Source organism: Aquarana catesbeiana, linkage group LG03 (assembly GCF_042186555.1).
Source record: "Aquarana catesbeiana isolate 2022-GZ linkage group LG03, ASM4218655v1, whole genome shotgun sequence".
Taxonomy (NCBI): domain Eukaryota; kingdom Metazoa; phylum Chordata; class Amphibia; order Anura; family Ranidae; genus Aquarana; species Aquarana catesbeiana.
In genome coordinates, this window is record NC_133326.1 from 578,330,241 (window position 1) to 578,402,329 (window position 72,089).

The window sequence follows — 72,089 nt, forward strand, 5'->3', positions numbered from 1 at the left end:
ATTCAACTCATAATGCCGAATCAGTGGGATCCCTGGGCGTGTCACTAGCCACATCGCCTGCCACCAGCAGAGTCTGTCCTTGCATCAGGTGCCCCCGGCAGAGTCTGTCCTTGCATCAAGTGCCCCCGGCAGAGTCTGTCCTTGCATCAGGTGCCCCCGGCAGAGTCTGTCCTTGTATCAGGTGCCCCCGCCAGAGTCTGTCCTTGCATCAGGTGCCCCCGGCAGAGTCTGTCCTTGCATCAGGTGCCACCGGCAGAGTCTGTCCTTGCATCAGGTGCCCCCGGCAGAGTCTGTCCTTGCATCAGGTGCCACCAGCAGAGTCTGTCCTTGCATCAGGTGCCACCAGCAGAGTCTGCCCTTACATCAGGTGCCCCCGCCAGAGTCTGTCCTTGCATCAGGTGCCCCCGCAACAGTCTGTCCTTGCATCAGGTGCCCCAGCCAGAGTCTGTATAGACCCCCTCAGTGCAGACCCCCTCCATCAGTGCAGATCCCCTCCATCAGTGCAGATCCCCTCCATCAGTGCAGACCCCCCCTCTATTAGTGCAGCCCCCCCTCTATTAGTGCAGACCCCCCCTCTATTAGTGCAGCCCCCCTCAGTGCAGCCCCCCTCTATTAGTGCAGCCCCCCCTCAGTGCAGCCCCCTCTATTAGTGCAGACCTCCCCCTCAGTGCAGTCCCCCCTCTATTAGTGCAGACCCCCCCCCTCAGTGCAGCCCCCCCTCAGTGCAGCCCCCCCCTATTAGTGCAGACCCCCCCTCAGTGCAGCCCTCCTCAGTTAGTGCAGCCCCCCCCTCAGTGCAGCCCTCCCTCAGTTAGTGCAGACCTCCCCCTCAGTGCAGTCCCCCCTCTATTAGTGCAGACCCCCCCCCTCAGTGCACCCCCCCACAGTTAGTGCAGCCCCCCTCAGTGCAGCCCCCCCTCTATTAGTGCAGACCCCCCCTCAGTGCAGCCCCCCTCAGTTAGTGCAGCCCCCCCCTCATTGCAGCCCCCCCTCAGTGCAGCCCCCCTCTATTAGTGCAGACCCCCCCTCAGTGCAGTGCCCCCTCAGTTAGTGCAGCCCCCCCCCTCAGTGCAGCCCCCCTCAGTTAGTGCAGCCCCCCCTCAGTGCAGCCCCCCCCTCAATGCAGCCCGTCCCCCGCTCAGTGCAGGAGCGGCCGGTGTTCTGCCGAGAAAGTTCCCCTCGGCAATGGAGGACCCCCTGTACTGCGCAGGCGCAGCGCTTGCGCAGTACGGGGCTGGGGAACTTTCAGCAAGACACGGCGACGGCGACGTGTCTTCTGCTCGCTTCAGTGGAGAGGGGAGGGGCCGTGCAGCTAAAGAAGCCGCTTCATTGGCTGCACGGATCGAGCCCCCTTCCTCTCTCCACTCAACACTAGGGGAAGATAGAGCGGCGGCGCCGGTCGCCATTTTGCTGGAGCCCGCTGCTCCAAAAAAACCAACATTCCCGATTTTCCTTATGGAAAATCCCGATTCGGGAGAGCCTCCAATCGGGACGAGGGTCCCAAAATCGGGATTGTCCCGGGGAAATCGGGACTGTTGGCAACTATGCGGTCGGCATCAGCCGGTTCAATAGAAACCAGCCAGCATTCGGCCCGTGTGTAAAGCAGTCGGCTTCTGTCGAAGGCTCATGACCAAAAAAGGTCTGCCCGATATTCTCCCAATCAGCACTCTCAGCCAATGTCTGAAAGCGCTGTTCGGAGTGTTCTGGCGGAGGGGGGCATCCCCCTGTCAGGACACAATAGCACAGCAGGGGAGATTGCTGTACTAACATCAGATTGTTAGTACAGCAGCTCTGACCTAAACTGACAGTTTAAAAAAAACTAGTAGTGTGTACGGTGCTTTAGGGTCAGTTCACACCAGAACGCCAGTGGGGAAAGCTGAGTTCCGTGCAGGTTTCCTGCACCACGTTCACATGAACTGGCCTTGCAACCTGCATGCGGGTGCCAAAGTATTGGTAATGGCACTGAAATGCAGATCGCAAAAGCGCAGCACCATGCATTTTAGTGTAGTGCATTTTTAAAAGTAGTACAAGCGCTACTATTTGCAAGGTGTAGTGCTTTTTGCAGCCCATGCAAATAAATGAGCTGTCATACTGCATGAATTGTGATCCCAATGTGAATCAGCCCTTTATTGGGAGTAAAAACAAATTCATTAAACCAATAAAATCTTATTTAAAGATTAAAGAGGAGCTCCAGTCATATCTTTGTTTATTAAAAGTCTGCAGCTACAAAAACTGTAGCTCCTGGCTTTTAATAAACAGACACTCACCTGTCCCAGGATCCAGCGATGTGCTCACCCGAGCTGTTTATTCCACTAGTCTTCTGTCCCGGTATCTCAACTGTGGGCACCCGGCTATGACAGCTTGGTACTTCACAACTGGGGGCCCACTGCGCATGCGCAAAACGCGCCTCGCATTGTGAATGGTTTGGCAGTCTTCTATGACCTGTGATGTGTCCCAGAAGACTTCAGAGAGAGGGGGGAAGGACGAGTGGAAATGCGAGTGGGTACCTGTCAAAATTAGGTCCCCCCCCCAAAAAAAAGTGCAATTTCAGAAGGGAGGGAGGAGGCCTTAAATCGGATGAAGCCCCACTTAACCATAAATCAAATCAAAAGCTTTTATGTTCACCAAAAGCCCAATCACCAAGCCTTATGCCCCTCCGCTCTCTTCATGTAGCTCTATTGCGAGCGGAGGTCCGGACTTCTTGGCTTCTTGGCTTCTTGGCTTCTCTTCTCTTCTCTTCCCCCAGATGTTGACACGACGCTCTCTCCGGCTGGACTGGTCTCTGAGGGCTGCGTTGTGACTTATATAGGCGGAGACCCCGCCCCCATATGATGTCACAGTCCCTGGGCATGCTGGGACTGTGACGTTTTAGGGGGCGTGGTCGACCACGCCCCCTAAAACGTCACAGTCCCAGCATGCCCAAGGACTGTGACATCATATGGGGGCGGGGTCTCCGCCTATATAAGTCACAACGCAGCCCTCAGAGACCAGTCCAGCCGGAGAGAGCGTCGTGTCAACATCTGGGGGAAGAGAAGAGAAGAGAAGCCAAGAAGCCAAGAAGCCAAGAAGTCCGGACCTCCGCTCGCAATAGAGCTACATGAAGAGAGCGGAGGGGCCGGCCGAAGACCTGCGACACCGGGAGAAGAGGCCGGAGAGCGGAGAAGAACCAACCGGACGCCGGGAGAAGATGAAGCGGAGGGACCCCCGAAGCCGGAAGAAGACCCCCGAAGCCGGAGGAAGATCCCCCCCGGAGCTGTTTAATAAAATATTTTAAAAACCTGTGTAGTGTGTTTTATTACTTACACTTTTTTCCTAGGTAAATGGGTAGGGGTACCATGTACCCCATACTCATTTACATAGGGTGGGGGGCCGGGATCTGGGGGCCCCCTTATTAAAGGGGGCTCCCAGATTCCGATAAGCCCCCGCCCGCAGACCCCGACAACCAACGGCCAGGGTTGTCGGGAAGAGGCCCTTGTCCTCATCAACATGGGGACAAGGTGCTTTGGGGGGGGGGGCGCAGGGCGCCCCCTCCCCCAAAGCACCCACCCCCCATGTTGAGGGCATGCGGCCTGGTACGGTTCAGGAGGGGGGGGGCCGCTCGCTCGTCCCCACCCCCTTTCCTGACCGGCCAGGCTGCGTGCTCGGATCGGGGTCTGGTATGGATTTTAGGGGGACCCCACGCCGTTTTTTCGGCGTAGCGGGGTTCCCCTTTATAATCCATACCAGACCTAAGGGCCTGGTATGCCCCGCGCTCGCCGCAATAGGAAGATTTGTTTTTCCTATTGCAGCGAGCGCGAGATGCAATACCATCCCCTCGTGTCGTATTTGGTCCGTCGGACCAGCCTACACACGAGCGGGCTTTCCGTCGGACCAGCACACACACGAGCGGACTTTCCGCCCGAAACTGAGTCCGACGGAAAGATTTCAAACATGTTTAAAATCTAGGTCCGGCGGGCTTTTGGGAAGAAGTCCGCCGGAAAAGTCCGCCGCCGCCCACACACGGGCGGATTGTCCGGCACACTCTGGTCCGCCGGACCAAGTATGCCGGAAAGTCCGACCGTGTGTACGCGGCATAAGTTACAAACATCCGACTTACAAACAACTCCTACTTACAAACGGAGGGAGACAACAGGAAGTGAGAGGAAATCTACCCCTAGGAAGGGAAATTCTCTCCTGTAAGAGCTATTATGGGAAAAAGGTGTCTCCACTGAAGCTTTATCACCAAGGCTTGTTTCCACAACAACCCAAAATTTTTAAAATCCAATTCTCATAGGGACAGAAAGTGAGGTGAAATCTTCTGAACAGGGGCACAGACAGCAAAACAAATGTTACAGGGGTGTTAACCCTTTCCTATGCCATCCAAAAAGCTTAAAAATAGTTTCTTACAAACAGATTCAACTTAAGAACAAACCTACAGACCCTATCTTGTTTGTAACCCGGGGACCGCCTGTATGTATTCTTCTACATATTTTTGGTAAAAACCCAATACACGTATATTGATTGGTTTGCGTAAAATTTATAGCATCTACAAAATAGGGGATATATCTACGGCATTTTTATTATACTTTTTTTTTTTTACTAGATTTTTTGATCAGCAATTTTAAGCGGGAATGCGACATTGCAGAGGAGAGATCGGACACTTTTGATACTTTTTTGAGACCATTGACATCTATACAGCGATCAGAGCTAAAAATAGCTACTGATTACTGTATAAATGTCACTGGCAGGGAAGGGGTTAACACTAGGGGGGCAATCAAGGGGTTAAGTGTTCCCTAGGGTGGTGTTTCTAACTGTGGGGGCAGTGGACTGACTGGGAGTACAGGGAGATTGCTGTTCTTGATTACTAGGAACAGCAGATCTCTCTCTACTTCCCTGACAAAATGTGGATCTGTCTGTTTACATTGAGAGATCCACATTCTGGCTCTCTGAGATCGCGGGTCGCCGGTGGACATCGCGCATCATCTTTGGAGTCGCGCCATGGCCACGCGCCCCCTATAGTTTCTAAAGCAGCCGCTGTACACCTATGGCGATTCGCGCAGCCGTGCCAACCTACCGTAGTATAATGACAGCGTCTGGTCGGCAAGCAGTTAACTAATCATTTTTTTGTATAGTTCTCTTTTAAGGGGGTGTGTCCTATGCCTATATACTTTTGTTAATAGGTGTCCCTCACCTATCATTCATGGCATAGGTGAGGGTTATCATTCATGGCATGCATGCCTCAAATGTAACTGTTTTGGGAAACTGTTAAACCAATGGGATTAGATCAATGGGATTAAAATATCATTAAAAGCGTTTCTGTAACTTTATGCGTGCATCCCATACATAACTGTCAACATCTTGAGAATACTTTTTACTTTGAACACAATTTTCGTTGGAGGCACATATTAGAGATGTCACTGTGTGATTTCTGTATGAAGTGCAATACAGTTGCAAGTTATGAAAACTGTTGTGAGTACAAAGAATGAAGCAATAACAACTGACAGGAGAAGTAAGCAGATAGTTACAGTTGAGTAATTGTAATTACTGAAAATCATCTACTCTTTAACCACTTGAGCCCCCAGGCCCTTTCTCCCTCCATTCCCTTAAATCACAAACTGTTTTTTTAAATTTAGGAAATGTCTCAGTTCCATGCCTTATCCCTTTAAGGCCAAATTAAACCCAAGCATAATTATATTTAAAGCTGAACTATACTGACCTTGAATCCAGCGATGCGCTGTCCCCGGAGCTCACCGATGGTCGCTGACATGGCCAGGTTCGGCAGGCCAAGGTGACATCAGATTCGACAATGCTGAATTTGTGCAGTGACCTGTGCTTGAGCGGACAGGCAGGTAAGTCTCTTCTGCATTAAAAAAAACCTGCCTGTCTGCCTGTTTTAATTTTGGAACCTAAAGTTCCAATTTAATACAATATAGCATAACAATTTTTACAAGTGATGACTGCATTGGTTTTCTTTTTTTTTAGGCTTTATTCATTTTATTTTCACCTTGTGATCCATCCAGTAACACAATTCCTGTTTTAGCATGTCTGCATTCTGGATGGAGGAGTAAAAGAGACGCTTGTAGACAGCTTACCTTTTGTCAGTCTGGGGGGAGAGGAATGTTATGGCCTGTAAACGCGATTCAAAAATCGTACAAAAAATACCGCTTTTGACACAACCGTACAATAATCGGATTGTTAGTACAGAGCTTTCGAAAGCCGATCACGACAGTTCCTCAGATATTATTTGATCGGACATGCATGAAAATTTTCCTCATACGATACCAGATTGTACGATTTTCGTTTAGTCAGTACAGTTGTCGTCCAAAAATAGAATACAAATACACTACAACATATGACATCACTTTTGATTTTTTTTTTTTCTGTCGTACGAGAATTTTCGTGACTTTAGTAACCTATTCAATTTCTATTTGCGACTAGTAAGTGAAAAAAGTTGGACGATCTGTCGTCCGATTTTCGGATCGTGTGTACGGGGCATTAGATTCACTAGCAGATTTAGATGGACTTGACTAACGCATTAAAGCTGAACTCCAGCTAACACTTTATAAGCAGATATAGCAACAGTTTTTTTCCTTTGGGATAAAGGTTTTACATTGATGAATAAAAGCTCACCATTGTAAGCACCCCTGTCACTGTTAAATGGTTTGTCTCAAACCCCTAACAGACACTTTTGCTGGACAGCTTGATCTGTTAAAGAATAACAGACTTAGGTCTTATTCAAATGGGGAAATTGAATCTGTGCCCCGTGCTCTGTGCAGGGCTGTCTTTTATCAGCATGGGGATGTACAGGTGTGTACATTCTTGTGTGGTCAGTCCCATAGCTGTCAACTGATGTACCAGCTTCATGGACATGACTGCTGCTCCCAATGTGACATCTGTGTGGGAGCACGACCCCGAATGCACCTTGGGTGAGTTTGGGACATGCAACCGCATCCACATGGCGGTCATACTGGGAGCAGTGGCTGTGTCGATAAAGCTGGTGCGTCTCAATTGACAGCTGTGGGACTGCCTGCAGGAGAATGCATGGAACACCTGTGCATCCTAATGATGGCACAACTCGGCTCTGCATGGGGCACAGATTGAAACGTTTAAAAATAAAATTAAAAATAGATTAAAATGTGTAAATGAGACCTTATTGGCCAGATCCTCAGGTGAAACTAATGGGTAAAAGAACAAAGAAACTTGAGAATTGGTAAGCTCAGCTGCAATATATATATATATATATATATATATATATATATATGTGTGTGCGTGTGTGATTGTTACTATGAAATACCATGAGCACATAAGCCATATTTTAAAGTCTTTGCAGTTTATTTTATTGAACTCTGCACAGAGTAGTGCCAATATCACTTTACATTTAAAATGTTGTTTTAAACAGTTTGGAAAATCCTTTGAAAACCCACATGTGTGCCAGTTTCAGAACTACATGCATTCATCACTCTTATGTATCTAGGAACCTTTGTGCTAGTGGTGATGTTTCCGATAGGGAAGGCTTTCCAGACGTACTGCAGACCCGGAAGTGCTTTGCAGGGCATAGAGAGGTGCACGTGAATCAGTAAAAGTTGTGTGACAGTGACACATGGTTGATGTCACAGGCAGGGATGGGGGGCTCAGCTCTTCTCAGGGCACTGAGGCATCGGGGGGTGCTTTATAATGGGCAGAGGTGGCTGTCAGGAAAGGACAGAGGGGAGATAAACACTCTACAGGAGGAAGCTTATACACAGAAAGATGAAGAAGAGGATGAGGAGAACCCTAAACCAGACAGGAGGTCCCCCACTGACACCACAGTCCTCCTCTTCCCAGGACAGGGAAGCCAAGCAGTGGGCATGGCCGGTGGGCTTCTCAAGTACCCCAATGTCAGGGCGATGTTCTTGACCGCCCACAAGGTGCTGGGCTACGACCTCCTGGATCTGTGCCTCCGGGGCCCCGCCGAAGTGCTGAACAAGACTATCCATTGCCAGCCTGCTGTGTTTGTCACTTGTGTGGCTGCCACTGAGAAGCTGAACCAGGAAAACCCATCTGTAAGTTAATTTCTGCCATTCGGGGATATAAAGGGGTTCCCTGCCTTCAAGCGGCATCGATTTGGCTTATAGCTGCCACTTCCTCTGCCTTTAACCACTCAAGGACCCCTCCCCCCACATACATATACTGCGGCAGGGTGGCCCTTAGGCGCAAAATCACGTACCTTTACGTGATTCCTGATGTCGGCTCTGGGGTGCACGCCGTCAGAGCTGTGCTCCTGCTGTGATTGGACACAGCGGGAGCCAGTCGGCGGGTCCGGGGGCCGCGATAGCCCCAAGGACCCGCCAAGCGTTCATAGGAGAGGCAGAACGATCGTCTGTCAGAGAGGAAGAGAGAAATCTTGTGTTCCTGCTAATAGGAACACAGGTATCCCTCTTCCTCCAGTTAGGCCACCCCCCACACAGTTGGAAATCACTCCCTAGGAACACCCTTAACCCTTTGATTGTCTCTGATGTTAACCCCTTTGCCAGTGTCATTAGTACAGTGACAGTGCATTTTTTAGCACTGATCACTGTATTGGTGTCACTGGTCCCCAAAAAGTGTCCCATTTGTCCACTACAATGTCGCAGTCCTGCTAATAATCGCGAATAAAAAGTCCATAAATCTATCCTATAGATTGTAGACACTATAACTTTTGCGCAAACTAATCAATATACACTTATTTGGATTTTTTTTTTTACCAAAAATATGTAGAAGAATATATATTGCTCTAAATTAATAAAGAAATTAGATTTTTTTTTACTTTTACTTTTTTTTTTTTTTTTTTTTTTTTTTTTTAATTGGATGTGTTTTATAGGAGAAAGAGAAAAATACTGTTTTTTTTTTTTTTTCAAAATTGTAGGTCTTTGTTTATAGCGCAAAAAATAAAAACCGCAGAGTTAGGCTGGCCATACATTATACAATTTTCTTATTCAATTTTCCTTTAGATTTACCAAAACCATATAATATGAGGTGAAACCTAAAGACTTTCAATGTGTATGCACTTAGACATGCCCTTGCACTACAGAGTTGAAGGTAAATTTAACAAAATTTGAACAAGAAAATTGTATAGTGTATGGCCAGCCTAAGGATGAGCTCCAGTGTGTTCGCACAGCCCACATGCAGAGCCCACCAGGAAATTGGCGCTGCGCTAATCACAAGCAGTGAGACATTGTCCCGATACACGGCTGCAGAGATCGGGAAATGTCTCGCTGCCTGTGATTAGCGCAGCACAGTGCCAACTTCCTGGCGGGCTCTGCATGTGGGCTGTGCGAACACGCCGCAGCTCATCCTTACCGCAGAGGTGATCAAATACAAATACCACCAAAACAAAAGCTCTATTTGTGGGAAAAAAAAAGGACATCAATTTTATTTGGGTACAGCATTACACGACCGCGCAATTGTCAGTTAAAATAACCTAGTGCCGTATCACTAAAAATGGCCTGGTCGAAAAGGGGGTAAATCCTAACGGGGCTAAAGTGGTTAAAGGGACACTGCCACCAAATAAAAGTTGGAAGTAAAATCACAGAAAAAGCAAGTATTTTAAATGCTTATGTGCAGTGTTTTCCTTTCCAGAAATCATTTTATTCACTTGCAATGGAAACTCTGAACTTGATAGAAAATTGAACTGCTTCAGCAAGCATAAATTCCCTAGCACAACCCCCTCCCTCCTTGCACACTTTAGCCCTTTCCTCCTCTGGGAGTGTCTGATTACTGTCTATGCTGACGCAGCTCCTCCACCCCTCACCTCCCTACATGACCTTTTATGTAACAACCAGAAGAGAAGTTATGTTGAATACATATTGAGCAGGGATATGCAATTAGCGGACCTCCAGCTGTTGCAAAACTACAAGTCCCATCATTCCTCTGCCTATGGGTGTCATGCTTGTGGCTGTCAGAGTCTTGCTATGCCACATGGGACTTGTAGTTCTGCAACAGCTGGAGGTCCGCTAATTGCATATCCCTGATATAGAGTGTCACTTGAGTGACAGCTCTGGGGCTGCTGACAAGTGACAACACATTCAAGATGGCATCACCCAGCAGCAGTATCAGGACTTCTAGATTTTTACAAAAAGGAGGCTTTTATGGATAAATAACATGCATAAAATACAATAAATGCATGTGTATTATGTGAAGATTGTTGTTGAAATATAAAGTCTGGTGCCAGGATCTCTTTGAAATCCCAGTTCACACCTGTGCAGTGTGTTTTACATTCTTTACCATTGAATTCTATTTAAAACATTATGATTAAAGTGCATCAAAGCTGCAGCAAACAGGATTTGTTTATTGCACCACACCAAAAATGCATCTTAAATAAACAAGATTTGAACAGCCTAAAATAAAAATGCATTGAGAGAAAGGCAGACCTTGGGAAAATACTAGATGCTTGTCACTGATTTCTCCACTTGGGCTCAATGACTTGAAGTGAAATCAGAAATACTGATCTGCATACTTTTTAATTCTACTTTCAAAACTATTTTTACTTTTTAATTTAGCTTATATTAAATTACTTCCTGGTGATGCTGCCATGAAAGGCCTTGTTCAGACTCTGCCTGTTATAGGGTGACAGATCTGTCCTTGTCTTCCAACTGTTTTCCTGCATTGTCACTCTTTCACATGTGCTTCTGATGAAGACTATAAGCGACCGTACCAACAGTAATTTGCTTAGGCATGTTTTACCTTTGTCCCCATCAGGAAGCCGACTTTGAACAATTACATGCAACTGTTGTTGAAACGCAGGTCATGTCCACAAAAAAGATGCAGGAGGTCAGAACTGAGAGCCAAAAAAGGTCAAAACAGTATTTAAAAAAAAAACAAAACGTGGCATTTGTTTGATGCACAAGTCTTTAGCATCCAGGTAGGATGAATAACTACTTTAAAGAGGTTATTCAGTCTGTAGAAAAAAACATTAAAAATCAGCAGCTACAAATACTGTAACTGCTGAAATTTTAATATATGGACACTTACTTGTCCAGGGATCCAGCGCCATCCTCACCCAAGCTGATTTTTCGTTGGTCTTCGGGTTTCCAGCTCCGGCATGTCTCGTGTGGAAAGCCGGCTGTGAGTCCTTGCGGCTTCCCAATGCACATGCGTGAGTCACACTGTACTTTGTTAAATGGACCCGCAGCCTCTTGGGGACCTGTGATGTGTCCCAAGAGGTTGTGGGCAGGGAGTGGGGACCTCTGTTAGCTGAGGGGGGAGGATTCTTTAAAGTGGAACTTGGAGCCAAACCAGCATAAGAGGGCTCCTTGTTTCTGTCTCTTCACCCTGCTGTTGGCTCTCTGCCAATTTGCACAGTTGAGTCAGCCCATAGAAGTAGCTCTTTACCTTAGGATAAGCCATTCTATAATTTCAATGTTTATCAATATATACTCAGGAAAAGGGTTTACTAAATCCATTCGAGAGATTTCCCTTCACTTCCTGTCCTAGAAACACAAAAGGAAGCGAGAGGAAATCTCATAAAAGCAAGGGCAAAACTTTTCTTCTTCCATTGTCACCAGAACAGGTGTCCCCGCTGGAATATTTCCTCTCAACTCCTGGTCCTGTGACAGCTCTAGCATTTTTGGATTTCCTGTTAATAATGGAGACAATGGACACCAGCACAAATACAGAGAGTGAATCCCCCCCCCCCCCCCAGCTGGCATACAGATGGGAATAAAAACCGAAAAGAGGTTCCAACCTTTTCCCTCCATTCAAAACTATTAAAACAAATTGGCTTGCATACAGTTTGAAGAGCCGCTTTCCCCATCCCTTTAAACTGCATTTTATCAATCTTAGCAGATGTTATGAGACCAGGCTAAAACCTGACATTCTGTGTTTTTTTTTTTTAGGCTCTAGAGAAGTGTATTGCGATGGCGGGATTCAGTGTTGGGGAGTATGCTGCACTTGTGTGTGCTGGTGTTTTAGATTTTACAGAAGGTAAGGATGCAGAAATGGTTAGTTGGTAACCAGTTTTAAAGACATTTAGAGAAAAATCTTTTAGGGCCCACTCACACTGTATGGGTGCGTTACTGCACTCAAGTTAATTCGTCGTATTTTGTCAATTAACGTGTGGCACTTAGGCAGCCAATTCACATAGAACACATAAGGGTCAAGCAGCATTTTAACTTGTAGCTCAGTGTGCCACAATCTATAGATGTGAATCAGGATCTGTAAGCACAAATGCATTGTACTGTGCTGCATTAGGATGCCACTCACATTAGAAGCAAGACAACACACTGTGTTAAATGCGGTACTGTACATTATTGCAACACACTAATGTAAATGGGCCCTTAAAGCTGACCTCCAAGCAGATTAAAAAGACACAAATGATTGCAGCTCTATATTTAGTAATGCATGAATAGTATTTTTTTAAATGTGTAAGCGCCTGAATAGGACCTTGTTTAAGCATCCTGCAGTCCCTGTACAGCAGAGCACGGACTGGGGGAGAAAGAAGCAGCACAAGGAGCCAATTAGTAGTGTTATTTTGCCAGGAGCATGCTGATAGGAGGAGAGAGAACAGAGTCCAGAGAGATGAGCCCATCAGCCTGCTGCATCTCCTTTCATTGTCTAATCACAGGCTGGCGGGGGGCAAGACCTGTACGTGTTATTGAACTGAAGGAGATAAAAAACAGGTCTTCTGCCCTAGTAGATAGTGCCGTGCTGTGTGGCAGAGCTGTGTAAATCTCAGAATTGGATGGAAAAGAAAACAAACCCTTTGGCAGGTAAAACCGCTCCTATATACAGTATATATTTAATTGGTGTGTCTACAGTATATCAGCAGTTCTCAACCTAGGGGTCGAATGACGATTTGCCAGGGGTCGTCGAATCCCTGTGATTAGAGTTGCCATTAAAAGTCCCCACTACAATTCTCAGATCAGCAGATGACCTTGATCAAGAGCACCTATGTTGGCTGATCAGAACTCCCCCTCAGCACTGTCACTGATCCCATTCCTCCCCCCCCACCAGCACTGCCACTCATCCCAGCTCCCTGCCAGCACTGCCACTCATCCCAGCTCCCTGCCAGCACTGCCACTCATCCCACCCCCCACCAGCACTGCCACTCATCCCATCCCCGCCCCCCACCAGCACTGCCACTCATCCCATCCCCGCCCCCCACCAGCACTGCCACTCATTGCAGCGCACTGCCACTCGTCCCAACTCCCTGCCAGCACTGCCACTCGTCCCATCTCCCTGCCAGCACTGCCACTCGTCCCAACTCCCTGCCATGACTGCCACTCGTCCCAACTCCCTGCCATGACTGCCACTCGTCCCAACTCCCTGCCATGACTGCCACTCGTCCCAACTCCCTGCCATGACTGCCACTCGTCCCAACTCCCTGCCATGACTGCCACTCGTCCCAACTCCCTGCCATGACTGCCACTCGTCCCAACTCCCTGCCATGACTGCCACTCGTCCCAACTCCCTGCCATGACTGCCACTCGTCCCAACTCCCTGCCATGACTGCCACTCGTCCCAACTCCCTGCCATGACTGCCACTCGTCCCAACTCCCTGCCATGACTGCCACTCGTCCCAACTCCCTGCCATGACTGCCACTCGTCCCAACTCCCTGCCAGCACTGCCACTCGTCCCAACTCCCTGCCAGCACTGCCACTCGTCCCAACTCCCTGCCAGCACTGCCACTCGTCCCAACTCCCTGCCAGCACTGCCACTCGTCCCAACTCCCTGCCAGCACTGCCACTCGTCCCAACTCCCTGCCAGCACTGCCACTCGTCCCAACTCCCTGCCAGCACTGCCACTCGTCCCAACTCCCTGCCAGCACTGCCACTCGTCCCAACTCCCTGCCAGCACTGCCACTCGTCCCAACTCCCTGCCAGCACTGCCACTCGTCCCAACTCCCTGCCAGCACTGCCACTCGTCCCAACTCCCTGCCAGCACTGCCACTCGTCCCATCTCCCTGCCAGCACTGCCACTCGTCCCAACTCCCTGCCAGCACTGCCACTCGTCCCAACTCCCTGCCAGCACTGCCACTCCTCCCATCCCTCCCTCCCCAGCACTGCCACTCGTTCCAACTCCCTGCCAGCACTGCCACTCGTTCCAGCTCCCTGCCAGCACTGCCACTCGTCCCAACTCCCTGCCAGCACTGCCACTCGTCCCAACTCCCTGCCAGCACTGCCACTCGTCCCATCTCCCTGCCAGCACTGCCACTCGTCCCAACTCCCTGCCAGCACTGCCACTCGTCCCAACTCCCTGCCAGCACTGCCACTCGTCCCAACTCCCTGCCAGCACTGCCACTCGTCCCAACTCCCTGCCAGCACTGCCACTCGTCCCAACTCCCTGCCAGCACTGCCACTCGTCCCAACTCCCTGCCAGCACTGCCACTCGTCCCAACTCCCTGCCAGCACTGCCACTCGTCCCAACTCCCTGCCAGCACTGCCACTCGTCCCAACTCCCTGCCAGCACTGCCACTCGTCCCAACTCCCTGCCAGCACTGCCACTCGTCCCAACTCCCTGCCAGCACTGCCACTCGTCCCAACTCCCTGCCAGCACTGCCACTCGTCCCAACTCCCTGCCAGCACTGCCACTCGTCCCAACTCCCTGCCAGCACTGCCACTCGTCCCAACTCCCTGCCAGCACTGCCACTCGTCCCATCCCTCCCTCCCCAGCACTGCCACTCGTTCCAGCTCCCTGCCAGCACTGCCACTCGTTCCAGCTCCCTGCCAGCACTGCCACTCGTCCCAACTCCCTGCCAGCACTGCCACTCGTCCCAACTCCCTGCCAGCACTGCCACTCGTCCCAACTCCCTGCCAGCACTGCCACTCGTCCCAACTCCCTGCCAGCACTGCCACTCGTCCCAACTCCCTGCCAGCACTGCCACTCGTCCCAACTCCCTGCCAGCACTGCCACTCGTCCCATCCCTGCCAGCACTGCCACTCGTCCCAACTCCCTGCCAGCACTGCCACTCGTCCCAACTCCCTGCCAGCACTGCCACTCGTCCCAACTCCCTGCCAGCACTGCCACTCGTCCCAACTCCCTGCCAGCACTGCCACTCGTCCCAACTCCCTGCCAGCACTGCCACTCGTCCCAACTCCCTGCCAGCACTGCCACTCGTCCCAACTCCCTGCCAGCACTGCCACTCGTCCCAACTCCCTGCCAGCACTGCCACTCGTCCCAACTCCCTGCCAGCACTGCCACTCGTCCCAACTCCCTGCCAGCACTGCCACTCGTCCCAACTCCCTGCCAGCACTGCCACTCGTCCCAACTCCCTGCCAGCACTGCCACTCGTCCCAACTCCCTGCCAGCACTGCCACTCGTCCCAACTCCCTGCCAGCACTGCCACTCGTCCCAACTCCCTGCCAGCACTGCCACTCGTCCCAACTCCCTGCCAGCACTGCCACTCGTCCCATCCCTCCCTCCCCAGCACTGCCACTCGTTCCAGCTCCCTGCCAGCACTGCCACTCGTTCCAGCTCCCTGCCAGCACTGCCACTCGTCCCAACTCCCTGCCAGCACTGCCACTCGTCCCAACTCCCTGCCAGCACTGCCACTCGTCCCAACTCCCTGCCAGCACTGCCACTCGTCCCAACTCCCTGCCAGCACTGCCACTCGTCCCAACTCCCTGCCAGCACTGCCACTCGTCCCAACTCCCTGCCAGCACTGCCACTCGTCCCAACTCCCTGCCAGCACTGCCACTCGTCCCATCCCTGCCAGCACTGCCACTCGTCCCAACTCCCTGCCAGCACTGCCACTCGTCCCATCCCTCCCTCCCCAGCACTGCCACTCGTTCCAGCTCCCTGCCAGCACTGCCACTCGTTCCAGCTCCCTGCCAGCACTGCCACTCGTCCCAGCTCCCTGCCAGCACTGCCACTCGTCCCAGCTCCCTGCCAGCACTGCCACTCGTCCCAGCTCCCTGCCAGCACTGCCACTCGTCCCAGCTCCCTGCCAGCACTGCCACTCGTCCCAGCTCCCTGCCAGCACTGCCACTCGTCCCAGCTCCCTGCCAGCACTGCCACTCGTCCCAGCTCCCTGCCAGCACTGCCACTCGTCCCAGCTCCCTGCCAGCACTGCCACTCGTCCCAGCTCCCCCGCCAGCACTACAAACCCATCCTGAATCCTTGCCAGCAGTGCCACTCATCCCAGCTCCCTGCCAGCAGTGCCACTCATCCCAGCTCCCTGCCAGCATTGCCACTCATCCCATCCCCCCCAGCACTGCCACTCATCCCATTCCATTGTTTACCTGAAGCTCAGCTTTATATAGAGTATCAGATTACCCATGAGTGATGATGTAGTCAAAGGCATACTACAGTGAATAAACTGTAGCAAAAGAAAGAGAACAGAAAGTGGCTCTGTGATACTCTACATCGGACAGTGAAAGGAGAAGCAGCGGACTGATGAATTCATCACTCTGTGTCATTTTGCTCTCTCCTGCTATCAGAATGTTCATTGCTAGCACATGAACAGTGCAGATAAATTGATTGACTCCCTATGCTGCTTCTCCCTGCCCCAGTTTAAGCTCTGCAGCAGACAAACTGGAGCAAGACATCTCTGAACATAGAAGTGATGTAATACGTATCACTGGTGGGTTTTTTCATTGCAGAGGAGAACAAATGTCCCTCGATCTTCTCTTGCACAATGTTTTGGGGCATTTTTACTGCGATCCCAGGTTTCCTGGAAGAACAAGAATGCCCAGGAACCACCGTGGCCAGCAGTACAGGGTGGGGTGGGTCAGCACCTTCTTGGTACTGTAAAAGTGAGCCGCCTGGTTCACTTTTACATGAAAGCTGATCATCAGCTTAGAAAAACACACTCATGGCTGCAACAGCAACTTGTTTAAACCCCTTGAACACTAGAACTTGTAAACATACCTGGAAGACAAGGAATTATTAGTCAAGATTCACAGTCAGTAAATAGATTTTTTTTTTCTAGTGGAAAATCAATAAAATGACTCTTATCCCCTTTGGTAACTTCAGGCTTTGATGCAGTGGTGACACCTTGTGGTGTCACAAGAAATTGCAGACTGGTTGCATTTTAGCATTATCATGAAAAATGTGAGCATTTAAAGTGCATCTCAAGGCAAAATCTTTTACCTCAAAAAAAGGTGTTTTAGAGCAAGGAATGGTTAGACTGGATTTTAAGTTTTTAATACTTTGTGTCCCCATTTGGGTGATTTGCCCTCTCTGTTTTTACTAACCATTGTCACCAAAAAAGAAAGTGATTAGAAATCTGAAATGTTAATTATCCCCAGAACATAAGAGATAAAAGGAAATCTTCCAGTGGCACCTGATCTGTCTAGGAAGGTAATTCACCACTTTGAGAGATTTTCTTTAATTCTCCGCTGTGTCTCTGAGACAGGAAGTTCCTTCCCCACTTCTACATAGACAGCAACAAAAAAAAAACTGGCAGGGGTTTCAGCCCTTTTTTTCTTTATCCAAAACTTAAAAAATAGTACTATATACTTTAAATTATGATATATCACAGATCCATTGTATGTTGGACAAACATAGACACACACATTCACACACAAATATATATTATAACACACTGAAAAATTTTGCCACACTTTTTATAAGATATAGACCATTTGCATCAGCTCCTGACCCAAAGGATGAACTCATTAGGACTGCTTCAGGAGAAAAGAATTAGCCTGTCAGGCACTCCTGTCAGGTATTGAAACCAAGGCACAAGCATCCCCACACAACTCTATTCTTCTGTCAACCCTTCTGATTAAACCTGACACATAAACCAACCCTACACTACACAATATTTCATCTAAAGTTAATATCTGAATAGGAAGTGGGGGGGGGGGGGGGTTAGCGTATGGAGATCCCTGCACTTGAGCTCACTCCCAGTTGCACATATTAAGAGCTGTTGCTTGAGGGGGGGGGGGGGTGATTGACAGGTCTTGCCTGCTTTGCTTCCCCTTACAGCTGCAGTGAAAATACTGTAATTTGTCATAGTTAATTTAGTTTATGAAGCAGCTGTACCCTGAAGCTATGCAAATTAGCCCTGGCTGAGAACCTAGAACCTAATTAGTATGGGGGGGGTCAAAAGGGAGCTAGCGTTGGATGTATTCGTGGAAAGTAAAATGTGAAGACTCTATGATGTACATGTCTTTCATTGATGAGTAGAATTCATCTTGGAATATCTCTATTGTAGCTCTGTATGCAGTAAAAGTGAGGGCAGAAGCTATGCAGAAGGCCTCTGAAGCCATACAGAGTGGCATGCTCTCTGTGATTGGGAACTCCAAGACACAATACAGCACGGCTTGCGCTGAGGCCCAGGACCACTGTCTTACTTTGGGCATTACGGACCCGGTGTGCGAGGTGGCCAATTATCTGTTTCCAGATGGCAGAGTGATTGCAGGACATATGGAGGTAAGAGGGTTTGTTTTAGACACAGATAATTTAAAATGTATATAAACCCTAACCCTGAACTTCTCTTATTTACTCCCATTTGGTCTGTTTAATATACCTTTGAAAGCATTTATTTTTATCTGCTTGGTAATTGCAATAACATAATCTGTTGATTTTTCCAGAATTCTTCTCTGGGTGACAATGCTGCTCCCCCATAGATAAATTAACCAGCATTTTCAGCAATTATCAGAATAATCATCCCTCAGGATCATTACAATTTTATCTGTCCAGTACACAATTTGTGCAACTGTACCAAGCGCTGATAAAAGGGGACATAAGAGTATGAATACAATTGAATCTGGACATTACTTTATTACTCCATACTCATACTCTTAGACCTCTCTGCTGCTTTCAACACAGTTGACCACCTGCTCCTCCTCAGCAAACTACACTCCCTTGGCCTCTGTGATTCTGCTTCATCCTGGTTCTCCTCCTACCTATCTCAGGGCACTTTCCGTGTCACTTACAACTCCATCTCCTCTACTCCTCTTCCTCTCTCTGTTGGGGTACCCCAAGGCTCTGTCCTTGGGCCCCTCCTATTCTCACTCTGTACCTCTTCCCTGGGCCAGTTGATAACCTCCCATGGCTTCCAATACCACCTCTATGCCGATGACACCCAGATCTATCTCTCCACTACTCAACTCACCCCTTCGATCTCCTCACAGATCTCAAACTTACTGAATGACATCTCGGTATAGATGTCACACCACTTTCTCAAACTCAATCTTTCTAAAACTGAGCTCGTAATATTTCCTCCTTCCCGGCCCCCCCCATGACTTTACCATTAAGATCAACAGCACAACCATTGGTCCCTCCACACATGCCGGGGTGCTGGGTGTAATCCTTGACTCTGATCTCTCCTTCAGCCCCCACATCCAATCACTGGCTAAATCCTGCCCCTTAACCTCCACAACATCTCCAGAATTCGTTCCTGACTAGTGACACCACAAAGCAACTTATCCACTCCTTGATTATTTCCCACCTTGACTACTGCAACTCTCTCCTTAATGGCCTACCCTTAGGCAGGCAATCCCCCCTTCAGTCCATTATGAATGCTGCTGCTAGACTAATACACCTCACTAATCGATCTGTGACTGCTGCCCCTCCCTGCCAATCCCTTTACTGGCTTCCCCTATCCACCGTATAAAATTCAAAATGCTAACCACAACATACAAGGCCATCTGCAAGGCCTCATCTGCAGATATCGCCCAAATCGTCCCCTCCCCTCCTCCCAGGACCTCCTGCTCTCTAGTTCCCTTGTTACCTCCTCTCATGCTCGTTTTCAGGACTTCTCCAGGGCCTCTCCCATCCTGTGGAATTCCCTGCCCCGGTATATCCGATCACCCCCTAACCTGTCCACCTTTAGGAGATCCCTGAAAACTCACTTATTCAGGGAAGCCTATCCCACACCCACCTAACAACCCCATCAAAGCATTCCCCGCATCTGTTACCTTTTGTACCACCACCCCCTCCCTTTAGAATGTAAGCCCTATGAGCAGGGCCCTCCTGTCCCTTCTGTATTGTACTGTAATTGTGCTGGCCCCCTACATTGTAAAGCACTGTGTAAACTGTTGGCTAATAATAATAATAATACTTGTTCTGCCTTTGTTGACCCAGTCCCTCCTCCATAGATCTAGTGCAGTGAGCATTCCTTCTAGTACAGGAATTCTGTTACAGGCAGGAGAATGTGGTGATAAAAGGGAACAAACTAGGGTTGCACCGATACTAGTTTTTTTACCGGTGAGTATGAGTACCGATACTTTTGATTATGTTATGTACTCGCCGATACAGAGTATCAATACCTTTTGCGGTGCAATTTGAGCCCATACAAAATGAATGGGCTCAAATTGCACTGCAAAGAATTGCATGCGGTTTCCCGCACCACTCCTGTGTGAACCCAGGCTGAAGTACCTATGACACAACCTGGGTTCACACAGGAGCAGTGGGGAAAACTGCATGTGATTCGGACAGGAATCGCAGCATATTCCTGTTCAAATCATAAGTGATTCTTTGCAGTGAGATTTGAGCCCATTAATTTTGGGTTTTCGTTTTCAGACATCGGAGTATTTGCACGCGTACTCGTGCAAATGCTTAGTATCGGCACTGATATCGGTGCAACCATAGAAAACAGCTCAAAAATAAATACAGTCACCACCTTTAAGCACTGGTAAGTTGAAATATATAATGTTTTTGTTCTCAAGTTTAGTCTTTCAGAAGGTTATCAGTGATATAAACTGTAACATTTCTTATGTGTTCCAGGCCATTCAGTTCCTTCAGAACAATTCCCGCAAATATAACTTTTTTCGGACTAAGCTGCTACCAGTAAGCGGCGCCTTTCACACCCGTTTAATGAAACCTGCTGTGGAACCTCTGGCAGAAGCACTGAAGGGTTTGACATTCAAGAGACCTTTAGTTAACGTTTACTGTAATGTTGATGGAAGGAGGTACAGGCAAGGCCCAACCATTGAGCATCTCCTTGCCAAACAGCTGGTATCCCCTGTGAAATGGGAGCAGATCATGCACACCATCTATGAAAGAAAGAAAGGAAAGGACTTTCCACAGACTTTTGAACTGGGACCAGGGCAGCAAATGGGAACAATATTAAAAACTTGTAATCTAAAAGCATGGAGGTCATATACGCAAGTGGATGTATTTGAAAAAGATTTAGAGGTGGACTAAATTTGGGACTTCTTATTGACTTGTGTGGCTGTATATTTCTGTTTTCATATAAAATAGTAGATTTTCCAGAGAAAAATGCAAAGTGATCTTTATAGAGGACATAACGTGTGGTTCATGCTTTCTTGTTCCATGTTTCTCTGTCAGCACTTACCACTTTTTTTTTTTTTTTTTGGATGTTTGATTGACAATAGGTTACACTAACAGGTCAGCCAGGCACAGCTCAATGTGGTGGGTGGGTCCTGTAATTTAGTCAACCAAATTGAAGAAGAGGAATATGTGAAGCGTGGTTCTCAACAACTTTTGAAGGCTTAATGAGAGGGGGAGCTCTTTCTTTGGTTGTGACGTGCTAAGTGGGAGCAGCACATAAACACACAGAAATTGATTTAAGATAAGCCTGCCCTGAATCTCAAAAGTATACAACAAAAGAGCAAACATATCCAACTCCCAAGTTATTGCATTTAACGGTCATATAATTTTACATTCAAAAATAAAACCGAATAAGGTGAAAAATATATCCAAAGTGTTCAAAACATGGTATAAATATAATGCAAAGTTGGTAAAAATTCCTAAATTGCAATTATCAAAGTTTCAGTTGCGTTGATGAAAAATGCCCTTGTGCTGCTTCTTGTGCACCTTCATTCAGTAGAAACGCACTTGTCGACAGTTGTGAACTCCAAACTATAGGTAGGTTAGAAAAAGCATCGCCCCCAAATTGTAAAGCTCAACAGAAAAAAACCTCACATGGGTTAATAATGCTTTTATAATTAAAAGGATAAACCAACTACAAATGGACACTTACATTCCGCAAGTACAAACGCTGCACTAAACTACCATAATGCCCCTGACATACCATGTTTTGCACACTTTGAACTTTATTTGGATATATTATTCACTTTATTTGAATCTATAATTACATCACTGTTGCATGTGATGTGTGTGAATTTGGTTGCCCATTGTGATTAGGAGCTGCTGTTTTGAAGGATATTGTGGTTTGAGTGGCAGTTTTGGGGGTTGTGCATTGTGTGTGTAAAGTGTTTATTCTGTATTACAACCTAAAAGGTGTCTAAACTAGCAATACTGCTAGTAATATTTGAATCAATACTTTCTTTCTGACATATGGATTCCAGGCACATATTGTACTTAGGATCTTGACTTCTTTTTTTTTTTTTACAAATAACTTGTTTTTTATTGGAGAAGAGTACATATTTACAGGGTATTGACAATGGTATTACAATTAGCGAACAGGCTAACATAAAGGTAAGGACATGTCATGCATTGGAGAACTCGATAAGGTCTATTGTTATGCACATAGTTAATATTGGGTATTCCAACACACTAGGTACATTATAAGGAGAGATTGTTCAACATACGGATTGTTCACAATAAGGAGGATTATTCGGCTATCTCATTGCATGTGGATGCAGTGTCTAACCAAGGGTCCCAAATTTTCCCATTCTTGGATGGGCATCCCCTGTGGGCGTAGAGTTCCCCTTTATAAGGCAGAACACTATTCACTGCAGATATCCATTCTTGGAGTGTTGGTGGCAGCGCCCTGAGCCATTTACGCCATATGAGCAGGCTGTAAATAGCGTTTCTTGTAAAAATATATAGTGAAATTTATCTGAGTCTGGGACTATTCCCAGTAGGCATTGTTTAGGGCATAATGTAAGGGGAGACCCCATCTTGTCATGTATAAATTTCACTATGTGGGACCAGTAATCTTGTATTATTGGGCAGGACTAAATGATATGAAAGAAGGTGTCGGTGGAGCTACCACATCTGGGGCATAGTGGGCTGTGGTCTGTTCTATATTTAGCCAGGCGTAGAGGGGTCAGAAAAGACCTGTGTATGATGTACAATTGTGTGAGACGGTCTGAAAGCTTGGGAGAAACTTTTTTACACGTATCTAATGCATCCTCCCATTCGTCATCCTCCATCTCCCCCTCAGGCGAGTGTTGTAGTGGTTGGGCGAAGGATAGAAAAGGAAAAAATATTGAAATAAGTTTTGGAGATTGCGGCCCAGTTATTACAGAATGTCCAATTGTTCCAGGTTGGGGGGGTTATCTCGAAATTGTGTCTGTAAGGCGTGGCGGAGCTGGAGGTAACGAAAGTGCATAGAATTAGGGAGAGTAAATTCATCTTTGAGTTGTTGGAACGACTTCAGGCTATTACCAGAAAATACATCTGTTAGGCTCATCACACCCTGAGTAATCCAAAGATTATGGTCTGGTACCGTTAGTAATTCTTTTAGGCCTGTGTTGTCCCAGAGGGGTGTCTGTGAGTCTGTAGGAGGGGTCTTAAGCCTGCGTCTTACCACTTCCATATTTTACAGTGATTATAGAGTAGTTCCCTTCAGCTTCCCAATGTTCAAGGATCTGCCAGGTCCCTAAAGAGAAGCTGGAAGGGGGTGGGTATGGATACTTGTGTATGGGGAGCAGACAAGGGCCAAATAACGGTCCTTATCATTTTTATCCAGATAAAAGAAGTGGGACAGTTGTGCTGCCAAATAATACAAATTAAAGTCTGACAGTGCTGTGCCCCCTAATTCAGTGGGGTTCTTCAGCACTTGCCAAGACAATTTGTGTCGGGTTTTGCCCCACACAAAAGAATTTATTTAGAATGGCTTCTATAGATTTGAAAATCCTCAGGGGTAGGTACACTGGGGCATGCCACAGTACATATAGGAACTTGGGGAGTAATACCATTTTGATTAGGTTTATGCGGCCCATTACTCCCAGGCGAAGTTTGGCCCACGTCTGTGTCTTGGTTTTTAGGGTTCTGAACAAGGGCTGTATGTTCAGCTTGACGTAATTGTCCAGGGAGCGGATGATTGTTATGCCCAGGTATTTCATGGAGCTAACTCGAATGAGGGGGGAGGAGGCTTGGGTTTCCGTGGGGGCACTGATATCAAGGGGAAGGACCTGGAATTTGTCACAATTGATTTTCAGGCCTGAGTATTTTCCGAATTTTTACATTACTTCTAGGGCTATCATTAGGGAAGGGCCAGCGTCCTCTAAGTAAAGTAACATTTCGTCTGCATATAGACTCACTGTCTCTGTCAAGTGTCTGCATTGCAGACCCTTAATTCCTGAGTATGTTCTTAAGGAGGATGCAAGGGGGGAACGTATAGCAGGGGGGACAGTGGGCATCCCTGACGCGTGCCCCTGGAAAAGGGGAAGGCGCCAGAGATCCTCCCATTGACCAACACCCTGGCGCAAGGATCTTGGTAGAGGATTTACTTGGTAAAATTGGGCCCGAATCCAAACCGTGCCAGACACTTCCAGAGATAGTCCCACTCTACAGAGTCAAATGCCTTTGCAGCATCTAGAGACACCACAACTCTGGATACTATCTGGTCATTTGTGGCCTGCAGGTTCATATATAGCCTGCGCAGATTAAATGCCATGTTTTTTGCTGGCATAAACCCAGTCTGGTCCGGATGGATTATGGAGAGGATCACTTTATTCAATCGTAGCGCCAAGATCTTAATGTCTAATTGAAGGAGGGATATTGGACGATATGATTCAGGAAATTCCAGATTTTTACTTGGTTTGGGTATGAGTACTATGAAGGCTTCACTCATTGATTTAGGTAGGGAGCTGGATTTGAAAATATGCGAAAATAATTTGTGTAGTTTGGGGACCAGAGTTTCGCTGTAGGTTGTATAAAAGTTGAGGGGAATACCATCTAAGCCAGGAGCCTTCGATGGGTTAAGGCAGGACATAGCCTCAACGATCTTGACTTCTACATAAGTGAGTACTAAGCCCCTCCTCTTGCAGCTGTGCTCCATCCCCCACCATTCACCAGTCTTCTACCAGAACTGATTGGTTAGGTCAGGCCCTAGCTTTGGATTATTGATTTGAAAAGCTACTCGGAGGCACCACAAGTTGTCTGCAGTTTAGAAGTACTGTTCGCTTACAAGCTTTATAGGACTTGCTGGGTACATTTCCAGGGAAGCCTACAGTGATGGGGAATACAGGAGCTACCATTGGTAACCACTTTCTAAAAAATACCAACTGGCTGTTTTTTTGATGGTCTGGCTTTAAATCTTTTTCAGTCCCTGAGGAGGATCAAAAATCCTTTCCTGCATGCTGATTCCAGGTTACTAAATCAAAGTGCCAAGACGGTCGTCAATCGACATGCCAGACAGTCAACTAGTGTGTTCAAAAGCATACCTGCAGCATCCTTCTCCCGTCAGGGCCAAATTCCAGGTAGGGTGTTGTGACAGGCAAAGCTTTGGCACTTCCTGTTTGATTGTCTCCTGCTACCTTCTGCACTTTCCTATTTTCTAGCCCATCAGAGTGGTGGGCCAATAGGACTGTGGGAATGGGGCTTAGTGGCAAGCTCGACTCTGCCGGGAAGCATCAGAACAACCCAGGATTTGTCCCTGAGAAGAAGCAAGGCTGTTGCTGGTATGTACTTTTTACCTGCAGCTTTTTCGGGTTTGCTTCCCAATGAAGAGTTTCTTTAGGGGAAAATTACTTTTACAGACCTGGAACCCCAGTACTCTGTATGTGTTTTGGACCTGAAGGGCTTGTTAATAGTGTAATGGCTCTCACTGGGCTTGTCCAAACGAAAAACTGTTTACTGTAATGAGGACTATTATCATCACTAATCTCCTGATCTTCCTCATCCGGATGCAAGGTTGTGCCACACTTTTGGTGTTTGTATTGTAAACACAATTTGGTTTCACTTCTGGAAACAGGATAATGAGGAAGTTCGTTTTTCTGAATCCAATTAAAGTAAACTGACAATTTATTAATAACAGAATAAACTTCCATTTAGCCTGAACAAAGTAATTGTAGAAATGCCATTTTTCAGCTTTGAAATATTGTATATTTTGTGGTAAGGGTCGTAGTTGGGAAGGTAGAAGTCCCACCTACCGGACCTAAATCTGTCTGGGGATGGGATTGGTGTCAGAATGATGTTCTGCAGTCTCTCCTAAAACTCGCTCAGTCTGTCCTTGTTGTATGGAGGAGCACAGGAATAGAATGGCGGTTCAACCAAAAAGTTTTTTTAGGATGGTGAAAGAATTATTATGTTTTCAACTTTTTTTGCTGTCTTTGTGCCCCCTGGAGAATTGTAACCTCATATCCCGTACCAGTGACTCCACTTTCACTAGAACAGAAAATACAGGGGGCTCTCTCCAGCAGGAACAAAAAATAATTTTCTATCAGAGTGGGAAAGCTAAAAACTCCCTCTGGTAATTATTTCTGTGAGAAAATGTTCCTTGCGTCTTATTTTGGTAATTGGTGCCACTTGGGACAGAAAGTAAGAGATCACTCCAGTGGGAACACAGATGGCAATAAAAAGAAACCCTTCCTCAGTCTATCAAAAACAAAAATGAATGGACTGCCAGCACACTGAAATGCGCAAAAAGTGATGCATGTACAGTTTCTGGCATCATGCTGCAATGCACATCCATTATGAATGAATGGCACTATATCGCACCAAACACAGGTAACATGAATTCGAGTAAGGGGCGCATTAATTCATCAGCGAAGTGTGAATCTGGCTTTTGTCAACTGAAGAACAAAATATAGTTAGTGTTGCTAAACCCACAAGAGTAAAATCAGTCTGTATATGCAGTTCCGGTAAGTGGCGGAGACCACCGGGGAGCGGCGGGAGGGGCACCTCTTCCGCCGCCGATAAAAGTGATCTCACTGCGAATCTGAAAGCGAACAGCCCGCTGTTTAAAAAGATACTGGGGTTATGGCAGCTATCTGCTGCCATAACAAAGGTATTCAAATGTCAAACAGACGACATACAATTACGGTGGGCAGTCCACAAGTAGTTATTGTATGTGGCAGTAATGGTACTTAAAGTGTTACTAAACCCACAACAGTAAAATCAGTCTGTATATGCAGTAAAGCATGATTGATATACTCACTGTGGAACCTAAGGGGTTAATCCTCCACATTGTGTAAAAAGGCTGTTTGATCCTGTCTTCTCTGATCCTCCCCTTCTTCCACTGTCCTGGATCCATCTCCTGATAGTAAAGAGCATTTGAAGTTACTCTGCAAATTTTGTTGTGTATTGCTAGAGGGTTCTTTTTTTCTTGGGAGGGTGCATGAGCTCAGCACAGGGCCAAGTAGTACTATCCAGACGAAGGGTCAGGGGTCCTGCAGCCTCATAGGACAGTCAGAGGAGAATGAAAACTCCTACAAGCTTTACCCAGACACTGATAGAAGTCATAAGATTACTATATACTGCTGATGAGAAAGGGTATTTAGCAGTTTATATTTACTAAAATGATTGAATTTCCATGTTCTGTGTACTGTAGGAGACCAGATATAGTGAATGCAGGGTCCTGTGTTTAGTAACACTTTAATAAAGCGCATATAACAACCTGTGTTTAATCCCTTTGTGCCCACGCTATAGCCGAAAGATGGGCCGATCCTGACCCCCTTACCATGTGATCAGCTGTCAGCCAGAGCTGGTAATCTGCTATTTTTTTTCCTCACGCTGATAACGTGAGGAAAAAAAAAAAAGCTGATCACTGGCTTCTGTCAGAGGGACATCGGTCCCGAACATGGAGAGCCCCTGCCACACCTCATCTGTGCCCACCAGTGCCACCTGCCAATGCCCACCATTGCAAATCAGTGCTGTCTATCAGTGCCACCTATTAATGCCCACCAGTGCAGCCTCATCAGCGCACATAAATGAAGGAGAAAAATTACCTGTGTGCAAAATTTTATAACAAATTATGAAAACTTTTGTTTTTTCAAAATTTTTGGTCTTGTTTTGTTTAGCAAAAAATAAAAATCCCAGTAGTGATTAAATACCACCAAAAGAAAGCTCTATTTGTGTAAAAAAAAATGATAAAAATTTAATTTGGATACAGTGTAGCATAACAGCACTGAAAATTGGCCTGGGCAGGAAGGGGGTTTAAGTGCTCAGTAGGCAAGTGGTTAAGTTTACAGAATTAACTGAAAAATGACCTAATCTTCAACATGAAACTATACAAAGGAAAACAAAACAATAAACTGATTTGTGGGTCAAAGAGAACAAAACACTCTAAAGCCTAGTACATGAATTAAAACAAAAAATAACCGAGGAGCTCGCGAAGAGGTCCTGTACTAACGATGCGATGTTAGTCTAGTGATCCCCACTGAGCTATTGTGTTCTGACAAGGGGAACATCCCCCCACCAGAAAACACCGGTCAGTGCTCGCAGCCATTGGCCGAGAGCTCTGATCGGCTGCTGGCTTTCCAGCATGCTTGTTCGTCAGAAGCCGGTCATGCGATCGGTCTTCTTTTCAATGATTTTTATTGAAAAATTATAAAATAACATTTACAAAATGCACGACTCATACATTATGAAATTATATGGTAATAAAAGAAAAAGGGAAAGGAATAGGGGGGAGAGAGGCATATCTCAGCCTATATGTCCTGCGGGAATCCTATGAACATATCATATCATGCTTTGTTTCTTTTCACAATATAAGGTAAGTGTGTCTGCCCGCCTGTATTAGGTCCGTCAGACGTCACCCACCTGCATATGTATCTAGGTAAAGTACCAAGCACTGTACATTCGGATACATGTTTTGCTTATTATAATTATATATGTAACCAAACGTTTATTTCCCTCCTATTTTGTGTGGAAAGAGGGTGCTCCGCCGGGACCCGACCGCCCACCCCAATTGGGGACTCTACTGTGGACGGGGGGGCCCCCACCCCACACCCCTCCCCTCTTATCACTCACATTTCAAAATTTATCGTATCTGTTACGATGACAACCATTTTGGATAGGAAGTCCCGCAAGGTGTATTAGAGAAGGGGGGAAGAAAAAGAAAAAGAATAGGAATAATAAAGAGGAAAGTGAAAGAGAAAAAGGAGGGTGAGAGAAAAGTTTGGGTTGAGTGCACCCCTAGGGATCCGTTAATTATCAAAGCCTGTCGATAAGTAGGACAACCATGGTTCCCAAATCCTGTCAAAAGCTCCCTGTTTATCTAAGAGAGTTGCCGAGAGGCGCTCATTAATCATGATCCACGTCAATTTTGCTTTCACCCTTTCAAAAGGGATCAGGGGCTTTCTCCAGGATCCTGCTACCGCTATTCTAGATGCTGTAAAAATAAAAGATATGAGCTTCCTGGTATGACCAGGTATTCCGTCTACTTGATCTCCTAGTAATGCTTGTTGTGGAGATTTGGGAAGGTTAACCTGGGTCAGTGAGTATATAAAGTTGTAAATGCGTATCCAAAATCGTTTGACCTTAGGGCAGGTCCACCAAGTATGGTATATTGTACCTTCTTTGCCGCATCCTCTGAAGCACATAGGAGAGGCACCAGCGATATATGTTGCTATTCTCGCCGGGACCATGTACCACCTTAATAAGACCTTATAGTTTGCTTCTATCAGAGAGGTATTAATATAACCTTTTGAGGCTAGCTGCGCCATTTTATACCATTTATCAGTTTCCATCGTCACCTCCATGTCCCCTTCCCACCTCAGCATATATGGTAATTTCTCCGTTTTGGAAATCAAAATACTATAAATTAGTGATATGTGGCCTTTATGTTTATCGTAAGACTTGCATAAATATTCCATTGGGGTGGAAGACAAGATGTCAGTTTTACGTTGTAAAGTATGCAAAAAATGAACTATCTGGAGGTAACGATAGAACTCGTGTGAGGTAGCTGGTACTTTTCTATTAGTGCTTGTTTCGGTATTATACCTTTGTGGTCACACATGTCTGCTATGCGTATCAGTCCCTTATTAGTCCACCAGGATAAGCTTTGGGAATTAAGACCCGGGGTGAAATCTGGGTTTCCCACCAAGGGGGCCATGGGAGAATGTGTGGAGCGGAAAACAAAAGGTTTTTGTAGTCTATCCCACAAACTCATTGAGAAGGATAGTGTGGGGCACATTAAGGTTGGTCTGTCTTTCATGTTAAGCCATATCATGTGGCTAATGGGTTTTGTGGGATAAGGAGCTGATTCCATTTTCATCCAGGACGGAGCTGGAGCTCCAGAATGGGAGCGAATGAATTGGGCCAATTGGGCTGCCTCAAAGTATTTAATCAAATTAGGGATGCCCAGGCCTCCTTTTGTTTTGGGGGTATAAAGAGTTAGCTTATTCACCCTAGGTCTTTTGTTCCCCCAAATGAACTTCATTATTTTTTTCTGAAGCGTTTCAAGATCAGATCTGTTGATAGCAATCGGGAGAGTCCTGAACAAGTACAACAATCTTGGCAAAAAATTCATTTTTATGGAGTACAGTCTGCCGAACCACGACGGAGGGTTAATAGCCCATCTTGATAAATCTGTTGTTAGTTTTCCGTATAGGGGAGGATAATTGGCTTTATAGAGGGTCTGCATTGGGGGGGTTAAAAAGATGCCTAGGTATGGGAGTCTATCCTTCTGCCATTTAAGCTGGAATGACGTTTGGAGTTGTTGGACCGTCTGCTGTTCTAATGTGAGATTCAAGGCCTCAGATTTAGTATGATTAATCGTGAGACCCGAGAATACCGAAAAACGTCGTAGTATCTGGAATAGGTTGGGAAGGGATGTGATTGGAGAGGAAATAAACCTCAAGATATCATCGGCGAACAGAGAGCACTTCTGTTCGCCGTCTCCGCAATGTATACCTCTTACATCCTGGCTTTGTCTTATTTTGATCGCTAGGGGTTCTAATGCTAAAATAAATAGGATAGGTGACAAGGGGCATCCTTGCCTTGTTCCTCTGTATATATTTATTTTATGTGATTTATAACCCTTTATCTGGATTCTAGCTGTAGGTGCATTATATAATGACTGCAGTATTGTTAGAAAATGAGGCCCAAATCCATACCTCCTTAATACATAATAAATGTATTCCCATGTGACCGAATCGAACGCCTTACAAAGATCTAATGAGAGTAGCATACCCTTCCGTTTCCCAAAATTATCCCAATTGGAGTTGAGTGCGGCTATAATATCTATCGCCCGTCGGGTTTGATCTGGGGCCTGACGGCCGGGGACGAATCCCACCTGATCTGGGTGGATATATTTGGCTAAGAAGACGTTCATTCTGGTCGCTAACACTTTTGTCATCAATTTGAGATCCACGTTAATTAGCGATATAGGGCGATAATTGGCGGGGTCTCCATGATCTTTCCCCGGTTTAGGGAGTACTTGTAATAGGGCCTCATTCTCGTTTGCACTTAGTGTGTCACCTTTCCGTATTGCATTAAAAAAGGAACATAGATGGGGGGGTCAATATGGCTGCGTATTTCCTATAATAATGACCCGTAAAACCATCCGGGCCAGGTGCTTTTGAAGGGTTCAGGCATTTGATGGCTTCTAAAATTTCCCCCTCAGTGAAATCTGCTTCCATTAGTTCTATATGTTCTTGTGTAATTTGTGGTAATGAAATATCGTGGAAAAATTTGTCTGCTCTGGTTGTAGGAAATGAGTTAGGTTTATTATATAATTTGGTGAAGAACCTAGAAAATTCTTGTATGATCGTTTGGGGATTTTGGGTGGGTTTCCCATCTTTCGTCCGAATTCTCGGCATGGCAGAATTAAATGGGCGGGGGGTGAGTTTTCTTGCCAATAGGGTTGTAGGTTTATCTCCCCTGGTGTAGTAGCGATGTCTAGACCAGCGGAGGTACTTTTCAGCCTTGGTTGTGAGACTAAAATTTAGTGCCGACCGTGCTACATCTATTTTATGACGTAGATCCAATTGAGGGTTAGCTTTTTGTTCCTGGACTATGTTATGTAATTCTTCTTCCTGTTGCTGTATTTTCTGCCTATTGTCGCGCTTGTTTCTAGAGGCTATTTGGATCAATTTACCACGAATAGTAGCTTTGTGCGCTGCCCAATTAATACCGGGGGAGGTGGCGCTAGGATGGTTATCTATGAAGTATTGTCGGAGGTCTTTCTCTACTTCAGTGTATATTATGGGGTCATTAAGTAGTGAAGCATTAAGCCGCCAGGTTGAAGGTTGTGGTCTCATCCATAGGTCTGATAATGTCAATAATACTGGTGAATGGTCTGACCATGAGCTGGGAACTATTTCAGTCGAAGTAATCGACGGCAATAGTGAGGATTGTATGAGTAGATGATCTATACGGGAATATGTTTTATGGACTTGGGAGTAATGCGATCGGTCTTCTATCAAACAAGGACCTGTACACACGGGCCAAATGTTGGCCAGTTATCTACTGTACTGACTGATTTTGGACAATATTAGACCTGTGTGTACGGGGTCGTACGACAGATTGTACGACCTTTATCGCTTAATAGTCGCAAGTAGAAATTGAATAGGTAAATAAAGTCACAAAAATTCTCATACGACAGAAAAAAAAATCAGAAGTGATGTCATGTGTGGTAATGTATTTGTATTGTATTTTCGGACGACAACTTTACTGACTAAACGAAAATCGTACGATCTGGAATTGTACGGGGAAAATTTTTGTTCATGTCCGATCGAATAATATCAGATGAACTATCGTGATTGGCTGTCGAAAGTAGTGTACACACGATCCGAAAATCGTACGATTCTTCCTCGGACAACAGTTTTCGTACAATATTCGGATCGTGTGTACGGGCCATTAGTCACTGGATCTGGATCCTGGCAACACCCAAAAATTTCCAAACCCTTTGTTGTGCATCCTTATTTGCAGAAAGCGAAGTATGCTGATTTGGCCCATCCCAGTAAGGTGTTTTCACCTCCAAAATGGTTTCCTCAGCAGTACCCTATGGAGTAAAAGTTCTCTATAATGTGGTGTTCTTCAGTTGATGATCCGGCTATTTCCTACCTGAACAGGACCCTGACATCCCGGTGGACAAAGGTTCTGGTCTTTACAGATACTGTGGATGAAAGGCTTTATGCCCTCTTTAGGGTGCCTTTCTCTTTGGTAGGTAGAGTTCTGCAAGAAGTTTGCAACTTGCAAGCACTGAAAGTGTGGGGAAAACATGCCCTGATGCAGGAAATCTGTACCTTGGGGATCCTGTCCTGCAGTAGTTCCTGAGAACCTTGAGCTTCTTGGTGTATGCCTTGGAGGATTCTATTAGGCAACTCTCTAGACCGAGCATTCTGTTCATCCACATTAGGAGAATCATGTGGCTCACATGCTAGTCTAGAGTGGTGGCCCTTTGAGGGCAAGCATTTTGTTTGGGCCAACATTGGATGCTTTCATCCAGAAGGTAACTGTGGGAAAAAACACACTGTTGTCACAGGCCTCGGGCTCCAAGCAGAAGCTTACCATCCACCTCTGCAAGAAGAACTGGAACTTGAAGATCTCAAAGTCCATATCTGGATTCTCTTCCCAGTGGAGGGTGTCCCCACTCTTGTTTGATTGTCAGGCTTTGTGGCTGTCTGGACTTGGGGACATGACAGATGAATGGTATCACAGTGTTATGTCAAGAGTTTACAAGCTGAACTTTCCAAAGCTTTCAAGCTTTTTATGCGCTCAAGTATTTATTTGGAGCCTCAAAGGGAGAAAGTGTTTCTTTGCAGCACTGGAAAGGATGATGTCCCAGGGTGTAATTTCACCTGTACTGGAGGGGGAGGAGTTTGATTTCTATTCAAACCTTTTTGGGGTTCTAAAGCCAAACCGAGATGTCCGGACTATTCTGGATTTCTAGAGCCTCAAATAATTGTAATGTGCTAAAATTCAGGAGGGACCTGTCAGCAATTCCTTCACTGGATAAAAAGGATGCCTACCTGCACATCCCAATCAGGCTCACCAACAGTTCCTAAGGCTTGCTGTGGTGGATTGCCACTACCAGGTTGTGGTGTTGCCATTTGGCCTGTCCACAGCTACCAGAATGTTTATTATGGTGTTGACTCCAGTTCTGGGGTTGTTGAGAAAACAGGGTAACCCCATTGTGGGGCATTTGGGCAACCTGCTTCTTCAAGGACAATCTGCGCAGACCTTCTTTTTTTTTTTTTTTTTTTTTTTTTCTCAAAGAAGTTTATTAAAGAAAAATAAGAAAACAGAAAGACAAATCAGTCATAATTTCTGATTCCAGATAAGACAGTGTTACAGCAATCACCTTATACCATTGGATAACATGACTTAATTAAATCCTATGAGAATGGAAATTTTGTTCCTCTTATGGGACTTTAAAGGGGACACCTGCTCATAAGTAATAGAGTATAATAAGGAGTATAATAAGTATAGGTTTGATTGCAAAAGTTTAGGTATTTATTGGGGTGAGGGTACGGGTAATTTAGGGGTACAACAGATGAGTGGGCATAAGGTACAGGATACAAGTTACAAACATGAAGACATGGCAATACAACATGCAGAGGATCCACAATCATAGGACTCCAGGTGTGTATGGGACACACACACAGAGAGTACCCTACGCGTTTCGAGATAAACTCTTCCTCAGGGGTGTCTGATAGGGATCAGCAAGCACAGAGGTGTGTCATATAATGTTGCTTGGAAGGCATGTATTACTGCACGTGTATCCAAAGAAGCACTCAAAAGGACGGGAGGGGGGTTTTGTAGGGGGGGATAAAAAGACACACCACTGGACTTCAGTAGGCCGCTCGCCCCCAGTCCACGTCCGGCCCGTGACACCCAGACCCGGCGGGGCGGTTTGAGAGAGCTCCCCAGCAAAGGGCGCCACAAAAGCCACCGTGAAGAAGAGTAATCCTAAGTATGCTCCAATCTGGAGCAGGCCGGTAAAAGGCCAATGCAGGCAGAGGACTGCGGGTCTCCGAAAGGAGGGGGTTTTATTCCCGGTAAGCCAGTGCGGTAATCCTGTGTGATGCTCCAGCCTTCCGCCCTACATCGCTGCACGCCGCTGCTTCACCCACCAGGTTGAACTCCCTGGCCCGGACCCCCTGTTGGAACACCACCCTCCACTGCCCCCAGACTGGTATTACTGCCGCTACCCCCCCTGGGACATCTTAACCCTCACAGGGACTGGATGCACACAGTCTGGAGCATCACACAGGATTACCGCACTGGCTTACCGGGCCGGACCATAATGGAATAAAACCCCCTCCTTTCGGAGACCCGCAGTCCTCTGCCTGCATTGGCCTTTTCCCGGCCTGCTCCAGATTGGAGCATACTTAAGATTACTCTTCTTCACGGTGGCTTTTGTGGCGCCCTTTGCTGGGGAGCTCTCTCAAACCGCCCCGCCGGGTCTGGGTGTCACGGGCCGGACTGGGGACTGGGGGCGAGCGGCCTACTGAAGTCCAGTGGTGTGTCTTTTTATCCCCCCCTACAAACCCCCCCTCCCGTCCTTTTGAGTGCTTCTTTGGATACACGTGCAGTAATGCATGCCTTCCAAGCAACATTATATGACACACCTCTGTGCTTGCTGATCCCTATCAGACACCCCTGAGGAAGGGGGTGGCAGCAGCGGGGTGGCAGCAGCGGCCATATATAGATTCATGCAATGCATGAATCTATCTATAGGTGATAGAGGGATGGCAGCGCCCCTGCGCCCTTAATGCATGGGCCGCCATTGTGTTCTGGCCATATTTTGATCTTGATGAAAACAGCTATACAGTCTGTATAGCTGTTTTCATCAAGATCAGAATATGGCCACAACAGATGTATTGCAATACAAAAAGATGTACATTGCATTCTCTAGGCTATATAAATTATATGGGCATGGGCATGGACTGGTCTGGTACGCCTGGCCTAAGTAGTAACTTCTAATACAAAGTGAAGAAGACATGAATTATCTCTGTATTTTAGTCATGATAATAACAACATTATACACTAAAGAGACATATCTTTCCAGCAAATTAGCAATAAATAAATCATAATGCTCCGCCTCCTGGGAGTCCTGGCTGCTACTAACTGCTGTTACCTGTGGTTACTTGCGGTTCTTATGTTGCCTAGGCACAGGTAGCATATCACTGGGCGGCTCGCACTTGAGTGGGCGGTGGCAGTGTCGGCCCGGATCTACAAAGTAGCAGACTGCCAGCATATGACTTGGCTCGGTAGCTCACACTTGAGTGGGCGGATCCATCTACAACAACACACCTATACACTACACAGGCAGCCAATCAGTGACGAGGAGCGCGGAAAGGCCGAGCTACCGAGCGGAGGACACAGGACAGTGTCAGCACAGAGCAGAGAGCAGCGTAGTAGCAGCTGCAGACCTAGAAAAAAAAAGTCTGCGGCAGACTTGTTAACACAACACACAGACACAGTGCAACTGCAAGCCAACACCTGGTGATTCCTGCCCATTCTGAGCAATCCTTGCGGGCGTGAAATGAACCCGCAAAGGACAATGTATACCGGGACAGGCGTTGTGCCACATTGAGGGAGCATATGTGAACAGCCTGTAGGGCCTCCTCCCACTGTTCCTCCTCAAACGTACCTATGTCCCTCTCCCACTTGTTCACCACCCCCGAAGGGAGTCCATCTAGAAAGACAGATAATAGCATTGAATAGCACCTCAAAATAAATTCCTTAAAATAGGTCACATCTGCCATATAATGGAAAATGGGGGTTGGAGATGGAGTCCACGGAGTCCTATTAGATTATGCCCTGACTGCATGTTGCAGCTGCATGTAATAAATTTGTGGGAGTCAAAATCGCTCCTGCAGAGAGGAGAGCAAGAGAAAGAGCACAATTAACCATCGGCAAAAATGTGCCGCAGGTGCAACAATCTGCTCAGACTTTGATGTCAAAATATCTGTCAAATTGGGCAGGTCCTGAAGCAATGCGGTTGGTTACTGCTCCTCCAGAAATCAGCCTTGGTGTTGAAAACTTGGGCCTAGTGATGGATTTGGCTCAGTCCAAAATGTACCTTCCACAGGAAAGGTGCCTTTCCATCCAAGCTCAGTTGAAGTCCTAGAGGTCTCTAGAAAAAAACGCACTTGTCTTATACATTGGGTGCTGGGAAATATGGTCTCTGCCTTCAGTGCAGTGCCGTATGTCCAGTTCCACTCCAGGAAGTTGCAGCTCAATATTCTGTTGGGCTGGGACAAGAGTCCACAGTCTTTTGGATCTCCTTATGCATCTGAATCCAAAGGCCAGGTTTGCTCTGGATGGGTGGACCTCTTCCCAGATGCTGGATGCAGGAAAATATTTTCTTCCAACATCTTGGAAAGTTCTAATGACAGATACCAGCCTAATTGGCTGGGAAGGTGTTCTGAAGAACTGGTTGGTTCAGTGAACATGGTCAGTGGAGCAGTAGATCTTGCCAATCAACATTTTAGAACTTTGAATGATTTGTCTACCTTTTATTTCTGCAGTCTGATTCCGTTTGTGCAGTCTGAAGGGCTTTGTAAGGTACAGGCTCTTTCCCGATCTTTTATCTCAGTGGATTTGACAACTCATTCTTGGGCCCATAGCATTTTACCTTATTTATTTAACCAAGGGTATTTAACTTTTCCAGTTAAGGCCCTCTCTGAACCTGTTAGAGTTTGTAAGGCTGCTACCTGGTGTTCTGTTCACGTTTGCTAAGTTTTACAAGGTAGATGTCCCTGCCTTTGCGGACGTTAATTTTGTGCGGGAGGTCCTACAGGCGGCTCTGTAGTGGGGTTCCCTATTCTGTTTTTGGGTGTGAGGTGTTTGTGTTTTCCCTATTCTGTTTTCAGGTGTGGGTTTAATGCAGTTGTTTCTCACCCCTCTTGTTTACTCTGGGATGTCCTGAGTATCAATGAATAAGAAGAAACCCTGTGTCTTGGGATGTACAATTGAGAAATTAGGAATTTTGTTTACCTGTAAAATCCTTTTCTTGGTGTACATCCCAAATCTGGGGCTTTGCTGTGCTGGGTGATGTTATGCTTGGGTGGGGAAGCCTGTTTTTTGTCAGTGTCCCTTCACCTATTGGTGGTAGTGTAACCCATAGGAGGAAACCATGTGTCCTGTGATGTAATCCAGAGAAAGGGCCAACATTGGATGCTTTCATCCAGAAGGTAACTGTGGGGAAAAACACACTGTTGTCTTTCTCTCTTGTCTTTCTCCTTCTCTAGGTGTACTGATAACCATTATCTCAGAAAGAAAGTTGGGGGAAAATCAAAACTTTAGGGTTGTCCCTAGAGCAAGAGGTAAGAGAAAATCTTCCGCTGGGGACAACCGTCTTAGAGGGGAATTGCCCTCACTTTGGAAGATTTCCTCTTAGTTCCTGTTGCATCTCTGGAACCTACAAGCTTTGGTGTGCTGTATTTTTCACACATCCTGCATGCTGCAGAACAGGTGTTCACCCACATGTGTGGCTTGCGGTGATGAGTGCTACTGCATGTGAAATGTACTGTATGTTGTGTTTTTTATACGTGGTTCACCTCATCATTTACTGTACAACCTATACAAAATCTAAAGTGGAAACACATACCAAAAAAAAAAAAAAACACTCTTATGTGCCTGTATGGCTGCAAGTGCGATAGGCCTAGCATGCTTGAAGTGTTTGTAAAGGTATACAGTGTATATATTAGTTTTTTTAATATAATAAGGAAGGTTTAGACCAGCCATTCTCAACCAGAAATCCTCCAGAGGTTGCTATAAGTTCCTTGAGCAAAGAGCCTCTGAGACAGGGGTGGATCCAGAGACTAGTCTCGGGGGGTGAGGGCACTGCCAGAAAATTAGGTGTTGCTTACAGAACTGTATTTAATGCATCATACAGTCCTAACCTTGTTTAAAACAGTGACACTGTTTTAAAGTGTTACATGCATCCCATTTATTTCTACTGAGACACACAGCCGCTGTATCCCAATATGACATGTTGGTGTGGGTCCCTGAACGCACCTTGAACGCATTCTGCGACATATTGGGATATAGCGGCTGTGTGTCTCAGTAGAAATAAATGGGATGTCAGCTTTGGGATGCCAGTAAAAGACAGCCCTGCATGTTAGACGCTTGTCTGCAGCACACCCTGTGTGAAAGAAGCCTAAAGATGAATTTTTCTGTCATTCTATATCATCATTATTATGATGATTATCACACAATACATGTGCCGTGGCTCAACACACCTGTACTGTGTGATTATCATGATGATGATGATGATTGGTAATTGTAATATGGCCTACGGAGGGGGTTAATGTACTCACTGATGTATTACTGACCAGTGGCAATTAATTAACCAGTTTGTGCTGCACTAGTGGCAGTGTTTATAAACCCCTTCATGCTGTAGAATAAAAGGGGTTAATTAACACTGATGGTGCCACTGTCATTAATGCTGCATCAAAGGGGTTAATTGCCACTGGTCACTAATACATCAGCGAGTACATTAACCCCCTCCATGTGCCATATTACAATTACTATTGTAAATTATTTAAGCCCACCTCTCCTCCCCCAAAGCGTTAACCACTTCACACAGCTAAGACAAGGTGTTAGTTAAGGCATTGTTGTGTTAATGAGTTAAGTGATCACTCACTTGCAGTGCACTGAGCTCTGGCTACAGGTCCTATTGGCAGCATCTTGTCTTTAATTCCGCGCTCCCAGCCTCTGAATCGTGACGTCACACCAGCCGGGACTAGGAAGCTCCTGTTGGGTGGAGATCACCCCGCCTGACAGGGAAGTGAAGTGACACTAGCACCGCTCTGCTGCAACTCTGCCAGTGTGTAGCAGCGGCCCCGGTGTTATCGCAATCCACACCCCCATAGTGACGCTGCTGGGCCCCTCTACATGAATTGATGGGGCCCAGGGAATATATTTTAGGCCTCCTGGGAGCCAGGGGAAGCAGAAATAAAGTCCCTGCAGCTGCATTTAGATGATGCCTTGTAACGCAAATCTGGTGAGGTGGCGGAGGGAGAAAGCCTTGGAGTTAGTATTATTTTCTGAGGGGGGGGGCAATTGCCCCCTGGATCCACCCCTGCTCTGAGATACGTATTCACTGACACCAATGATCTTTTTAGCTATTTGTAAGGGGGCATTCTTCCTAATGATCTGAGATGTACAGAAGTATCTTTCAACTGACCATTACACTATAGCACTATAGTACTGTTAGTTTTAGAAATAGCAATTATTAGCAGGGGTTCCCTGAGAACAGAAAGTTATTTCAAGGGTTTCTCTATGTTACCAAAGTTGGGAAAGACTGGGTTAGACCATTGGATCAGCATGACAACCAGAGAACTAGAATTTTCAAAAGGAGATGCTAGCATTAGCAGCCTGAACATTTCCCATTTCCAAATGGCATAGCCATCGTAGGACATATGGCTTCGAATGTATGTGCGTGTTTGGAGACAGTGATGATTTAAATGTGTGCCAGACCTAACTTTTTTATTTGCTCCCTTTTGGTCTGTTAAATAATTAGGGCTCATTCAGATGGCATTGACACCCATCCTGCGTTCTGAGTCACTGTTTTCTGCGTCTGCATCTGCTGTGGAGCTGCATGCAAGAGGCCTATACAAGTGGATGCAGACGCATAGGCTGCACGGACACAACCATGTGTCAAAATTTGACATGCATGCAGGAGCATGTGCATGGATAGCACAATGGGGAGGATTGCTCCATCAACCTTGCTTGTGTGGCTGATCAAAAGAAACGACCATCTTTAAGGGCACTTTCGCACTGAGCCGCGCTGGGGTAAAGCGCCACTATTTTTAGCTGCGCTTTTAGGCCACTAGTGGGGCGCTTTTGGGCCGCTAGCGGGCCGCTTTTAACCCCCACTAGTGGCTGAAAAAGGGTTTAAAGTGCCTGAAAAGTGCCGCTGCCCATTGATTTCAATTGTATACACTGCTCCTAAAACGCTTCAAAGAAGCTGCTTGCAGGACTTTTTTGAGTGTCCTGCCAGTGCAATGTGAAAGCCCGAGGTGCTTTACAGGTGCTATTTTTAGTGCTATAGCGCCTGTAAAGCGCCCCAGTGTGAAAGTAGCCTAAGTAGACTTTTTTGTTCTTTGGTTTTATGTAGGCGTTAAGTGCACAACCTTTAAATGAGTCAGCTGCTAATTTTCATATAGTCATTTTTTATCCACAGATATATAAAGAGGTGTTGCTATATGTAGTTTATTATTTAGAATAAACCACCTCTAGACCATCAAAGCAATTCAGTTAATCACTTTATTAGACATTTGATTTCATGATTCATAAGACAGTTGGAGGTCACAGTGAGAAGGGGATGTCCTGCATTCCTTCACTCACTGGCACAAAGAACCCTTACCCATCCCAACAGCTATTTTGTGAGGTTTAAGGCATAACTTCTGACTGAGTTAAAAAAATGAATCAATGTGCCCCCTTCCTCTCCTCAGCAGAATCACAATACATTGATAGTTTTTCTGGGGTATGTTAAAGAAAGTATTGCCTTAATTCACAGTCCCGCAGTCTTCCCCCTGCCGGTTGCTGTTGTGAGGGCTGGTCCCCTGAATCCTCTTTTCTTGCTGGTCACCAATGGCCCTACATTGTACGTGAAAATGAAGACATTCCAGCGCAGCAGAGAAGGGGTTAAAGTACGTTATACCCTGTATTATATCATCCCCTAGACAAATTTGCATTACATTCATCATATGCTAGGGGGAGACAAAATGTATTTTTTTCCAGCATGGAGTTCCACTTATCGGTCATTTGGTCCTAAGCACATTGCATGATGACACAAAACCCCAGAGAATGAATAGGATGGATGTGGCCACAAAACACAAAACGCCTGCCTGTACTGTATGTGTGCATCAGGACCCCTGCTTTGTAAATGATGATGTTGACTGGTGTTAATGGACAACTGTTGTATAACATTCAGGTATGACTTTTATGCAACTTTTGAGAGTTATTATTGAAGTATATGGCCCTCAAGTTGCATGAAAGTCGGACCAAAGCAGTCTGGCCTCCCTTCCCTATTCCTCCTCTGAAATTGCTGGTTAACTGGCTGCCCTGCTGATCCAATGGATATAATACAGTTTAGATCATTGTCCCGGAACAAGAATGCAAATAAAAAAAATCAGAGAAAAATAGAGAACTTATTCTTTATTCTGTATTAGGCACGTTTTTTGCTTGACATTTGCTTTAATGAAGAAAGCGTTAACGTGTGCCTAGCGTGATTCCCTTAAAGCAACAGGATCAGCATGATGGCCAGGCAACTAGCATTTTCAGAAGGTTTAACAATGGCAGCCTCTGTGTTTTATCAGTACAGGTTTCCAGAGAGAAATGGCATGTAAGGCACATGGTACGCTTAGCTGAGTTGGGTCAGTTGTTGCCATGGAAAAAGGAAGCAATGAGAAATGGCTTTCTGGCATAAAAAACATATTAGAACTTTTCACAACCTAACCTTTTTCAAAAGTGACCAGTCCTCTTTAAAGGGTCAGTCCACCCATGCCTAAAATTATAGATAGGACATGCATCAATCTGCAGTCTTTAGCCGTTTTGGGTGATTTCAATAAGTGCTATTAAATGCTTTTAAGGGTACTGACCCAATCACAATGTATTTTTTCTGTGTGCTATATGCTTCATGGGGCAGGGATAGGAGTATTGCAGTGTAGTTATGCAAGTGTGCTAAAATCGCTCATTCTGTATCATCCGTATATAGTGACTGACACTTTAAATCAGCCACCCGTTTCTTGTGCTTTTTATGGAACAGTTAGCTTTCTCTGCCACAATTCCCAGCTCTCCCAATGCTTGCCATGGAGTCTCACTTTTCTTTCTGCATTCTTGGTAATATAAAATCAATGACAAGTTCAACAGGAAGTAGGAGTCATTTTCATGAGGACCATAATTGGCAAGCCTTAATGGGAACTATAGTGCAGTGATTTTTCCCTATCAGAACCTGATGGGTTATTAGTCCTGCCGGCATCCACCAAATATGAAGTATTACTAAACTTTTAAACTTAGCCAGGCCGAGCTTTCAAAATACAAGTACACCATCCATATTGAATATGGCTGAACACATACACAGTAATTTAAAGGAAGTTAGCTAGCAACCACCCAGTTTAAACATTTATCATAAAAAAAAACATTCAGTGACCCAGCACTATATGAAAAGTTAAATATAAAAAGGAGATTCAGAGTTTGAATGGCACCGCCGGGGTGGCACGCACTGACCAGAGTCCTGCCTTGGCCTTTATAATCTTCCTATGCTGTCAAGTCCCAGCTTGATAAGGAGCCCACAAACTGCAGCCAGCGCAGCCAGTAACAGAAGACTGTGGCAGATCCTGCCTGGTTCGGATCGGTATACCTGTGTGCAAGAGAAACATTCATTCAATAGTGTACTATAAGGAAGTGTCTGAAATAAAACGGTTTGTATGATTTCATAAATAACAATATACAATGTAATAACTGTCAGTAGGATTACCAGCTCTATTTGCCTCCCCCTTTGGCATTGGTTCAGCAGCTCAGCACCACAGTGGCTGCAGCTACAGCAGTCAGTGAGGGCTTGCTTAATAGCTTATTTGTTGCGAGTTAAGAAAATGCAAAAACGTTGCTGTTCATAGCCTGGCCACAGGTTCACTTGAAGCCTTTTAAAGCAAACCAGTGGTGACCAGAATAAGGAGGTGCCTGTGCTGTCCACCTACTGAAAATATTATCTGACTGTCTGTCTTTGGCTTTAGTATAGGGTTGCCACCTGTCCAGGATTCACCCAGACAGTTCGGGTTTGGAATCATGTGTCCGGGTTTTAGACTGCCTGAAACCCGGACACATTTTTCAGACTGGACTATGGCTTCCCAGCAGGTTTGCTGGCTGCAGTTAGCTAAGCTAAGTGTGTCTGTTACACTCTCTTTCACACTGCCCAAAGTCAGCACTGACAATTCCCCCCACCCCTACAGATGGGAAAGAAGAGGGGGCATCAATTTGCACCTCTTTCTCCCGGCCCTGTGTCTCAGAAAAGGAAAATGGGGGGGTGGAAATTGGAAGTCTAGCAGACTCAAATACATCTGAATGAGAGGTGCTGACTGCCAAGAGGTGAGTGAGCTCACCATCCATCCCTGCCTGTGACTGAAGTCTCCCCCCTTCTCTCTCCTGCCTTAGTGAGTACACTAAGGTAAATCAGGGTTCTCAGAGCACCCCTTACATCAGAGTTCCCCTTTACACCAGAGGCCGCAGTGTTCCCCCTTACATCAGAGTCCTCTTTGTGCATCAGAGTGCTCAGTGTTCCCTCCCCCCTTAAATCAGGGTTCCCAGAGCATCCCTTAGAGTCCCCAGAGTTCTCCTTTACATCAGAGTCTGCAGAGTCCCCCCTTACAGATGTTCAGATGTAAAAGGGGAACTCTATGGACTCTGATGTAAAGAGGGACTCTTGTTATTAACGTCATGTGCTTAGAAATGTTATTTAATAGCAAAATATATGTATAGTTTATACTATAAAAAAAATTGCTATGCGCCGCTAAAGTGTTTGGGTTTGATTTAAAGAAAAGGTGGCAACTCTACTTTAGTACTCTCTGAGACACTTAATGTTAAAATGTGTGAACATTAGAAAAATTAGATTAAAGGGTGAGCTTCTAATCTGTACAGTTCAGGTCAGTGACTTAAAAAGGGCTGAAACTACCAGATCAGCATGACAGCCAGGGACCAAGTATCTTCATAAGGAGAGCAGCCCCTTACTAAGCCCAGGTTTTCTTTCTATGGTCAATCCCTAAACTAATTATTTAGACTGTATCTGTTGAATTAAACAATTTCCCCCTGTAGTCCTTGCTGTCTGGCAGAGCATTGGAAAGCTGGGCAGGTGCGGCATATAGTTACATAGAGGGTTGATGCACCTCAGCAGCCAGTAAAGTGGACCTGTATTGTATCATGGTATAGAGGCATGCCAGAGCTTTGACTTTGGAGCTGAGGTGAAGAAAGGAAGCAGATTATGGCTGGGCTTGGAGCTTTCTTGACGTAGGGCAGAAGTTTTTGTTGAAATGAAAAATAAATGTGCTGACACCTTAATGGGTGATATTAATAATTAATTTAATTAAAACTACACCCTCTGATCCTTTACAGCCAAAGAAGCCCCCAACTTAGCCTTTGTTTTATCTGCACCCACTTTGTGCCTGGAATGGCACGCCTTCACTGATTGAATTTTGCCGTACAGGCAGGGGAGCAGGGCCATTTTTAAGGCAGGGCAAAAGGGGCAGCTGCCCTGGGCCCTGTCATTGTTGTGGGGCCCAAAGTAGCTGCCTCATACTTGACAACTATCCTGGTTTAAATTCCCTCGTCCCTTGAAGTTTTAGTCCCGTGCTGTGTCCTGATATCTCAGTGTGAAGTGCTGCTACTAATGCTGCCCAGCTCTACCCTGTTGTTGTGTACAGATGACTCACCAGCAGACCCTGTGTTTACATGTAAATTACCAGCATTCATATGTAAATAGTGGCGGCATTCATATGTAAATAGCGGCGGCCGGCGGCATTCATATGTATACCATGTTCCCCTTGAGGTCATATCCACATGAATGTCTAGCAACCAATCAACAAGCAGAAATCATGTGCTGTAACCTCTAGCAACCAGTCAGTGAGCGGTAATGATACACTGTAACCTCTGGCAACCAATCACAATAGCTGCCTGATCTGATTCAGTAAACTGATTTTGAGTCTAGCTGCTATTTATTGTATGTCTCAGAGCAGGTGGAGAGCGAAACTGCATGGGAGGGGCCCAAGAAAAGTTTTGCCCAGGGTCCAATCAATATTAAAGACGGCCCTGCAGGGGAGGAGGGTGTTCCATAGGCAGGAGGAAGTTTTATGGGTGTCCCAAACATAGAGCCAAGAAAGTGGAGGCACTTGTGAAATCCTCACTTTTAGCCCAAATTTATGATGGGTGACCAATTGGTGAGCACTGGAGAGAGTGGCCTGAGCGCAGTACAGGAGATGGTCAGTATATGTAAAACAGTGTTTTTAGGGTTTAGCTCTGATAGTATATGGGAACACCTGCAAGCACCTGAGTTCAAAGCTTGTTAAGTAGTTTTATAGTGACTATAAATTGACTTTAAAGAGATGCTGCTACCATAAATCTTCCCATATGTTTATAGGTGCATTCAAAGTGGTTGCAAACCTCAGACATAAGCTATGAACAAAGCATATCCTATAAAAAAAAAAAGTATAAAAAGTGACAGGGGTGGGAGCTTCAGCACATGGCTTGTGATTGACAGCCTCAGCTCTGTTGCTGTGTGAAGGGGGGGCTTGCCCTCCAATTAGCTCTCCTCACAGAGCTCTGCAGTATGTAACCTCGGATCCCCGCCGCTTGATTTCTGGAAGCTCAGGCAGGCTGTATAAATTCAGCACTTTGAAAGGCTATAGAGAAGAAATGACTGCAGATAAACAAATACAACGTATGTAGGAGGATTTGTTTCATCTCTGTGTATCGCCTGAGGTTAGTCATTTCGCTGGGTATATGTAAGGGTTTACATCCACTTTAATGTATTTTAGTCATGTTACTAGCCTGTAAAAGCCTCCCTTGCATAGATATCCAAAAGCCCTGAAACTGCTGCTGGATGCCACCATCTTGGATGTGATGTCAGCAGCCCCATCAGATATAGATCTATAACTCTATAGCATTCCCCTTTGCTCCTCCCCTGGCTGCTGCATGAAAGGTTATGTAAAGAGGTGAAGGGCAGAGGAGCTGGGCCAGCACAGAGTAATTAGACACTCTCAGAAGGTAAAAGGGCTAAAGTGTGCAAGTAGAGAGGGGTATGCCAGGAAATTGACTCTTCCAGGATTAGTTACATTTTCTAGCAAGTTCAAAGGCACATTGCAAGTAAATACAATGTTTTTAAGTTGGTGACAGTCTCTTCAAAGAATCTTCAGCATATGTAATGCCAGGAAGTTGCCACGTTAACCTTAGGGGGATAATTAAATACTTGTAGCCACACACACAGTGACCTTGGCATAAACATACCGTTTGAACCAATAAACTTAGTTCAAGTATCAGCACACAGTATCTGTGTCTATATGGTGATATTTGATCGCTGAGTCATTGTGGGGCTTTCCAGTCCTGCCTGTTGTGCAGGGTGAGAGCAAAAACAAACACCTCTCTGTATCAGCAATGCTTGTGAAACCCGAACATAGGAGGAAGTTATTGAGAACTCGCTGTCGCTCTACCAAATGTAGATCATAAGTATCATACAAACTATACAGTTTTTAATTGTACCATTTTTATTATTTTTGTTCTTATATTGTACATGAGATTCATATGCATTGAGTTGTCCTTGGTCTAAACACCTGCTGTACAGTGGCGGCCCGTCCATAGGGGGCACCCGGGTGCCGCCCCCCCTCCTGTAGTCACACCAAAAAAAAAAAATTTTTAAAACGGCCCTTTAAGAAAAAAAAAAAAAAAAAGTCCTTTAATATAGCGCACTGTGTTTGGGCGCTGGAAGCAGTGCACTATGGGAGCACCATGTCTATGCAATCACGAGACTGCAGACATGGCGCTTCATTTGCGGGCTGTTAACCCACCTTGCAGCGCAATACAAAACTCCGAGTAGCTTCCGCCCGTAAAATCACTGTGATTCTCCGAGCGGGAGCATTGTTGTTCAAATCTCCAGGTCACTTCCGGGTTCCGTGAAACAGCCGAAAGCCAGAAGTGACGTCAGCAGCTCCGTTCTTCGGCACGAGCAGAGCTGCAGGAAGGAGGAAGGTAAGAGACTGATAGCGCGCCAGGTTCTGAAAGAGGGAGTCCACCTGAAAAAAAATGATTAAAAGCCAGCAGCTACAAATACTGCAGCTGCTAACTTTTAATAAACGGAAACTTACCTGTCCAGGAGTCCAGCGATGTCGGCAGCCGAAGCTGAGCAATAGCTCGGCTCTCGGCTGCTGCCGCCGCCATTCTCGGTGAGGGAATAAGGAAGTGAAGCAGGGGGGTGCAGGAGGGGGCGTGACTCCCGTGGGAGTCTATTCCAGGAAAGGGGTGCAGATATCTGTCTAATACAGGTATCTGCACCCCCTCCCCAAAAGGTGCCAATTGTGGCACTGGAGGGGAGGGGGGGAGGAATCAGATGAGCGGAAGTTCCACTTTTGGGTGGAACTCGGCTTGAAGTACTTGAAGATAATAATGTTCTCCTCAGGCTCAAACTTTTCTAAATCATCTCCCTGTGTCCTGTGACAAAGTGTACGCTTAGTGACTGCGTGCAAACATTATTTTACCCGCAAAGGTATTCATTTCTGTGTGTGAAACAAAAGTGGATGCACCAAAGCTTTGGGCCTCTCATTAAAGTTCAGTAACATGGGGTTTTAATACCAGTCCTATCAGGCAAGGCTGCATTTGGTGGGACACAGGCAAGGCTGCATTTGGTGGGACACAGGCAAGGCTGCATTTGGTGGGACACAGGCAAGGCTGCATTTGGTGGGACACAGGCAAGGCTGCATTTGATGTGACACAGGCAAGGCTGCATGTAAGGAGGGACTCCGCTGGGGACACCTGATGGCATCTGGCTAGTGACACGCTCAGGGCTCCCACTGATTCTGCATTATAGTAAGTTGAATGATTTCATTTTATATTGCAATGTAATAATAGAAATAATGCGCTTCAATCATCCTGACACCATAACAATCATGGTGCCAGGATGATTGAAGTGCTAACACCAGATGTTTGGAGTATCTTTATCTGCTGATTGTTAAACTTTCTATAATACACATATTTCTATTGTTGTGTAGGATCTGGGCCTGCTGTCCCTCCATCCCTCTCTCCCTCTATCCCTCGTTCATCTCAGACGCCAACCACACCACCTTAGAGCCACGTCCACTATTTCACTGAAACCACGCCCATTTTCACCATGTGGGAGAGGTCAAAAGGAAGGGCGGGGTCTGGCACCCCCCCATCCTAAAACTTCACCAGCTGCCACTGCTGCTATACCCATTTTTATGGATTTCCACAATCCCAGTGCGGCGTTCATTGGTCTGTACACCTTCTATGCTTATTATGAGGGATTCCCACCATCTCTGTTTTGTATTCTGGGGTCTTCATACATGCTGTGTCTATTATGAAGGGTTCACTGTTCCTGGGTCTGCACACCTGCTGTGCCCATTATGATGGGTTTTCACCACCCTTGCTGTTTTTTTATTTATTTTATATCATGGGGAGTGTAACCAAAAGATCTGGAACACCAAAAACTCCCAGGTGGTCATAAAACAGGAATAAGGAATTATGGCAGGGAGAGATCACTTTTGGAATATCAAAGACAAATAAAGAACTAGGGGCTGACCCATCCCAACAGGCTTCCCTAATAACTAACACTTTTGGGTGGATTCATTGGTCATTTTAAATATATGTGTTTAATAAATGGGAGGGAGACTATTCAAATACAGTACCAGGCTTGTTCTACCAGGAGCTGGGGTCACACCATGATCCACACGGCTTGTAAGATTCTTAACACTTCTTAAAACATTCAGAACAAAAGCTTGGCAAGTGCTGAAGATTCTCCTGTGAAAGATAAAGATAAGTTCACAAAATAAACAATAAATAGCTACTGGAATCTGCCATCTAAAGCTCATAAAGGCTCCTTATTCATAAGAGATGGATCAGGTTTAGGGTATTTGTCAATAGGCTTTGGGCTGTGATGATGATGATTTCAATGTGAGATATATCCAAGATAATTCAGAATTCATCGATATGTAAGTCTACAGAAATACAAATCACTCCCAAAGCAGGTCAGATGTACAGCCGTGGCCAAAAGTTTTGAGAATGACACAAATGTTCATTTTCACAAAGTCTGCTGCTTCAGTGTTTTAGATCTTTTTGTCAGATGTTACTATGGTATACTGAAGTACATTTACACGCATTTCATAAATGTCAAAGGGTTTTATTGACAATGACTTTATGCAAAGAGTCAGTATTTGCAATGTTGACCCTTCTTTTCCCAAGACCTATGCAATTCGCCCTAGCATGCTATCATTCAACTTCTCGGCCACATCCTGACTGATGGCAGTCCGTTCTGGCATAATCAATGCTTGGAGTTTGTAAGAATTTGTGGGGTATTTTTTTGTTCACAAGTTCTCAATGAGATTAAGGTCTGCAGAGTTTCCTGGCCATGGACCCAAATTTTGGATGTTTTGTTCCCCAAGCCACTTAGTTATCACTTTTACCTTATGGCAAGGTGCTCCATCGTGCTGGAAAAGGCATTGTTCCTCAATAAACTGTACTTGGATGGTTGGGAGAAGTTGCTCTTGAAGGTTTTGTACCATCCTTTTATTCATGGCTGTGTTCTTAGGTAAAATTGTGAGTGAGCCCATTCCCTTGGCTGCAGCAACCCCTCACATGAATGGTCTCAGGATGCTTTATTATTGGCACTACACAGGACTGATGGTAGTGCTCACCTTTTCTTCTCCAGACAAGTTTTTTTCCGGATGCCCCAAACAATCCGAAAGAGGGTTCATCAGAGAAAATGAGTTTATCCCAGTCCTCAACAGTCTAATCCCTGTACATTTTGCAGAACATCAGTCTATCCCTGATGGTTTTCCTGGAGAGAAGTGGCTTCTTTGCTGCCCTTCTTGACACCAGACCATCCTCCAAAAGTCTTCACCTCACTGTACGTGCAGATGAACTCACACCTGCCTGCTGTCATTCCTGAGCAAGCTCTGCACTAGTGGTGCCCCGATCCGGCAGCTCAATCAACTGTAGGAGACAGTCCTGGCGCTTGTTGGACTTTTTTGGGCGCCTTGAAGCCTTCTTCACAGATGCAGTAGAAATGTTTTTTATGGGATTAAGTTAATTTACATGGCAAAGAGGGATGTTGCAATTAATTGCAATTCATCTGGTCACTCTTCATAACATTCTGGAGTATATGCAAATTGCCATCATAAAACCTGAGGCAGCAGACCTTGTGAAAATTAATATTTTGTGTCATTCTCAAAACGGCTGTATATATCAATTATTCTGACTGTTCTAAACTAGTGTTTCTTTCACACTGGAATATGTCTGAGCATCAGAAGAAAGTAAAAGTGAATTTTTCTACCTGCACACCAAAATGGTAGACTGAGATAGTAGCACAGTGACCGTCCATTTTTCATGAGCTTTAACCGCTTGCCGACCAGCTGCCGTCATTATACTGCGGCAGGTCGGCGCGATCCCGTAAGCCGACATAGCTATACATCGGCTTACAGTCGCGATAGACAGAACAAGGACGTGTGTGTGTGTGTGTAAACACACAAATCCCTGTTCTGTTCTTTGAGGAGAGACAGATCGCGAGTTCGTAATAGCTAGGAACCACGATCCGTCACTTCCTCTAGGTCAGTCCCCTCCCCCTATAGGTAGCAACACACAAGGAACACAATTAACCCCTTGATCGCCCCCTAATGTTAACCCCTTCCCTGCCAGTGAAATTTTTACAGTAATCAGTGCATTTTTATAGCACTGATCGCTGTATAAATGCCAGTGGTCCCAAAAATGTGTCAAAAGTGTCCGATGTGTCTGCCATAAAAAATAATAATAATAATAATATAAATCTATCCCCTATTTTGTAGATGCTACAAACCAATCAATATACGTTTATTGCAATTTTTATTACCAAAAATATGTAGAAGAATACATATCGGTCTAAACTGAGAAAAAATTTCCTTTTTATAAAAAAAAAATGGGGATATTTATTATATCAAAATTGTCGCTCTTTTTTTGTTAACTGTGCAAAAAATAAAAACCACAGAGATGATCAAATACCACCAAAATGAAAGTTCTATTTGTGGGAAAAAAAAGGACGTCAATTTTGTTTGGGTGCAGCGCCACACGACCACGCAATTGTCAGTTAAAGCGACGCAGTGCCGTATCGCAAAAAATGGCCTGGTCATTCAGCAGCCAAATCTTGCGGGGCTAAAGTGGTTAATGAACTTTTGTTTACTTTTATGGCAGTGAATAGCAGGTTATGTAAAACAGCGTTTCATGAACGTAGCAACAGCAAGAGCAAATATTTTGCAATAGAAATAATATAGACCACAAGTGTACCTACAGGGAATAAAAGCAAAAAGTAAATAGAGTTATCTTCCAACTAATGCGTTTCCATTTGGCTACTTTCGCTGGTTAAAGCGTAGAATCACAACCACGCCTCATATAAAGCTACATTTAATTCAGCTATATACTTAAAGTAATATTAAACCCTCAGCATTTTTTAGTTTAAGACATTGAGCACTATAAATTAACACTGTTAAAATTCTTACTCCAGCAGTTTATAACTTTCAAAGCTGCTGGCTCCTAAACTCTCAGTGCTGCTTCCCTGAAATTCTGGTCTTCACAGGAAAGAGTTAACAGTGGACAGTGCAGTCTCCAGTCAGTGTGTTAGCATGGAGGAGGGAGGAGCGCGGTATCCTAGACTGCAGGGATGTGTGTTTCTATTGATGCTCACATTGTAAAATGACACAACTCTAGTATCTGTATGCAAGGGTGGCACTATAGGATGTCATAGGAGCCACCCTGGTCATGGCACCAGCTTAAACTGAAACATAGGTAAGTTTTAGAAGATAAATAAGCTGCATACTTGGTAAGTGAATAAATCAGCTGTTGGAAAGGCTTTAAATAATGAGAGTTTAATATCACTTTAAATTAGACCTAATTTTAGGGCTTGTTCATGCTGGTCTGTATGGTAAAACACAGCGTTTTGCCATGTGGGCACCTATCATGTGAGGTCCAGCAGGGGATGGTGTGATGCACGTTTTTTTTTTTTGTTTTTTTACTTAAAGTCTCCACACAGAAGCATGGTGACATGCAGTGACAGCCAATGGCTAAAAAATGCAGGGAAATAGAAAAAACGTGATCTCTGTCATTTTGAATGTGCCATTATTGCTGCTTCCAGACTAGCTGGCTTAAAGCTGAAGTCTAGGTATGATTTTATATAATATATATATATATATATATATATATATATATATATATATATATATATATATATATATATATATATATATATATATATATATATATATATATATATATATATATATATATATATATATATATATAGACACACACACACACACACACACACACGTCCAGCTTGGACCAATGTAAGTACCATATGTATAGCTCATTCCTAAGGACCTCCATGGAAGGGGACAATTACAGTAGTAGTTGTTGCTATTACAGTGATCACCATAATCTTCTGGGTCCTGTGCCTTGTATTTTATATTTTGAACACAAAGCATTCTGATTGGTTGAGGTAGAGATTATGATGACACCACCTTTCCTCTCTACATCGTCCAATCAAAGAACATGTATTCACTTATAAAATAAGTTCTGTGAATGGCAGCAATGCCAAACCTGTGACCCTCTGTGTTAACTATGCAGAAAGGCAGCTGCTTGGCATAGAGCCCGTAAAATTTTGGCAACCACTGTAGTATGCTGAATACAACAGCGATTTTCGCCTTCTACAGAAGCCCATCAGGTATGAGATATGCATTTTTATATTGGTCCAAGCTGGCCCAATGTAAAAATGCAATAAATGATCATACCTAGACTATGGTTTTACATTTTTCTGTAACTGCTGATCTTGTTGATAACAGGGAGCAGAGGCGAATGGCCAGACTGGTTGAAGAGGACATAATTGCTACGGGAGCTCAGATCACCATCCTCTACAACTGTGGTGAGCAGTACATCTCAGAATGTGCAACACAAGGAACTTTAAAATGGTTGTGCTACAACAGTAGAAGACCATGGCAGTCCCACTCTCCTGACACCAAGAGCAGAAAGCTGAGGCTGCAATGGACAGAAGCCCACCAAAACTGCCAAAGCCTGGAAAAAATTAGCCTGGTCTGATAAATCTCCATGTTAATGTGTTACTAAACCCAGGACCCTGCATTCACTATATCTGTTCTCCCACAGTACACAGAACATGGAAATGCAAATTATTTTAGCAAATATAAACTGCTAAATACCTTTTCTCATCAGCAGTATATAGAAGTCTTCTTGTGACTTCTATCAGTGTCGGGCCGAGCACTGGTTAACGCTTGTTTTCATTCTCCTCTGACTGTCCTATGAGGCTGCATGACTCCTGACCCTCTGTCTGGAGAGTGCTAATTGGCCCCATGCTGATTACATGCACCCTCCCCAAAAAAACAAAACAAAAAAACAACTGTAGCAATAAACACCAAACTGAGCATGTGCAGAGTGCCTCCTAGGGTTCTGTTTTATCAGCAGATGGATTGGGACAGTAAAAGAAGAGGATCAGAGAAGAGAGGATTAACCCCTTAGGTTCCACAGCGAGTATAACAAGCATGCTTTACTGCATATACAGACTGATTTTACTGTTGTGGGTTTAGTAACACTTTAAGGCACACAGATGGTAGACCAGTCACCAGATCTAAAGACAATACAACACCTTTGGAATCAGAGCAAATGTGAAACTGAAAAATCTGCAGAAACTGTGTGATGGAATCATAACAACGTAGACCAGAATCTTCAAAGACACTTCCTCCTTTCACTTCTATGACAGGCTGTACCCCCTACCTGCAGCTCTCCCAGCCATGGGAAAACATTTTTTTTTTTTTTACTCTAGGCATTATTAATGCAGATATACAGTACATCCGCATACATGGGGACTAAAGCTGAACTCCAGCAGGTATAATCTCAATTGCATAATTGCATTGGTCCAGCAAGCGACTCCCTGTGGTCAGTATGCAGAGGGCAGCAACACAGCACAGGCCCTGGAAAATTGTGTGGTGATCACGGTAGAAACGGCGTCATTGTAGAAGTGGTCCCTCAGGTATGAGATATGCATACTTACATTGGTCTAACATGGACCAGTATAAGTATGCAATTAAGAACCTAGAGTTCAGCTTTAACCTTAAAGTTAGGAAAGTCTGAAAAATGTGGTACTAGTTTCAGAGGGGTGCACAACGAAGGGATTTCTCCCAATAAGAAAATTACAGCCTTTAGGCAGCACTTCTGCTTTAAGAAGTTTAAAAGGGGCCGACAGTTTGGTGTTAAACATACAACGGATAATTAGTATTGTTTAGTTATGAATTTCATGGGCTGACCTTTGTAACGGGACTCAACGCCACCATCGAAGCCATAAAATAAAAATCTCTTTCTAAAACAAATACTGCGCAGCCAAAGTAAACAGCAACATGGACCTATCTACAGACACTGATACCACACGGCGCTTGTAAACAGGGCCTTACGTACATTGATTCACGGATAATGTGCGCCATCTTGTTTGGGATCCTTGCCTCGTATGCTCTGTTGAATTCATCGCCAATCACTGCCAACCTTTGACCGATCTGCACAGCAGAACTGTAAAGGGAAGAAATTGTGAGATCATGTATCCTTGTAACTTCACTCAAAACAGTGTCATTCAACCCAAAGCCTGTGAGCCCAAGGATCGTGACTTGGGGGTGCCTCATCAATTCATAATGGGCCTACAAGGAAAATCTGCTGGAAAGGGTACCATGTCATTTTAACATTCTCTGCAGCATTCAGGCCCCTCCCACTGTCTAAGGAAGAAGAGCGGTAAAAGGACACATCACATGACCATATTTACCACTGGTCACGTGGGCCTTTGCCTAGGACAAAATGGTCATAAAGAGGCACATGAAGCCATGAAGTGTACAATTTGTGGAAATTTTTTCTTTTTTTTTTGTTTTTTTGCTCTCTCTGAACACAAAAAAAGAACTGCAGAGACAGGGATGCAAAGGCTACTCAGAAAAATAACAAGACTTTTTGTAGTTAGTAAAGGCCCATACACACGATATGAAAAGTGGATGGAAAAATTCGTACGATGAGCTGTCTGTCGATTTTTGGATCCTTAGTACAATGCTTTCGACAGCCGATTTCGCTTTTTCATCAGGCAAAAGATGGATGTGCAGACTATAAAATTTTTGTCGGATGTTTTGAACTCAACGTCCGGTTTTCATTTCATTAGTACGGTTTTCGTACGAAAACAATCGTAAGAGCAAGACTACGCATGCTCAGGAACGAAAGAATACATACAAAACTATTCAACACATTGCGTCACTTCTGAAGTTGTATTTTGTCATACGAACATTTTCGTATTGTGAGTAACCTCTTTACTTTCGACATGAGACTAGCATGCCACAAAAAACGGATGTTCAGTTGTCCGAAAATCTAAGGGTGTGTGCAAGGCTTAAGGCTGGCCATACATGTTCAATTTTCCTTTAGATTTATCAAAAACCATATAATGAGGTCAAAACTAAACAACGTTCAATTGTATCCAATTAGGCAGGCCCTTGCACTACATAGTTTAAGGTACCGTAAATCTCAAAGAAAATTGTGCAAGAGAATTGAACATGTATGGCCAGCCTAAGCCAACTCTGTTGTTTAGTGGTCAGTAATGTTGAATAATAGCCCGGAGTATAAAAACATGTTGCCTCCAATAATGCATCCTGGTTATACTTTCTGCATAAGTAGAGGAATCTCTGCAAGACCAAATTCAACAGTTTGATATTTAAATGCAGTCCTATAGTCCCCTTTTTATCCAAACTCCTTGAACGTCTGGTCTACAACCGACTCAGCGTCCACCTCGCTGATAATAGCCTTCTTGATCCTCTGCAGTCTGGATTTCGTCCTCAACACTCCACAGAAACTGCTCTCCTAAAACTAACAGCCAAAACCAATGGACACTATTCTGTACTCCTACTACTAAACCTTTAGACTGCCTTTGATATGGTTAACCACCCCTCCGACTCAAAAAACTCCACGCCTTGTGTCTGTGTGACTGTACTCTGCTGGTTCACTTCCTACTTATCCAACCGCACCTTTAGCGTTACAATTCTACTTCCTCCTCTCCTCTTCCTTTCACTGTTAGGGTCCCCCAAGGTTCTGTTCTTGGACCTCTCCTATTTTCAATCTACACCTCCTCCCTGGGTCAGCTGATTCCATGGCTTCCAATACCATCTCTATGCTGACAACACACAAATTTATTTCTCTACCCCTCAGCTCACTCCCTCCGTCTCCTCACATATCACTAATTTACTAACAGATATATCAGTCTGGATGTCACACCACATCCTCAACCTCAATCTATCCAAAACCGAACGTATAATTTTTCCTCCCCCACGTGCCCCTTCGCCTGATCTCTGTCAAAATCAATGGCACAAATATAAGCCCATCCCCCCCATGCCAAGGTCCTAGGTGTAGTCCTGGACTCTGAACTCTATTTTAAGCCCCACGTTCAATCACTGTCCAAATCTTGCCGCCTCAACCTACGCAATATCTCCAAAATACGCCCTTTTGTAACCAATGACACAACAAAGCTCTTAATTCACTCCCTGATCATATCTCACCTCAACTGCTGCTACTCCCTTTATATTGGCTTACCTCTACATACCCCGTTTCCCCGAAAATAAGACCTAGCATGATTGTCGGTGATGGCTGCAATATAAGCCCTAGTTAAAGTCCTTGTAGGTCTTATTTTCAGGGTAGGGCTTATTTGGGGGTTAGGGCTTATATTGCAGCCATCACTGACAATCACACTAGGTCTTATTTTCGGGGAAACAGGGTTGTCTATCCCCCTTTCAATCTATCATGAATGTTGCTGCTAGACTCAGCCACCTTACCAATCACTCTGTGTCTGCTACTCCTCTCTGTCAATCCCTCCACTCACCCAACAAATTAAATTCAAAATACTAACATCAACTTACAAGGCCATCCACAACTTAGCCCCCAGCTACATCACTAGACTAGTCTCAAAAGACCAACCCAACTGTTCTCTTCTTTCCTCTCAAGACCTCTAGCTCCCTCGTCACCTCCTCCAATGCTCGCCTCCAGGACTTTTCCAGAGCCTCTCCAATTCTATGGCACTCCTTACCCCAATCTGTCCGATTATCTCCTCCTCTATTAGCTTTTAGACGATCCCTGAAAACCCTCCTCTTCAGAGAAGCCTATCATACCCACACCTAACAACTTTATTTAAATTTTCTCCATCAGCTCATCCCCCACAGTCATTACCTTTTGTTTCACTTGACCCTCCCTTCTAGATTGTAAGCTCTAACGAGCAGGTCTCTCTGATTCCTCCTGTATTGAATTGTATTGTAACTGTACTGTCTGCCCTCATATTGTATAGCGCTGCGCAAACTGTTGGCACTATATAAATCCTGTATAATAATAATAATACAGAACAGGAAGCCTGTTGCAGGTTTTAATTTTACATCCAGGTATTGCTATACATCCAGGCCTCTCCTTTATAGCTAGTAACTATGCTACTTTGTAGACTATCACCTAACCCCTGTGAATATGCAGGCCAGGTATTCCTGTATAGCAGAGAAGAACACTGTGACCAGAGGCATAGGTTTGTCCTTAAAACCCTGTAAGCATTTTACTAAATCTGACGGCAGTGGTATTATATAAAGCCTAGATTTATAAAAAGTGGGCATCTGGACTTCAGCCCTACGCCATAGTTTCTTTGATGGCATTAGATGTTTTTTGATTTGTTTAACTCCAAAAAGTTGTCCTTAAAAGAGAAGTTTGTGAAAAAGCAAAATGCCTGTGAGAGAAGCCTGAGAGAGAAGCTTGGCCACATAACCATTCCCAGTCATTGTACAGAAGACAACAGCAAGAGAATCAGTACAGCCCAGGAGACGGAGATTATCAGCTTCCATTAGTGATTCCCTATAGCAATGATGTGAGGAGTTCTTCTTAAGTGAGGACATACCTGAGGTTGGAGGTATCAAAGCTGAGGTGGGACCGTTGCCGTCTGTTTACGTGGCTGTGGGAGCCAACATAACAGTTAGATGTGATATTTCCTGAGATGTGTTGGGACATGTCTGCAAAAAACACAAAAGTCATCATCTTAAAGCTAAAATTTAGGAAAATGTATATAAAAGTTACTGAATTTTGATTTTCAATTAAAAAAAAAAAAAAAGTATTTTCCATAGAGTGTGTATTAACACCTGAACATGTTCTGACAAGAACTACCTGTAATCCTCTCCACAGCAGCACAAAATGTACATGTAGGGGAAGCATTTTAAGTCAATCAGGGATCTTCTACATTGCACAGTGTTCTCAGACTATGCATTTAAAACATGCTTGCAGGAGTGAAGAGCACAGTTATGACCACATGTGTGGTAACCACAGGTCGGGGGTTTGTCCGGAATCACACTTATCACTCAACCGCAATGTAATTCATAGCAGAGGTCGGGGACATGGCTACTCTGTCTGGCAGGGTCTCCAGACTGGTTCAACAGCCTTTTACCATTAATATAAAAATCCAAATTTTTTTGTTTCAGCTGTGTATTTAAAGCGTTTGTTAACCTAAAAAAAAAAAAAAATTGGATCCTGCTCCCTTAAGGAACGTTATACAGCACAGTGCTTGTGCTGTGTAATTTGGCCCCTTCTATCACCTGAAATACCTGGCTGATCCTGCCTGGCTATACCCTCCCCTTTGTAAACTGACCACGGTATATCATGGCTGCTGAGCCCTGACACCGTGGTCAGTTTACACGTACCTCTGTCATCCACAGCCCTCCTGCTGGTATCATAAGATCATTTTGTTTTTACAATGCTCTCTGTTATAATAAATTATGTGCCCCGCTTTATGCATTTTTTAAAAAATCTGCCAATACCTTATTTTATATGGTCACGTGGCCGTCCGTCTCTCTCTCTCTCTCTCTTCTCCTCTTGGCTGACGTCAGTGAGGGGTTTCTTGGCAACGCCCGCTTTCCTGTCAGCTCGAGAGAGGAGAGAGACGGCCAGACACATGAGCGCCAATTGGCGCTATAAAATAAGGTATTTAGCGTATTTAGGTGGATTTTTTAGACAGTGGGGCACATCATCTATTATAACAGAGAGGATGGTAGCAGCACACCAGTGCAGTCAGTTACAAGACTTTCCAGTTCCAGAAAAAAAAAAAAAGTAGAACATGCTGCATTTTTCCTGCACTGGACTGTACTGGAACATGGTAAAATGCATCAAAAATGCACTGGACTCCAGTACAGTGAAAAAAAAAATTTTAAAAAAATGAAAATGTAATGCATCCAGAAATGCATCGGAACGCACCAAAACGGCGCATTCAGAAATGCATCCGGAACGGATCTGGAGTGTGTTTTTGTGGTGTGAACCAGCCCTTAAGGTAAAAGAAAATAGATACAGAAACAGAAGCTGTCAGCCATTTAAAACCTTTTAAAGCAAGCATGCCTGAGAACAGGTGCAGCAAATTGCCCAGTATTACCTCTGTTCATCTAAAATATGCCTCTTTTGTGTGCCCCTCTGGATATGGTTTCACTCTGTTACTAAGGACTTGACTTCCCTGGCTTTTAGACTATGTCCCATGCATCCACCATCCCGCTGTACAATGTACAAAGGCATATGGGTGGAGCTTAGATTTAGACTGGTAAGCCTTGTCTACGAAAACAAAAAAGCAACACCAAAATCAGAGGGGTGCACAAACATGGCCAAACATACAGATATATTATCAGACAACGGACCTCCCATATTCTCAGCCATGACATTTACTTTTAAAAAAAAAAAAAAAAAAGCTGCCAAGACAAATTCAACTTTTTGCACCAGACCATAAAAGTTGTGCTGTGTTATGTACCCCCGCCTTGAGCTTGGGTTAATGTTTGCAGATCATTGCAACTCATCAGACATGGTGAATGAGCCCCAATAGGCCAACTTTTTTTTTTATATGGGAAGTAAACAAAATAAATATGCAACAAGTGGCCGATATGCTGCACCCTCCCTCCCCTCCTGTCTGCTTTGTCTGTACGTAAACCCATCTCCAGGTAATTAGACTGTATAGATGTCATCAGACAATAAAATGAATTCTATTTTTGGGCACATTTGCTCTTTGTTAGGAAATAAGGTGTATTGTGTGCGGAGCAGAGGGTGCTGCTATCTGGCCATGGACTGTCTCCAGACATGTACACAGCTTTGCAGCACAAAGACTATTCTGCACGTCGCTGAACACCTGTCACTCTAATTGCCTTCTTCCCACAGGCTAAAACAGAAGCAACCATTGTGTTATCCGCTGTCCCCAGATCACACGTCATGTCAGCTGAGAGGGTTCACATTAAACTGAACTCATGATCCAAACACAGAGCGTTCACATCAATCCCCAGCACTGATCCTTAAAGAGCCCCTTCATGCAATTGATTTACATTCAGCAAACCCTGTGACTGTTCTACGGTCAGGAAGTCTGCTCTGGTGCACTTACCCTTTTTGTCTCCCTAGCCTGTCTTAAAGAAGAATTCCTGGTATGGATATTTTATACAGCTTGGCCCAATGTTAACTATGTGTACCGTATACCATACCTGGCCAAGGCCCCTGGAAATACCTGAAGAAGACACCATTATTCCAATGATCTTCACTTGCTTCTAGGTCCCGTGCCAAGCAGCTGCTCTGCTACATTCTGATCACAGGAGATCACCTGCTCGGCATGGGCACCATTCAGAGAATGGTGACTTCCAGCTTCCAGGGCCATCAGCCAGGTATAGTATATACATAGTTACCAGTGACGGCTGGTGCTCTATCGGTCGCTCCAACCCGCACCGTACACCAAACCCAATCTTTTTTGGAGCCTATTAGAGCCTCTGGCTCTAATCATTAAGGATGAGCTCCGGCGTGTTCGCACAGCCCACGTGCAGAGCCCTCCAGGAAGTTGGCACTGCGCTGCGCTAATCACAGGCAGTGAGACATTTCCCGATGCGCGGCTGCAAAGATCGGGAAATGTCTCACTGCCTGTGATTAGCGCAGCGCAGTGCCGACTTCCTGGAGGGCTCTGCACGTGGGCTGTGCGAACGCACCGGAGCTCATCCTTACTTATCATGTGCTTCAAAAAGAAAAAAAAAAAAAAAAAAAAAAACACCCTCCCCATTGGAATCCATGCATCCGGCACCCTGCATGTAGATTAGGGGGCCGGACACATGAATGGGGGAGCGGCACACATGCTCTGCTAACGGACGGGCTGCCACTGATAGTTACATTGGTTCAAGTTGGAGCAATGACCTTATGTATAAAATATCCATACCTGGAATTCATCTTTAACCTAGCCCACTCTGCACAGCTTATACTGACTTTGAGCGGTCACAGACTTTGCTGTTCGTTTACAATCTGCAATGAAAGTCTGCTGACTGCTGGCCACGCCTGTGCAGTTAGAGTTGCCACCTCATCCCTTTAAACCCAAACACATATGAATTACACAGGTTCTGAGGCTAATTAAATGCAGCTAAGGCAACAAGTGAGTTTAATTATCACCTTATTCAGCCACAGAACCTGTGTGATTCATATGTGTTCGGGTTTAAGGCTCGATTCACACCTATGCATGTTGCTTTTGAGCGTTTTTGGAGGTTTTTTTTTCATGCTTGGCACGTTTTTGAGCAGCGTTTTTGTAGCGTTTTTGCGGCGTTTTTGCAGCGTTTTGCGTTTTTTTTTTTTTTCTTTTTTTTTTTACAGTCTTAAAAAAAAATTACAAAAAAAAAAAAAAAACAAAAAAAAAAACGGCAAAAACGCTGCAAAAACGGTGCACTTGCGTTTTTGATGCTTGTCCATTGAAATCCATTACATGCAAAACGCTGCTTTTTGCATGAAAAAAAGTCCCCGACCCTTTCCAAAAACGCAGAGATACAAAAAAGCATTGATGTGAACATGTTCCATAGGAACCCATGTTAAAAAATTCCCATGCATTTCTGCAAAATGCAAAATGCATCAAAAAACGCGCTAGTGTGAATGGAGCCTAAAGGGATGAGGTGGCAACCATATGCGCAGTACATCAGCGGAGATGTTTATATGTCTGTGTCTAGAGGCTGCATAGGATTCCATAGGGAGCTATTATGCAGGTGCAGCTGGGACACTGCAGACTTTTGGCATTGAATGTAAATAAACACTGGAGGAGCCGACCATTGGATTGAGGTCAGTATAAATTTGGGGGCAGGGGTGTGGTTGCCACCTCATCCCTTTAAACCCGAACACATATTAATTACACAGGTTCTGTGGCTGATTAAGGTGGTAATTAAACTCACTTGGTGCCTTATCTGCATTTAATTAGCCTCAGAACCTGGGTAATTCAAAGGTGTTCAGGTTTAAAGGGATGAGGTGGCAACTCTAGGATGGGGGAAGCTAGGGCTAGGTTAGACCATGGAAGGGAAGAAAAAAAGAATAAGCGCACTTGGTTTAAAAGTATACTTACCCTAAGCCTAGGTTTCCATATTGCGACCTGAAAGTTGCGCGTTTTGTGCTGCGTTTTTGATGCGACTTGAAGCAATACCTGTGTAGTCTTGAGGTCTATGGACCTCAAGTCGCATCAAAGTCAGACCAAAGTAGTGCAGGGACTACTTTGAAGTTGCTTCGACTTGAAGTCACACAGTTATGAACGCTACTCATTGGAAATCATGGGGTATGACTTGTCATGCGACTTTGCAGTCCCAAGTCACAGGACAAGTTGCACAAGTGGAAACAGAGTTTAGAGACTTTTGTTATTTTGCCCTGAAAGTTTCCAACTAACCCCTCTCCCAACGCATGTAATGTATGTGAATGGGCCCTACTGCTCCATTATGTGCAGATATGCTAGTTTCTTGGCTGTCGTGCTGAACTAATGGCTTTGATACTAAATCCTGAGTGAATGAAAGCATGCATATATGGACTTCAAATTTTGTTTTGCCTTCCCTGGCTGAGTACATGTTCCAAGTCAGTGACTCACAACTCATAGAAGCCATTACAGCAGGTTATGACTGCCAGGCAGAATGCATTTTCAAAAGACCAGTAGTAGCCTCTGTTCTTCTCCTGTCAGATATCTTGTAATATCCTGTATAGCTAGATGTTATCTGCTTGCACTCCTTTGCTCCATGGCTTCAGGCCCAGAACATGTCCATTTTTTTATCCGATACTGGACATGGCGAGTCACTGAATGGTGTTTACATCCCCCTTGATTGGACCTTGTTCATATGATGACAGAATGGAACGTTTAGTACTATAGATGCTGAGATAAATAAACAGTGTAGTTGCCTTGCAGGCTATAAATCTCTCAGACACGCAAAATAAATTTACAGTTACAGCAGATGCAGACAGAAAGTACCTGGAGGCAAAACCGTCGCGATCACCTCCAACTTCCTGTTTATGAAAAGATCACATTAAATTGGTCTTTTCACACCAAAATCCAGAGCGGACAGCGGGAGAAGGGAGCCCATGGAATATGACGTACAGGATAATACAGTCATAAGCAGAAGTCCTACCGTACATCTTCTAATCCTATACTATATATTAAAACTGTGTTTTATTAGCATTAAGCCTAGGTTCACATTGGTACAATTTGGCATGTGATTCGACATGTCAAATCGCATGCCAAAGCGACGGCTTTTGCTGGCAAGGGCACCAATTCCCAAAAGTACAGTGCCTTGAAAAATTATTCATACCCCTTGAAATTTTCCACATTTTGTCATGTTACAACCAAAAACATAAATGTATTTTATTGGGATTTTATGTGATAGACCAACACAAAGTGGCACATAATTGTGAAGTGGAAAGAAAAATGATAAATGGTTTTCAACGCGTGCATTTGTCAATACTTTGTAGAACCACCTTTTGCTGCAATTACAGCTGCAAGTCTTTGGGGATGTCTCTACCAACTTTGCACATCTAGAGTGACATTTTTGCCCATTCCTCTTTGAAAAATAGCTCAAGCTCTGTTAGATTGGATGGAGAGCGTCTGTGAACAGCAATTTGAGTCTTGCCACAGATTCTCACTTGGATTTAGGTCTGGACATTGACTGGGCCATTCTAGAACATGAATATTCTTTGATCTAAACCATTCCACTATAGCTCTGGCTGTATATTTTGGGTCATTATCCTACTGGAAGGTGAACCTCTGCCCCAGTCTCAAGTCTTTAGCAGACTCTAAGGCCCCTTTCACACTGGGGCGGTGGGGGCGTCGGCGGTACAACAGCGCTATTTTTAGCGCTGCTGTACTGTCGTTCTTGCAGCGGTATTCGGCCGCTAGCGGTGTGGTTTTAACCCCCGCTGGCGGCCGAAAAAGGGTTAAAATCCCTCGTACAGCGCGGCTATAGCAGGGGTATTGCCGCGGTATAGCCGCGCTGTCCCATTGATTTCAATGGGCAGGAGCGGTTTAGGAGCAGTGAATACACCGCTCCTTCACCACTCCAAAGAAGCGGTTTGCAGGACTTTTTTCACCGTCCTGCCAGCGCACCACTTCAGTGTGAAAGCCCTCGGGCTTTCACACTGAACAAACAGCGGAGGCTGTTTAGGGGCGGTTTGCAGGCGGTATTTTTAGCGCAATACCGCCTGCAAACCGCCCCAGTGTGAAAGGGGTCTAATGGGTTTTCTTCTAAGATTGCCCTGTATTTGGCTCCATCCATCTTTCCATCAACTCTGACCCTGTTGAGGAAAAGCAGCCCCACAACATGACACTGTCACCACCATGTTTCATGGTGGGGATGGTGTGTTCAGGGTGATGTGTATTGTTAGTTTTTCACCACACACAGTTTTTTGCTTTTAGGCCAAAAAGTTCAATTTTTGGTCTCATCTGACCAGGGCACCTTCTTCCACATGTTTTCTGTGTCCCCCACATGGCTTCCTGCAAACTGCAAACGGGACTTCTTATGGCTTTCTTTGAACAATGGCTTTCTTCTTGCCACTCTTCCATAAAGGCCAGATTTGTGAAGTGCAGGACGAATAGTTGTCCTGTGGACAGATTCTCCCACCTGAGCTGTAGATCTCTGCAGCTCCTCCAGAGTTACCATGGGCCTCTTGGCTGCTTCTCTGATTAATGCTCTCCTTGCCCAGCCTGTCAGTTTAGGTGGACAGCCATGTCTTGTTGGGTTTGCAGTTGTGCCATACTTTTTCCATTTTCAGATGATGGATTGAACAGTGCAGCGTGAGATGTTCGAAGCTTGGGATATTTTTCTAAAACCTAAACCCTGCTTAAAATTTCTCCACAACTTTATTCCTGACCTGTCTGGTGTGTTCCTTGTCCTTCATGATGCAGTTTGTTCACTAAGGTTTTCTAACAAACCTCCGAGGGCTTTACAGAATAGCTATATTTATACTGAGATTAAATTACACACAGGAGGACTCTATTTACTAAAAAGGTGACTTCTGAAGGCAATTGGTTCCACTAGATTTTAGTTAGGGGTATCAGAGTAAAGGGGGCTGAATACAAATGCACGCCACACTTTTCAGATATTTATTTGTAAACAAATTTGAAAACCATTTATAATTTTCCTTCCACTTCACAATTATTTACGTGTTTGGTTGTAACCTGACAAAATGTGGAAAAAGTTAAGGGGTATGAATACTTTTTCAAGGCACTGTAGTTCCTGTACTACTTTCGGCAACTTTGGGAGGTGATTTGTATAGACATCTGTGCAGAAACTCGCAAAGATGTCTGCAAATCTCCCCAAAGTCGGACTGCATTGCCGGGTTGAAATCGTGGGAGTTCAGCTGAACTTGCATGCTTTCTAACTCACAGCAATGTGAACCTAGGCTAAATGTCTGATACATTCCTGACATGTCACAATGTACAATAACAGTATCGTTTTTCAGAAAAGCTGACGGTTTTATCATTAAAAAAGCCATCCCTGGGCTCCAGCTGAGGCTGAGTTCACACTGGAGAATGCAGCGGGGGTCCGGTGCGCCTCCATTCACCGTTTCAGGTCCGTTTTCAGCCCAAATTTTTGGCAATGGACAGTGTCAGTTGAGCAGAGATTGGTGTCAGTTTTTATTTTATATATTTTTTTATTTTATTATTACTTACCATTTTATTAAATTGTTTCATTTTTTAACATTTTTTTTATTATTATATTTTTTACAGTTTTTTTTAGGAGCCCCATTGGGGTTTGGTCTTTTGGTCTTTGGGCTTTGGTGAAATATCAGGGGTCTAAATAGACCCCTGATGTCTCACTTTTTGAGACAGAGGAAGGGACTGGGGACAGGCCCGGATTTACTCCCTTTGCCGCCCCAAGGCCGGGCCCCTGCAATGCCGCCCCCCCCCCCCCACACACACACACACACACACACACACACACCACCAGAAAGAGCCCCCAGACATAATACGGTCAAAGACTGCAGGCATGATACAAGAGATGGTCAGAGACTGCAGACATAATACAGGAGACGGTCAGAGACTGCAGACATGATACAGGAGACGGTCAGAGACTGCAGACGTAGTACAGGAGATGATCAGAGACTGCAGACATGATACAGGAGATGATCAGAGACTGCAGACATGATACAGGAGACGGTCAGAGACTGCAGACATAGTACAGGAGATGATCAGAGACTGCAGACATAATACAGGAGATGATCAGAGACTGCAGACATAGTACAGGAGACGGTCAGAGACTGCAGTTCCTATGGACATTAGTAAATAATGGCCGATCGGTCCTCTCACCTGACCCAGCGATACAGCAACGGTTCCTCTGATCAGGAGTCAGCTCACTCTGAATTGCCCGTGGCGACTCCGCTGGGTAGCACCCAGATCTGTATTCCTGCAATGACTCCATTCCTTTCTCCGCCAGGGATGGCACCAGGCTGTGTGGCTTTCCCTCTGGTGGCACAGGGCAACGGAGTTCTCTCTCTAATGGTTTTCCCTCAGCAGTGTCCTCTCCCTCTGGAGCCCTGGGTGTACTTTCCTGGGTGTAGACCCCCCCAGGACAAACCACCCCCATCCATTAGTACAGACCCCCCCAGGACAAACCCCCCTCCCTTCATTAGTACAGACCCCCCCAGGACAAACCCCCCTCCCTTCATTAGTACAGATCCCCCCAGGACAAACCCCCCTCCCTTCATTAGTACAGACCCCCCCAGGACAAACCCCCCTCCCTTCATTAGTACAGATCCCCCCAGGACAAACCCCTCTCCCTTCATTAGTACAGACCCCCCCAGGACAAACCCCCCTCCCTTTATTAGTACAGACCCCCCCCAGGACAAACCCCCCTCCCTTCATTAGTACAGACCCCCCCAGGATAAACCCCCCTCCCTTCATTAGTACAGACCCCCCCCAGGACAAACCCCCCTCCCTTCATTAGTACAGACTCCCCCCAGGACAAACCACCCTCCCTTCATTAGTACAGACCCCCCCCCAGGACAAACCCCCTTCCCTTCATTAGTACAGACTCCCCCCAGGACAAACCCCCCTCCCTTCATTAGTACAGACTCCCCCAAGGACAAACCCCCCTCCCTTCATTAGTACAGACTCCCCCCAGGACAAACCCCCTCCCTTCATTAGTACAGACCCCCCAGGACAAATCCCCCTCCCTTCATTAGTACAGATCCCCCCAGGACAAACCCCCCTCCCTTCATTAGTACAGACCCCCCCCAGGACAAACCCCCCCTCCCTTCATTAGTAAAGACCCCCCCAGGACAAACCCCCCTCCCTTCATTAGTACAGACCCCCCCAGGACAAACCCCCCTCCCTTCATTAGTACAGCCCCCCCCAGGACAAACCCTCCTCCCTTCATTAGTACAGACCCCCCCAGGACAAACGCCCCTCTATTAGTACAAACCCCCCCAGGACAACCCCCCTCCATTAGTACAAACCCCCCCAGGACAACCCCCCTCCATTAGTACATACCCCCCAAGGACAACCCCCCCTCCATTAGTACAAACCCCCCAGGTCAACCCCCCCTCCATTAGTACAAACCCCCCCGGACAACTCCCCCTCCATTAGTACAACCCCCCCAGGACAACCCCCTCTCCATTAGTACAACCCCCCCCAGGTCAACCCCCTCCATTAGCACAGGACCCCCCCAGGACAAACCACCCCTCCCTTCATTAGTACAGACCCCCCCAGGACAAACCCCCCTCCATTAGTACAGACCCCCAGGGCAAACCCCCCCCCCTTCATTAGTACAAACCCCCCCGGACAACCCCCCTCCCCTTCATTAGTACAGACATCCCAAGGCAAACCCCCCTCCATTAGTACAGACCCCCAGGGCAAACCCCCCCCTTCATTAGTACAAACCCCCCGGACAACCCCCCCCCTCCATTAGTGCAGACATCCCAGGACAAACCCCCCCTTCACTAGTACAGACCCCCAGGACAACCCCCCCTCCATTAGTGCAGACATCCCAGGACAAACCCCCCCCTTCACTAGTACAGACCCCCAGGACAACCCCCCCTCCATTAGTGCAGACATCCCAGGACAAACCCCCCCCCATAAGTGTACAGATGGAGACAGGCTTGGGCGGGAGTGAGAGACACAGGAGAACACGCCCCCCGCACAGAGACCAGCCGCTCCGATCTCCGGCGGCTGCTCTCCTTTGACAGGAGGAGGGAGGGGGGACAGGCTTGAGCCTCGAAAAAACCAGCAGCGGCGGCGGTGACCTGCGGAGGAAGCCGCCTCAGTCTGGACACAGAGAGGAGGAGGAGGGAGAGGAGCACTCTAGTGCTTCAGCGCCCCCACCTCTCTGGCACCCGGGTGCGCTGCATCACATGCTGTTATGTTAATGTGGGGGGCGGCCCAGAATTCTTTGCAGGAGCGGCGCCGCCCCTGTACCACTGCCGCCCCGAGGCCTGGCCTCGGTGGCCTTGTGGGAAATTGGCCCTGACTGGGGACAGAGATTCCTCAGTCCCTTTATCTGCAGCCAAGCAGCAGGGGGAATCTGCCCAAAACAGGGTGATTAGGGTGTGCTCAGGCACTGCTGGCACACTTTGCGCGCACGCCTATAAGTATGAGGACAATCCTAAACAACAATAGTCGATAGCAGATGTAAAAGGAGATTGTACGTGTTTGTGAGAGGTTTGTAATAATTCAAACAATCAGGCACAGTGGTAATTGTAGTTGATATTTCAGGTAAAAGCAAATGAGAATCAAGTATTTTAAAATTATTATTTGCAGTGCTTTTATTTCCATAAATTATTTTTTATTTACTTGCCATGTGTTTTTGAACTTGCTAGAAAATGTGACTACCCCAGGAAGAGTCTATTACCTAGCACAGCCACCTCCCTCCTTGCACATCATAGCCCTCTTCTCTTCTGGGAGTGTCTAATTACTGTCTGTGCTGGCCCAGCTCCTTCCCTCACCTCCCTATATAACCAGTTAAATCTTGTAGAGCAGGGATGTCAAACTGGCGGCTTTTCAGCTGTTTTTGAACTACAGGTGCCTGTGGGAGTCATGCTTGTAACTGTCAGCCTTGCAATGCCTCATGGGAATTGTAGTTCTGCAACAGCTGGAGCACTGCCAGTTTGACACCTGTGCTGGAGTCACTTGAGTGACAGCTCTGAATCTGCTGGGGCTGCTGACATTAGAATCAAAATGGCAGCACCCAGCATTAGTCTTGGGGCTTTTGGAGGTTTACACAGAAGAGGCTTTTACAGGTAAACAACATAATTAGAATATGTTAAATGCCCATAAAATCTTATGGGAGGATTGTTGTTGAAATGAATGGTAACAAGATGTGCTAATGTGACTAATCATTTTATATATTGTGTTTATAACACACAAGGATAAATTCAATATCAGGTGCGGGCCTATCTGAGAACCTAGTAAAAGCTTCAGCTCCCCGCTCCGGCTTTTACAGCTATGTCCAGTGGATTCTATCCAGGGTGCAGGCTGGGTAGAGAGTCCATCTAAACTGCTTGCAGTGTCTGAGAACAAAAGTAGTGAACCGCAAGCTGCACACCGAGCAATCCTGTTCATCAAAGAGATAAAAGCAGCCTCAGTCTATCTCTGTCCCGGCAACCAACATGTTTCGCCTTGCCATGACAAAGCTCCATAGGCAGGGTGAAACACGTTGGTTTGTGGCCGACTACATTTGCTCTTGGATAAGACCTATCTACACTGCAGCATCACAACTCGCACACCGTGGTGCCATTCATTTTGAGCACTTCTAATGAAGACACAATGTTTAAACACATATATATTATAAATATTATTCACCCCCTATGCTTTTTACCTATTTTGTTACATTACAGCCTTTAGTTCAATGTTTTTTTTAATCTGAATTATATGTTATGGATCAGAACACAATAGTCTGAGTTGGTGAAGTAAAATTAGAAAAATGTATACATAAAACTATTTTTCAGAAATATAAAACTGATAATTGGCATGTGCGTATGTATTCACCCCCTTTGTTATGAAGCCCATAAAAAGCTTTGGTGCAACCGATTACCTTCAAAAGTCACATAATTAGTGAAATGATGTCCACCTGTGTGCAATCTAAGTGTCACATGTTCTGTCATTACATATACACACCTTTTTGAAAGGCCCCAGAGGCTGCAACACCTAAGCAAGAGGCTCCACTAACCAAACACTGCCACGAAGACCAAGGAACTCTCCAAACAAGTAAGGGACAATGTTGTTGAGAAGTACAAGTCAGGGTTAGGTTATAAAAAAATATACAAATCTTTGATGATCCCTAGGAGCACCATCAAATATATCACAACCAAATGAAAAGAACATGGCACAACAGCAAATCTGCCAAGAGATGGCCGCACACCAAAACTCATGGACCGGGCAAGGAGGGCAATTATCAGAGAGGCAGCACAGAGACCTAAGGTAACCCTGGAGGAGCTACAGAGTTCCACAGCAGAGACTGGACTATCTGTACATAGGACGACAATAAGCTGTACGCTCCGTAGAGTTGGGCTTTATGGCAAAGTGGCCAGAAGAAAGCCATTACTTTCAGCAAAAAACAAAATGGCACATTTTGGGTTTGCGAAAAGGCATGTGGGAGACTCCCAAAATGTATGGAGGAAGGTGCTCTGGTCTGATGAGACTAAAGTTGAACTTTTTGGCCATCAAAGAAAACGCTATGTCTGGCGCAAACCCAACACATCACATTACCCAAAGAACACCATCCCCACAGTGAAACATAGTGGGGGGCAGCATCATGATGTTCAGATGTTTTTCCACAGTCGGGACTGGAAACTGGTCTGAGTTAAGGGAAAGATGGATGGTGCTAAATACAGGGATATTCTTGAGCAAAACCTGTACCACTCTGTGTGTGATTTGAGGCTAGGACGGAGGTTTACCTTCCAGCAGGACAATGACCCCAAACACACTGCTAAAGCAACACTTGAGTGGTTTAAGGGGAAACATGTAAATGTGTTGGAATGGCCTAGTCAAAGCCCAGACCTCAATCCAATAGAAAATATGTGGTCAGACTTAAAGATTGCTGTTCACAAGCACAAACCATCCAACTTGAAGGAGCTAATGGCCTATTTGTTTGCTTCACAATAAAAAGAAAAAAAATCTTGTTGTGGGCATGTTCTGTAAATTAAATGATGCAAATCCTCAAACAATCCATGTTAATTCCAGGTTGTGATGCAACAAAACACGAAAAATGACAAGGGGGTGAATACTTTTGCAAGACACTGTATATATGTAACAGGAAGCTGGCTATCTTACTTGCAGTATCAAAAGACATTCTGCAACATTGTTGCAATGACACGGTTTACCTCTAGTGCCAGCTAAGACTCTGTGTCATCACATCCTGTCAGC

General features: G+C 45.4%; 1 protein-coding gene across 1 annotated transcript; it reads left to right on the forward strand.

The window, feature by feature from the left end:
• Positions 1–7,490: 7,490 nt before the first annotated feature.
• Positions 7,491–25,826, forward strand: MCAT (malonyl-CoA-acyl carrier protein transacylase). The gene is made up of 4 exons (XM_073621957.1): positions 7,491–8,021; positions 11,832–11,919; positions 18,096–18,313; positions 20,612–25,826. Exons 1-4 carry the CDS (start codon positions 7,587–7,589, stop codon positions 21,029–21,031), a joined length of 1,161 nt encoding a protein of 386 aa, XP_073478058.1. The 5' UTR covers positions 7,491–7,586; the 3' UTR covers positions 21,032–25,826.
• Positions 25,827–72,089: the final 46,263 nt, after the last annotated feature.

Coding starts and splice junctions, on each gene's coding strand:
- MCAT (XM_073621957.1), top strand. CDS start 7,587: ATGTCACAGGCAGGGATGGGGGGCTCAGCTCTTCTCAGGGCACTGAGG. Junction 8,022..11,831: donor TGAACCAGGAAAACCCATCT/GTAAGTTAATTT, acceptor TTTTTTTTTTAG/GCTCTAGAGAAGTGTATTGC. Junction 11,920..18,095: donor TGTTTTAGATTTTACAGAAG/GTAAGGATGCAG, acceptor TCTCTATTGTAG/CTCTGTATGCAGTAAAAGTG.